The sequence below is a fragment of the Rhinatrema bivittatum genome, chromosome 6, assembly GCF_901001135.1.
Source record: "Rhinatrema bivittatum chromosome 6, aRhiBiv1.1, whole genome shotgun sequence".
Lineage (NCBI taxonomy): Eukaryota > Metazoa > Chordata > Amphibia > Gymnophiona > Rhinatrematidae > Rhinatrema > Rhinatrema bivittatum.
The window spans coordinates 252379416-252451504 of NC_042620.1; positions in this window are offsets into that span (position 1 = coordinate 252379416).

A 72089-nucleotide genomic window follows, 5' to 3' on the forward strand; every position below is an offset into this window, starting at 1 on the left:
AAATAAAGAAAGAAAGAAACCCATATTAAAAAACAACAGTGCTCCAGAAAGCAACATGTACAACACCAACTGTGCCCACTCTAAGGTCACAAAGAACCTAACCCAAACTACCCCACCCCCAACATGCAAAAAAACCCAACTACTCATCCAACCACACAAAAACAGCCCTGGCCGCTGACAGAAAAAGCTAGGTACAGAACCCCTGATATGGGAAGAACATTGGGATCCAGGGGCAGAACCCTGCAGCACCAACCCTAGACTCACCCATAAACAAATTGACCCAAAGTGGAGATGAGTCCCAGGACCCCACAAAAGCCCTTCCAAACCCATCCTCCACCCAACATTTTAAACAAAACAAACAACCACCTCCCGGATATACCCCAAGTACTAGAAGAGTAGCCACCTTCCAGCCACAGTTATGGGTTTGTATCAATAGAAGACACCGGTAGAGCATGCAAATCCAGAAATGCATTAAAAAAAAAAAAGCACATAAAGAGACAATATAGAAGGAGGAGATGACAGCAAAAGAGCACAGGATCTTTAATAGTAACCATCAAAAAGCAAAGTGCAGAATCCAATAGGAATTATTAAGAAAGGAATGGTTAACAAAATGGAAAATGTCATAATGCCTCTGTATCGCTCCATGGTGAGCCTGCACCTTGAATACTGTGTACAATTCTGGGCACCACATCTCAAAAAAGATATAGTTGCGATGGAGATGGTACAGAGAAGGGTGACCAAAATGGTAAAGGGGATGGAACAGCTCCCCCATGAGGAAAGGCTGAAGAGGTTAGGGCTGTTCAGCTTGGAGAAGAGATAGCTGAGGGGGGATATGATAGAGGTATTTAAGATCATGAGAGGTCTAGAACGAGTAGATATGAATCTGTTATTTACACTTTCGGATAATAGGACTATGGGGCACTCCATGAAGTTAGCAAGTAGCACATTTAAAACTAATCGGAGAAAATTCTTTTTCACTCAACGCACAATTAAGCTCTGGAATTTGTTGCCAGAGAATGTGGTTAGGCAGTTAGTGTAGCTGGGTTCAAAAATGTTTGGATAAGTTCTTGGAGGAGAAGTCCATTATCTGCTATTAATCAAGCTGACATAGGGAATGGCCTCTGCTATTACTGACATCAGCAGCATGGGATAGGCTGTTTTTGGGTACTTGCCAGGCTCTTATGGCCTGGATTGGCCACTGTTGGAAACAGGATGCTGGGCTTGATGGACTCTTGGTCTGACCCAGTATGGCATGTTCTTATGTTCTTAACAAAACAAATTAGAATATCTCATAAGCTGGAAGAACTATGGTCCAGAGAACTCCTGGGAGCCAGCAGCCAACATTCAGACCCCTCTACTGGTAAAGGAGTTACATTCTTGCTTAGAAGCCAAGATCCAGAGCCCTGAGGAAGGGGAGATACTGTTATGATTGCCAGCTTGCGTGGCATCTCTATGAGCTGGTACAGTTGCCCCCAACATCCGCAGAAGTTCATCACAGTTAGGTTGCTGCAGACTGTAAGGCCTCTGTCTTGTGGCACGGATACCACCATCCTCACCCCTTCTTCTGTTTTCCATAGGTGTGCATGCCAGTTCCCCAGCCTTAAAGGGCCCACAGCAGGAAAGGGTTGAGGTGCCCACTGATGATGATAGCAGCATCAGCCCTATAAAGGGCTCCTCTGACTCTCCCACCACCTCAGCAACAGGTCCTGCTATATCTGAAGTGCGAGTTGCCAACGTCCTTCGTTCCAGCCTTGCTCCTGTCTCTCCAGCCTGCCCAGTCTCATTGCATTGAGTTTCCCTGCCTGCCTGTTCTCCTGTATCTATCCTCCCTGTCATCTCCCCTTCTTCCTTCTGATTGACCACTGGTTCTGACCTTTTGCCTTGACTCTTCTGCTTGCCACCTGCCTCTGAACCCTTGCCTGCACTGGACCTTCATCTACGCCATTCCTCAAGAGACTATCGCCTATGTCCTGCTGACCCCCGGAACCCAAGGGCTCAACCTGTAGGGAAAGGGGCTGGTATGGGTGAAACCCTAGAGGCCTAGACTATTCTCTTGCTAGCCAGCCTCCGCCAGCTGTTGGTGAGGGTTTCTGGGGTTCACCCCTTAGGCTGTGCCAATCTCACCACAGTCACAAGTGTTCACAACACTTACACTTTGGCAGCTGGCTCTTGAGAATGTTTCTGTATAAATACAAATTTGTGCAGGAAACAAAATAGCTTTCAAGTGAAAGCTAGGAGCTATAGCTGGAAAGATGAAAAGATAGTTCAAGCAGTCCACAATGCCACCTGTTGGTCAGAGAAGCATTCGACACCATATCCATAAGTTGTAGTTGTTAGATGGAATTTTCTTTCAGGAACAAACATTGTTGTGATGACGTGAATCAGAATGAAGAAGGGTGATGCTTAGCCACATCTCGTGCAGGAAAAGTCTTTATCAGGGTGCAAGCACTTTTTTGTCACAGGACCCCTTTCAGTAGAAAAATTCTGCAAATGGGGGGGGGAGGGGGGGAGTGATCTCATCCCTTGCTAGATGGCTGAATAAGTTCAGAGCTCCCTCTCTCGTTGTTCTTCTTTAAATAGAATAATTGTGGAGTAAAGTAAAACCTCCAGCAACTTTGAACTACAATTGTGTTTAACAACACTTGGGCTATTGCTTCCCAGAAAAAATTGGTGGATTTGAAACAATTCTCATACAAAATGAGTGGTTTCCATTTTGAGACCTTGCGCAGTGTGGAAGAACCTGAAGCTGAAGTAGAGATGGCGGCTGGCGCACACATTGATGACAACCATGTTGTTGAGACTGAAGGGAGTGAACTTACCAAAGACGATTTCTGCACTTGGTTTAAAGAGATTCAATTGGACATTAAATCTATTAAAGAAGAGTTGTGGGAGGCGATTTCAGAGGTCTGTTCCGACCTCAGAAAAAGGGTGGAAGAGGTCACAGCCTCAATGGAAGACTAGGCAACCACTGTGACGCAGCTACAATCAGAATAGGGAATTGCAATTACTGTCCTAGGATAGTAACTAATTTAGGAAGTATTGGGTGTTAATGTATGTAATGTGTTTGGTGATTTGATTGTTTTTGATCTTGCTATTGTAAACAGACTTGATATGAATTTGAAAGTCGGTATATAAATCTGACTAAATAAATAAATAAACACACACTAAACAAGCAGACTTGGCCACTAAAGTGGAATGCTTGGGAAATAGGTTAAAATAATAGAACAAAAGAAATCAGTTAATAAGTTAATAATAATCAGTATAAGCCTAGCTGCCTCCAACAAAATTTATCCTCAGGAAAGAAGCTTTGCCCAGCCCAGTTACATAAGCTCATCGGGGCCCCTGGTTTCAGGGGTGGACATCGGCACAAGAGAGTTCTAGAAACGAGCCAAGTGAATGGAGTGCCAAGTAGTCTTTGTCTTCTGGGCCTGTTCTTGAAACCGCCGATCAATGCAGTAGCTGAAGTAATCGAAGCATCTAGAGATGTGGGGATATCACAGCCGGCCAGCTTATCTTTAATGTGGCTAGAGAGATGGTATTATATATGAAACAATATTAAAGCAATAGCACTGCTGTGCTTATGAAGTAAGGAGGCACTGTGGATTAATCTGGAAAAAGGGTTTGAAACATCTTTTTATATTAGTGTAATTATACAGACCTCTATCACTGAGAGAAGAAATGGATAGAGATTTAATGGAAGATATTAACAAAATTATTATGATAGGGGAGGTGCTATTGCTAGCAAGGGCAGCTGAAGGCAATCTGCTGCCTGAGGCGAGGGATGATATAGCGGCCCTCCCTGCCCCCTAAAGCGTAGTGCAGGTCAACTCACCAAGATGGCCCGAGGGGGGGTGGATGGGTTGGGAAGGTTCCTTTGGAGTCTGGCTCTTATGATGATTTGAAATGCTGAAGACGCGGGCAGGTAGAGGTCAGAGTTCCCAAAGGAATGGCAGATAAGAATGTCAGTAATAATATTTCTAGGAAGCTGGCAACCCTGCCACACTCCTGGGAGTCCTACTAACTGCTTCCCAACCTTCCCCAGCATTTGCACCCTGGGGATGTAGGAGATGAGCGAATGGTGTGGGCTGGTGCAAGGTTATTAAACGCTTGACAAACCTTACAGATTTTACATTTAAAAAGACATTAAAGGGGGTCACGTGATGCAATATAAGGGGAAGACGTGATTTCCCTTCGCAGAGCCAACCCTCTCTAATCCAGCCGCATCACAGCTCAAACTGCAGCAATTCTTCTTGGGAACCCTTAAGGAGACCTGTCTCGTGAAGCTACATCACAGGGTAAGCCCGATGACCTCCCGTTTAGCAAAAAAAGAGAAGGAGAAAGAACAGCTGCGAGCCCCGGAAGCAGCTCCCAGTATAGCTCCGGATCCTTCAGCACAACCGAGTACGGCTGCGATTGAGGAAATTAAGACGGCAATTTCCGAATTGCTGGGGCCTGAATTAAAGACAATATCGATGAAACCCGGTTCTTGGAGCACGAATAGCGTGTGTCCAATATACAAGATGGCTGTCAGGTCTCCCAGAATATCACGGCGATTAAAGCTACGCTCGAGAAACACACGGAGCGTTTAGAGGACCTCGAAAATCGTTCCAGGAGGTCTAACATCAGGTTCTTGGGACTCCTGGAGTCCTTGCTCGAACGAGATCTACCGTCCTTCTTAGAAAGCTGGCTGCAGCGGGAACTATTTCGCGTACACATGGCCCTCTACATATCGAACGAGCACATCGCCTGGGCCCAAAGCGTGACTCCGATCTCCAGCCTTGAGTTGTCATTGCGAACATTTTTAATTTTGCACACAAAAGCAAGATCCTGAGAGCTACGCGAGCAGGGGCAGCCCTGCAATATGAAAACCAGAAAACTTTAGTTTTTCAAGACTTTTCAGTGAATTTAGCAGCTAAACGGCACATCATGGCTCCGCTCTGCACAAAATTAATTGAATCAGGGTTTCGTGCCACTATGGTTTACCCTGCGCGGATCCGGGTTGCCACAAAGGATGGAATTCGTTGGTTTACAGAGGTGGAGGCAGTCCAGACCTTCATACGTACTTCAACCCCTCCTGCACCGTGAAATCTTCAGGTGGTGAGTGAAGAGCCCACCTAATGGAATCGGTGGGTAGGGACAGCGACCAAGGCCTGGTTTCATGCTGCTGCATTGGAGACCCAATCGCTTGATTCTACACTGTTCTTTTGTGTGTATCAATTGCGGACATTTTCACTCCTGGTAGCAAGGAGAGTCCGCCTGTAGAGGTCTCCTGTTAAAGCCCGAACCGAGGCGATGAACTCCCTGGAAGTCGGGCTGTCAAAAGCTCGGCCCTACTGTTGAGAAATGTTGTTCTATTACAGATAAATTCCTAACGTCTGACATTGTTAATGATGGCGTTTGCTACATCATTGTTCTTTTATTGAAAATTTCATGCTGTGGATGGGGCTGGAAGGGGGGAGAAGGGAGGGTGGGTGACTATATGTGTGGTGGTGACTCATGAGGTTGAATGAGAGTGAAAGAGAAAAGGGGGATAGAGTGGGATTCTGGATGGAAAGGGATGGGGGGAAGGGCGGGGGAGGGAGGGCTGTTGGGAGTTTCTCTCATGTTTTGGCTATATTCCATGCTAGGGATGTGCAGCCAAAAAGTTTTCGTTGCATTCGCGATTCGGATTCGTCGGGGCACAAATGCGTTACATTAGGCCGTATGGCACCCCGATGCGTTAATACGGCGAGTTAAATTCGTGTCCCAGCTAAAATTAAAATTAACTACAACCTCCTACCCTCCTGACCTCCCCAAGACTTACCAAAACTCCCTGGTGGTCCAGAAACCATCTCTGCATTCTCACACCCTCGTTTGCCGGTTTCATCATGGCGCCGATAGCCTGTGTCACAGGGACTACCGGTGTCATTGGTCAGCCCCTGTCACATGGTCACCGGCGCTATCTTGTGCTCCTACCATGTGACAGGGGCTGACCAATGGCACCGGTAGCCCCTGTGACATAGTACGGGCAAAGGCGATCGGCGCCATTTTGAGACGCAAAGGCGATCGGCGCCATTTTGAGTATTGGCATCGGACGGCCGGCGTGCAGGAGGTCGCTCCTGGACCCCCGCTGGACTTTTGGCAAGTCTTGTGGGGGTCAGGAGGCCCCCCCAAGCTGGGAAAAAGTCCCTGGGGGTCCAACGGGGGTCCCGGAGCGACCTCCTGCACGCCGGCCGTCCGAAGCCAGGACTCAAAATGCGCCGATAGCCTTTGCCCATACTATGTCACAGGGGCTACCGGTGCCATTGGTCAGCCCCTGTCACATGGTAGGAGCACAAGATGGCGCCGGTGACCATGTGACAGGGGCTAACCAATGGCACCGGTAGCCCCTGTGACACAGGCTATCGGCACCATGATGAAACCGGCAAACGAGGGTGTGAGAATGCAGAGATGGCTTCTGGACTCTCCGCTGGACCACCAGGGAGTTTTGGTAAGTCTTGGGGGGGGGGGGGGGTCAGGGGGGGGGGGGGGGTTTTTAAATTTTTATTTAGGTGGCCGAATAAAGGAAAATTAGTTTCTTACCTGATAATTTTCGTTCCTGTAGTACCAAGGATCAGTCCAGGACACCTGGGTTGTGACTCCGCACCAGTAGATGGAGACAGATTAAAACTTGTGGGCGGAGCCATATATAAGCCCCTGTGCCAGTCACAGCCCCTCAGTCATATGTAATGTCAAAGTAGAAAAATCCAAAAGCCAACATAGCTAACCATAGAAACTTACTAAGTAAAATAACTCCAACACCCCTACAGGAAAAACAGACTCTCCAACCGGGAGAGCGAACAAAAGAAGGGGTCAGCGTATTAAAAAAACAACAATGAGCGGACTCTCCATTACTATAGCGCCACACTGCGGGCGGGATCCTGGACTGATCCTTGGTACTACAGGAACGAAAATTATCAGGTAAGAAACTAATTTTCCTTTCCCTGTACGTACCAGGATCAGTCCAGGACACCTGGGATGTACCAGAGCTAAGTTATCGAGGGTGGGAAGCAGAGAGTCCCGCTCGGAGTACCCTCTCTCCAAATCCCCCAGCATCAGTAGCTTGAACATCCAATCGGTAATGTTTAATGAAGGTATGCAATGATTTCCAGGTAGCCGCCCTGCAAATCTCTTGAGGCGACACCTGAGAAGATTCCGCCCAGGACGCCGCATGAGATCTCGTCGAATGAGCTCGAAGACCCACTGGCGGTGTTTTACCGCGCAGAATGTACGCGGAACCAATGGCCTCCTTGAGCCAACGGGCGATCGTTGTGCGGGACGCCGCAGAACCTTTCTTCGGACCCGACGTCAACACAAACAGATGATCCGTTAAACGAAAAGAATTTGTGACCTCTAGATAGCGAAGAAGAGACCTCCGCACATCTAGTTTTCTCAAATCCCTCAACTTCGGGTCGGAAGAATCACCAACCGCGAAAGTGGGAAGTTCAATCGATTGATTCAAATGAAAAGCCGATACGACCTTAGGCAAGAAAGAGGGAACGGTCCGCAAGGAAACCCCTGAATCAGAAAAGCGCAAGAAGGGCTCTCTGCAGGATAGAGCTTGCAACTCAGAAACCCGGCGAGCCGAAGCAATGGCTACCAGGAATACAGTCTTTAACGTGAGATCTTTGATCGTAGAATGCTTCAGAGGCTCAAAAGGAGCTGAGCATAAGGACGAGAGCACCCAGTTGAGGTTCCAAGAAGGACAAGGGAGCCGCAAAGGAGGACGGAGGTGTTTCGCCCCCCGAAGGAAACGGGAGATATCCGGGTGGAGAGCCAGGGAGACTCCCCGAATCTTACCACGCAAACAACCAAGCGCCGCGACTTGGACCCGTAGGGAACTGCACGCTAAGCCTTTGGCCAGCCCAGCCTGGAGAAAAGCCAAAATATCGGGAATAGCAGCGGAAGTGGGATTAAGACCCCGCTTCACGCACCACTCCTCAAAGACTACCCAGACTCGAACATAAGCCAGAGACGTAGATTGTTTTCTGGATCTCAGCAACGTGGCAACTACCGCGTCCGAGTAACCTTTTTGCTTCAACCGATACCTCTCAAAAGCCATGCCGCGAGACAGAAGTGATCCGCATCCTCCAAACAGACGGGACCCTGACGAAGGAGCCCCGGAAACCCCTGTAGACGAAGGGGTGCCGCCACCGACAACTGGACCAGGTCCGCAAACCACGGACGGCGCGGCCACTCCGGCGCCACCATGATCACGTTGGACGGGTGCAATTCTATGCGCCGCAGTATCTTGCCGATCATGGGCCACGGTGGGAACACATACAGTAGCACCTCCGCCGGCCAGGGAAGTGCTAACGCGTCGACTGAAAAATCTCGGAGCCTTTGAGTTGTTCCACGTGGCCATGAGATCCATGTGGGGTGTTCCCCAAGGCCTGCAAATGAGAAGAAACGCTTCTTCCGCTAGCTCCCACTCTCCGGGATCCAGGTGGTGTCGGCTGAGGAAGTCCGCCTGGACATTGTCGGCTCCTGCTATGTGAGACGCAGCGAGATCGCTGAGATGCCGCTCTGCCCAGGCCATCAAGGAACATGCTTCCTCCGCTACTTGAGGACTTTTCGTCCCGCCCTGGCGATTGATGTAAGCCACGGTGGTAGCATTGTCCGACAATACTCGGATCGCCTTTCCTCGTACAAGGGGTAGAAATGGGTGGGCCCGCAACTGAATCGACGGAGCCCACCTTTAACGGCAGCGGGACCAAATGACGAGCGCGCGGAGGACGCGGGGGTTGAGGGAGGGGCGGGGCCCGGCGAGAGCCGACTACAACCCCCTCGCATGCTTTCCCTGTCCGTGCTGGGATCGCCTACCTTGGCGCCTCCGTGTCCGGCCAGGGAGGAGGGCCTCCGCCCAGCCCAGAGAGCGGGCCCTGACGTCAGTGCCGGCGACGGCAGCGCCGCCCGATGACGTGAAAGGCCCTTTAAAGGGGCCGAACACGCGGCAGGCAACCCCTTTTGCCTGCAGCAGCCCGAGAAGCAAGTCAGAGATTTCGCCTGGGAGGTGAATTTTGCCGCAGCGTTTCGAGCACAGGGAGGAGAGTCTTATCTTTCCAGCTCCCTGCCCGCGCACACGGGTCTTCACGCACAGGTTCGCAAAAAAAAAAAAAAAAAAACTATATCGAGCCGCTCCCCCTAGCTGGTGCGTTGCCGCGTTTGTTTGCCTCGGCGGGACTGGGGGGAGATTTCCGACCACCCGTCTTCAGTCGCGTCCGGTATTCCGCCTCCGTTGTCCGATTGCTGCTCGCCAAACAAAAAAAAAAAAAAAAAAGTTTCATATTATCCGCACCGCCTGTCTGTTTATTTGCCTCGGTCGGACCGTGGGAATTTTCGCTTGGCAAGGGGGGGCCTCGATGGCTGAGTGGGCTGAGGCGCTGATCTGCAGGTTTCTTCCCCCCCCCCCCGACGGCGCGGTCCGGATGGGAGGGCAGAGAGCCGTTTTGCGAGTCCTCTCGGTCACAGACACCCTGTAGTGCGGTAGTGGCCTGGTCGGTGGGGGTTTCGGCCTGCCGAGGGCCCAGGGGCCGAATTTGTGCAAGGGGTTAGCCTCTTCGTCTCCCCCCGGGGGGGGGGGGGGGGGAAGGCAGCGTGCCGAGGGGCCGGGGACGGATTCCCCCCCGGGCGATTTCTTAGGCGATTTACTGGTCGCGTGCGCTCTAGCGATATGCGGCGCTCACGTGACTCCCCCCCTGCAAAACACTTGCTCCCATGCTTGCGTGCATTCAAAAAAAAAAAAAAAAATTAATACGCTGGGAGCTCAAGCCGGTCCGCAGGCTTCGACCACCCCCCCCCCCCCCTACTGGCGGGGACCGGAGGGAGAGGTGGCTGGGTGCACAGGCAGGTAACCCGAATACGATGTAGAACTGCCAGGGGGGTGGGGGTTTGCCTACCACGCATACCCAGACGTGGTTATGACTCTTATATACATCTGCACGCGGCTGCTAATTGTGGGCCAGTTACATGCTGCATTTTCTGCGATTCCGTGCGAGCTGTGGGGGGGGGAGGGGGCAACACAAAAGGGGGCATGGGGTAGACCCTTACACGATGCAAAAAAATAAATAAATAAATATATATATATATATATATATATATATCAATAAATAAAATAAATAAATAAATAAATAATATTTGGATTTTCTACTGACATGCCAGCAGGGGACGCTGAGCCGCGACATCCGGGGACAACCCCATCCCTCCCCAGGCCTCGAGGAATGGACCTTCTCCGCATGCATTTCACCAACAAGCTATTTGCTAATGTACATCATTAGTTAATAAATATTTCATCTTTTCTTCATCAGGAGGAGCAATAGCATAGTGGTTGGTGCCATGGGCTACGAACCAGGAGACCAAGGTTTTAAGTCCTGCTGTCACTATCACCCCTTTTTCCTCCATTTTCCTTCAGGACATGCTACGCCCAGACAGCAATAATGTAATAAATAACACAAACCAAGTATTTCTTGCTAACCACCTTCTTTCCATATCCATAGCTAGCAGGTTACATTGCAAATTGCAACATGAAGACACGCACATCCGGCAAAAAGGAACTAGAAAAAGGAAGAAAAAACCCCAGGAAGAGCAACACTACCCCCACGAAGAAAACAGAGGCCTCAAAAACCAGAGGCAGAAGTCGGACGCTCAGGGGGAAGAATCGAAAGGCCGATACCGGCCGGGCAACACCCACCGCTCCAGCCCACGAAGAATTACCAGACGTGGCCGGTGGTGTCCCAGTGGAAGAATCAGTGGAGCTTACCCCAGCCCCTCCTCTTACTCCAGATGAAAGGACACCGTTACCAGTTAGCGGTCAAGGCGACAGTTTACAGCACCAGGAATACCACCCACTGCAAGGTTCACAGCCTGGATGCCCTCCCCAAAGAAGCCATCCCAGATGGGAAGTGCAGATTCCCGGCTACAGATCAACAGGATACCAGGGCGAAGAACACGGTCGGTATACAAGGCCTCCGTGGGAGGGTGACGCAAGGAGCAATCGAACATATTGGAATCTCGAAGAGGGACAGTATCGAGGATTGAACCAAAGATATTATGATCAGCTGCTGTGGTGGTATTGGCCACCACCTCCAAGCTCTGAATACGATCAAAGGAGAGTGCCGCTTCGACAGACGAGATCTGCGCATCAAGACAACCAACATACAGGCCCAGCCGATTCGGCAAGGGAGCAGCCTTCTATCAACACAGACATCTTGCCCGCGGCTGCGGAAGAAATATCAAGACATGACGAGACCACAGTCACTACAGGCGGTAGGGCTGCCGACGACATACCGTCCACCAGCTCACAGGTCGATAGAGGCCAAGGCAGCCGAGAACACGAGATCGGTGAGTCTGTAATTAACCTTAAACACGCAGAGGCAGTGACTGATTCGTCACGGAAAAGGTCAAAACACAGGCAGAAGCGCAGGCGTAGATCAACTTCTAGCTCCAGTAGCGATTCTTCTACCACGTCTTCTGATTCATCCACAGACAGCGACAGGCAGGTCACCCAGAACGTTAGGGAAAGGGAGTCCAGGGGTCCGCCAGCCCTCACCACTCTGTCTGAGCTATGGGAGGGAGTCCCCAAAAAATTAAGAAAGAAAATCAGAAAACGCAAGTATATAGATATCTTCTCAATCCTTCACGGTCGGCGACAGCCGGAAGAGCGGAAAAAACGCAGGGCTACGTCCATAACACTGAGCAAGGAAGCAAAGATACCAAAAACCATTGTCAACTGGGCCATGGCTTTCATGTATATGACAAGCGTTGTAGGCCACCACGACCCCACGCAATACGGTCCAATGTTAAGCTACGCGGTTACCATCCTGAAGGCATATCAGCAGCACGATAATTGGGCTTGGCTTAATTATGATGAACAATTCCGCGATAAGATGGAAGAGAACCGTTTCATGACCTGGGGTACACAAGATGTGAGCCTATGGATCAACCAGATGACGCGCAAACCCTCCGACCCATCAACCAGGCCACGGAGTACCAGGAGGACATCCCCCCCTCCCCGATTCATGGCAAAGCAACCACGGTCGCAGGACAGTACTTGTTGGAGGTTTAACAAGTCAGGCTGCTCCTTTCCCGACTGCAAATACAAGCATCTTTGCTCAGATTGCGCCCTACCTCACCCATTATCAAGATGTCCCAAAAAGCAGGCTGCGGGGAGTAAGCCAAAAGTCACCCCTAACGGCGCCATTTGAAAAAGCCATGTCCCCAGTAAATTTAGAAGCCATGCAACCATGGCTTAATAAGTACCCCAATCAGCAAAAAGCCCACAAATTGGCCATGGGTTTTCTTCAAGGTTTCCCTATACCATTCCAAGGAAACATAGCTGAGATCAACTCGAGCAATGCGAGATCGGCATCGCAGCACAAGGATATTGTCCAAGAAAAACTGAACGCCGAAATCAGACTGGGAAGAATTGCAGGCCCATTCCAAGACCCACCTTTTTCACACATGATCTGTTCACCGTTGGCGGTCATTCCAAAAAAAGAAAAAGGAAAGTATCGCTTAATTCAAAATCTCTCATACCCCCCAGGGCGATCGGTTAATGATCACATACCGCAAGAGGAGTGCACAGTACAATACGCTTCCTTCGATTCGGCGGTGGCATTGGTTCAAACTTGCGGCCGCGGAGCCATGATGGCAAAGGCAGACATCGAATCTGCATTTAGATTACTCCCGGTGCACCCCGAAAGCTTTCCCCTATTGGGCTTCAAATTCAATCACCAATATTTTTTCGATAAATGCATGCCCATGGGATGCTCCGTATCCTGTGCTTACTTCGAGCTATTTAGCTCGTTCCTACACTGGGTAACAGCACAGCGCACAGCTTCCCACAACATAATTCATTATCTCGATGATTTCCTCTTCGTTGGACCAAGAGAATCCAACTCCTGCTCCGAACACCTAACTGAATTTCAAAAAATCACCGCTGAATTCGGGATCCCATTAGCGCACAGTAAAACGGAAGGCCCGACAACCATTATTTCCTTCCTAGGGATTGAGATCGATTCCAATCGAATGATAGCCAAACTCCCGGACGAGAAAGTCAGCAACCTAAGATACATCATGCAGCAAGTGGCATCTTCAAAGAAAATTACGCTACGGGTGGCACAATCCATTTTGGGTTCCCTGAACTTTGCCTGTCGCATCATTCCCATGGGACGCGCATTCATGAGGCGACTGGCAGCCGCAACCGTGGGAATACAGCGACCCCACCACTTCCTGCGCCTATCCAAGCCCATTCGCGACGATTTTGCCATATGGAACTCATTCCTTACGAAGTATAATGGAAAATCGGTACTACAAGGATCACCACTGTCCAGCGTGGATCTAAATATTCACACCGACGCATCAGGAGCATGGGGTTTTGGCGCCATTTGCCAAAATTCCTGGTGCGCAGAGAAGTGGCCGGATGACTGGATAACTAGGGGTGTCACTAGGAACATCACATTCCTCGAAATATTTCCTATATGGGTAACGCTGGTACTTTGGCGCGAGAAGCTACAAAATAAGTACATAGTATTCCATTGCGATAACAAGGCAGTAGTGCAGGTACTGAACGCACAAACGGCTAAGTGTCCCATGGTGGTCACGTTACTTAGGGAAATCGTATTAGAAGCATTGCATAGTAACATCACGCTGCGCGCGAGACATGTCCCAGGAATATCCAACGGCGCAGCTGATTCCCTTTCCCGCGCTAAATGGGCTCTGTTTCGTAAGCAGGTACCGGCGGCAGAAGATCACGGAACGCAAATGCCTACACAGTTATGGAACATTGGTCGGCTAACGCACAAGAGCTAATACGCAGATCCCTGGCCCCTTCCACATGGAATTCCTATTGCCGAGGTTACAACTCCGTCACCAAATTCCTATTGAAGAACGGCTGGCGACCGGGCCCAATAAGTGACGACATGATGGTAAAATTCATTACGGCAGCGAAAGAAGACGGCATCACGCGGAACACAGTCATCAAACATATGGCTGGTTTCGCATTCTTTACCAAAGCTAGGGGATGGGGTGACCCCTCCAAGTCCTTCCTTATCAAGAAAGTAATGTCTGGGTGGGCAAGGCAAGCAGGTCATGCCAAAGATAGCAGACATCCCATCACGCACGAATTGCTCAGAGACCTATGGACACAATTATCCTCCATCTGCTCATCTCGTTTCGAATCACTACTCTTTCGCCTGGCCTTTTCCCTGGCATTCTTCGGTGCATTCCGCGTCAGCGAACTGGTGGCCGAGAACAGAGGGGATAAAGGACGGACTGGGCTGCTAGTGAAGAATGTGGTGTTGACACCAACGAAGATAACCATCACCATACACAAGTCAAAGACTGACCAAGAAGGAAGAGGTAACACGTTGTCACTCTCAAAAGTTCCTGCCTGCGATACATGCCCAGTCGAAAACATGCGGCAATACTTGGCTATACGTCCTAGGGGAGGAGACCACCTGTTGATTCACGCGGACACATCACCCCTTACCCGATTTCAATTCACTGCAATTTTAAAAACATCTATCACAAAAATGAAGTTGGACCCAAAAAAGTTCACATCCCATTCCTTCAGGATTGGTGCAGCCACAAGCGCAGCGCAAGCAGGTCTACAATTCGATGCTATCAAGCAAATAGGCCGTTGGAGATCCAGTGCTTGCAATTCTTACGTCCGGCTGGACAGGGTCTACTCGGCGAACAAACAATCATAGCCGCTTGAATAACAGCATTCTTAATTGTCATTCACAGATGGGAAGAAGCAACAGCACATTGCATGGATTATCGGGCATTCCTACGTCCGATGGGCAGCTAAGAGAGCTCGCGATCGGCCTTATGGACGTCACTTGGGTTTGGCGCAAAAAGGCTGGAGTATCGAGTGGATGGCTAAACCCGGCATGCACTGGGACCAGTTACTACCCATGATGCGGCAACTAAAGAATGCGAGGGCGCCACCCGATGTTGTGATAACGCATTTGGGGGGCAATGACTTGAGAGTTGTGACATGTAAGAGTCTGATTCGCATGGCAAAATGTGACATAGCCGAGATTTTGCAATTGTACCCGGGGACGGTCCTATGTTGGTCCGATATCATTCCCAGACCAAAATGGAGCGAGTCAAAATTGTGGGGTCGGGGGAGGAAGAAAGTGAACAGACAGATTGGGTCATGGGTAGAGAAAATCGGGGGTCACCAAATAAGGCACCAATGGGCGGACGAATTGTCCCCAGGGCTTTTCCGCCCGGATGGCATACATCTATCCGACATAGGGCACGACATCTTCAATATGACGCTACAAGACGTTATAGAGGCACAGCATAGCTAAAAGGGCCGCAGCTTTACTGAATGGGGGACACGGGGCAAGGGTTCCCCTACCCCGTGTTTTGGCCGGTACCCGGGCCGGTTGGGCATGATTACAAGCGGTGCTGGTGTCATCGCACAACAGTACAGTAGCCGTTGGCGCCAGGAGGCGTAAAAGGCGGCGGCCCCCTTGCTTGGAACATGGCGGGGGGCATACAGAGACGGGCTGCCTTGCTAGGAACAGGCGGCGGGCAGCGGAACATGAAAGCCCCCGGCTCGGGTAGCCAGAAGAGTTAACATGTTATGTTTGAAAATAAAGCTGCGGCCATTTTTACACCAGAAACAGTCTCAGCGTGATCTTTAGTTTAAGGTTTAAAGTACAGAAATATGATAGTATGGATAGGCGACTGAAAAAGTATGACGGGCGCAAGAACAGTGGCCTCTGCTAACGTTAATGGGTGGGCCCGCAACTGAATCGACGGAGCCCACCTTTAACGGCAGCGGGACCAAATGACGAGCGCGCGGAGGACGCGGGGGTTGAGGGAGGGGCGGGGCCCGGCGAGAGCCGACTACAACCCCCTCGCATGCTTTCCCTGTCCGTGCTGGGATCGCCTACCTTGGCGCCTCCGTGTCCGGCCAGGGAGGAGGGCCTCCGCCCAGCCCAGAGAGCGGGCCCTGACGTCAGTGCCGGCGACGGCAGCGCCGCCCGATGACGTGAAAGGCCCTTTAAAGGGGCCGAACACGCGGCAGGCAACCCCTTTTGCCTGCAGCAGCCCGAGAAGCAAGTCCCACCCACCCCCCCCCAAAAAATTTTGCAATTACCCTGCAGTAAGGTGACGATGTTAGTCAGTGGCAGAACGTGTATTTACTTGTTATGTTTTTGTCGCAGCTGCTGCTATGTGAGACGCAGCTGCTGCTATGTGAGACGCAGCGAGATCGCTGAGATGCTGCGCTGAGATGCCGCTCTGCCCAGGCCATCAAGGAACATGCTTCCTCCGCTACTTGAGGACTTTTCGTCCCGCCCTGGCGATTGATGTAAGCCACGGTGGTAGCGTTGTCCGACAATACTCGGATCGCCTTTCCTCGTACAAGGGGTAGAAAAGCTTGCAATGCCAGACGGACCGCCCTGAACTCTAGGTGGTTGATAGACCACCGGGTCTGATCTTCTGACCACAGACCCTGAACCGATTTCTCTTGGCAAACTGCACCCCAACCGGAAAGACTGGCATCCGTGGTCACCACTGTCCAGTTGGGAAGAAGAAGAGATACTCCACAGGAGAGATGTTTGGAATCCAGCCACCAGCCCAGGCTGGAGCGCACCTGATTCTCGAGAGGCAGTGGAAGATAATATTCCTCTGAAATCGGTTTCCAGCGGGACAACAATGAAGACTGCAGTGGCCGCAGGTGAGCGAACGCCCAAGGGACTAACGCCAGCGTTGAGGCCATAGATCCGAGAACTGTCAGGTAATCGCAGACTCGCGGACGGTGTTGAGACAAAAGACGTCGTACCTGAGACTGTAGTTTGCATATCCGATCCTGAGAGAGAATCACTCTGCCCCGTTTTGTGTCGAAAACGGCTCCAAGGTACTCCAAGGACTGAGTGGGTTCCAGATGACTCTTGTTGTAGTTGACCACCCAGCCGAGGGACTGCAAGAATTGTAGCACCCTGGATACCGCTTGCCGACACAGGCTCTCTGACTTCGCCCGAATCAGCCAGTCGTCGAGGTAAGGGTGAACCAGGAGGCCTTCCCGACGTAAGTGCGCCGCCACTACCACCATCACTTTCGTGAATGTCCGAGGCGCTGTCGCCAGGCCGAACGGAAGAGCCCGGAACTGGAAGTGTCTGCCCAGAATGCAAAACCGCAGGAACCGCTGGAAGGCTGGCTGGATGCCCACATGAAGGTATGCTTCTGTGAGATCTAGTGACACAAGGAATTCGCCTGGCCGCACTGACGCGATCACCGAACGAATGGTTTCCATCTTGAAGTGAGGGACCCGAAGACATCTGTTGACTCCTTTCAGATCCAGTATGGGTCGGAAAGTGCCGTCCTTCTTGGGAACTATGAAGTAAATGGAGTACCGGCCCTTGCCGTACTGATCGGCCGGAACTGGAGAGATGGCCCCCAAGCTTTCTAGTCTTCGGATGGTGTCTAGCACTGCCGCCTTCTTCTTGGGATCCTTGCAAGGCGAGACCAGGAACTTGTCCGCTGGGATGCGAGCAAAATCTAACTCGTAACCGTGTCTTATCACGTCGAGGACCCACTGATCCGACGTCATGCTGGCCCATACCTCGAGAAATAAGGATAGACGCGCCCCCACGTTTGGGACAGCGTGCTGAGGGTGCGACGAGAGATGGGCCGGCCGAACTTCATTGCGAAGGTTTGGAACCCGTACCCGACGGGGCTCCTCCTTGCCTGCCAAAGCGTTTGCCCCGAAAGGACTGCTGCCAGTGAGTGTTTCGAGAAGAGGCCGGCCTGTACGAAGGTCCGGTGGATCTTTGCGGCCTGGACTTCCGGGGACCCCGGAAACGGGCTCTGCCAGAAAACGAAGAGCGCGACCGGGTCCTATCCTCTGGCAGCCTAAACGCTCGGTTCTCACCCAGGGAAACCATCAAGTCATCTAATTCCTTACCAAACAGCAATTTCCCTTTGAAGGGCAATACCCCGAGGTGAGCCTTGGACAAACCATCCGCCGCCCAGTTGCGCAGCCAAAGGAGGCGGCGTGCCGACACCGCTGCCACCATGGATCTAGCTGAAGTGCGTAAAAGATCATGGAGCGCATCGGCCCCATATGCGATAGCTGCTTCCAACCTATCTGCTTGGGAAGCCTCCTCCGGAGAGAGACCTGCATTCGCCTGCAGTACCTGGGCCCAGCGCAGACTAGCTCGCATAGCGAAGTTCGTGCAAATGGCAGCTCGCACTCCCAAGGCGGAAACCTCAAAAATCTTTTTGAGCTGTACCTCCAACTTTCGGTCTTGAATATCCCGGAGGGCCGTCGCTCCCGTGACAGGGATGGTAGACCTCTTTGTGACAGCGGACACCGCCGAATCCACTTTTGGAAGTCGGAGGAGCTCCAGCGCCTCCTCCGGTAAAGGATAGAGTTTATCCATGGCCTTGCTGACTTTCAAACCTAACTCCGGAGTATCCCATTCCTTGAAAAGGATATCCGTGGACGAGAAATGAAAAGGGAAGGCGACCGCCGGTCCTGTGAGGCTGAGAAGAACAGGATCCATATTCGCCTCCTGTCGGACCACCACCAGAGGAGCTTCAATTCCCAATTCATGGAGAATGGCCGGGATGAGAGGTGCCAGTTCCTCTCTGCGGAATAGCCGCACCACCTTGGGGTCATCCCCTTCTGTAGCCTGTGCAGCTTTCTCTGCAATGGGCTGTGCAGTACCATCCACTGCTGCCTTCCCGGCCCACGTCAGGGGCTCCTCGGCGGACTCCGTATCATCCTCAGGGGAATCCTCGGGATCCGATTCCTGCGGCACCCCCCTGGGAGGCCGCTTCCCCCGGGACGCACCGTGGGCGATCTCCGCGCCCTTCCTGGTCTTCTTTTTCCGTGGAGGGGACCCGTGGTCGGCCGCACGCGAGCCATTCCCCCGGATGCGCTTGCTGCGCTTGTATTTGAGGACTTTGCGCAGCAACAGCGCAAAATCCTCAGAAAAATCACCAGAATCCGAAGAATCACTCTCGGAAGCCTCCCGGGACCGAAGCCCCTCCGAGGGAACCTCCCCCGCCGTGACACGCTGTGGGGAAAGCGCAGGAGGAAAGGAAGAGGCCCCCACCGTTTCCCGCGAAATTTCCCGGCCGGTGGCCAAGATGGCCGCCACTCCCGCACTAACCGGGAAAAGATCCTGAGGCCTGTCAGCGGAGCTAGCACCGCGCGACGGCGAACGCACGACCCGGGAACGAGCCCCCCGCGTCGCTACCGAGGGTCCCTCATCACCCGGGACGCAGGCTGAACAAAGGCTGTCCCTAGAGAGACGCGCGCGCCGAGCCGCAGGCCCTGCACTGTGCAGCACGCGGCATGCCGGCGAAAACGCGGGAGAAAAACAGGGCCGCGGCGAAAAAATTACCACAAAAATTAAAAAATTTAAAATAAACAAACAGCGCAATTCGGCGACCTCCCCCCTGCCAATGACGCCCCCCCACCGAGAAAAACGGAGCGGCGACGCCAGGTAACAGAGAGCCACAAAAACAAAAGTAAAAACCTTTTTTTTTTAAATTTTACAAACAAAAACGCTGTCCCTGGTTCTGAAAAGCCCTTATTCCTGCAGGGGTGAGTGAACCAGGCTCCCTGGTGTCACCCCTGACGCTGCCACTAGCTCAGCCGGGTCCTCAACCCTGGCAGCGGCCTCAACCGGGGGAGGGTAGTCCCCTCAGGACCTCTCAACTCCCCTGGGAGGCAGGGCACCTGAGACTAAGGGATTAAAAGAAAAAAACCCCAATTTGGTATATAAACAACTATGCCTAACAAAAAAGCCTAGCCCAAAAAATTCAAACCTGACTAACACCAACACCAGAATCAGGTCAGGCAGGGCTGTGACTGGACCTGCACCATCTACTGGAGACAGAGTAAGACTGAGGGGCTGTGACTGGCACAGGGGCTTATATATGGCTCCGCCCACAAGTTTTAATCTGTCTCCATCTACTGGTGCGGAGTCACAACCCAGGTGTCCTGGACTGATCCTGGTACGTACAGAGAAAACAGAAATCTGTTAAATTCGTGGGGAGTTGCGATGTGTTTCGCCTCCCCACGTATTTAACAGATAGGACAAAATAAGTTGCGGATTACAAATACGTGGAAAATGGATGCACACCCCTATTCCATGCTGTGTGGGAGGTTAATTTCGTGTAACAACATTTATGTTACACTTTACCATGGGAGCCTTTGCTGGGAGGGCCCCCATGTTATTGACATGAAATTATTGGACAAGACCTATTCTGACAAAATAGCTAACTACTAGTATTGGTAGTAGGGTCTTGTCCTGGAATGTTTGCGGAATAAATTCCCCCATTAAGAGATCCAAAATTGTCAGTCACCTAAAAAAGAAGCAAGTTGATATTGCTCTATTACAAGAGACTCATCTAACAGACACTGAACACCTGAAGCTCTGTAGGGGATGGGTGGGAGACGTATATTTTGCCTCAGGCTCATCTAAAACTGGAGTGGCGATATTATTTAACAAACAATTACATTTTCAGGTCCCAAAGGAGATCAAAGACCCCCAGGGGCACTTTCTCATTTTAGTCACTCAGATTACAGAATACCATTTTGCGATTAGTTATGTGTAAGGCCCTAATACCTGCAACCCCACTTTTTTTTCCGGGAGCTTCAGTGTCTGCTACTCCCATATCTGGACGACTTCCTCATTGTAGGGGGCAACTTCAATGCCATTATGGACCTAAACTTGGATAAATCTAAGGCCACAAATAGGAATACCGGGGCTAGCAGGGGCTTACAACAATTTGAGCGTGCCTTACATCTGGTAGACGCGTGGAGGATGCTTCACTCTACTGAGCGGGAATTCACACATCTATCCCGAGTGCACGACACGTGGTCGCGCATAGACTGTTTTCTAAGTACCCAGCAGTTTGCGCAGCTTGGGTATGCATGTATTGTTGAGATTACTTACCTGATAATCTCCTTTTCCTTAGTGTAGACAGATGGACTCAGAACAAGTGGGTATAGTGTGCTCGTGCTAGCAGTTGGAGACGGATCTGACGTCAGCACGGGTACATATACCCCCACAGGAAGTGAAGCAACTCAGTAATCTTCCTTGCAAAAAAGCTGTTATGGATATATGTGTACTGATGATCAATGAATTAGTGAAACAGGATTCCCCATACCTATTGATAGTAGCTGGAGACTGCCAGCGCTTCCAACCGGAAGGCATCGACACCTGGTAGAGTGGACACTCTTATGTAAGAAAATGACATGGCTTACCTGGAATTGGTGAAACCCATGTATACCGGCAGCCGGGCGGGATGCTGAGTCCATCTGTCTACACTAAGGAAAACGAGATTATTAGGTAAGTAATCTCAACATTTCCTGGCGTGTAGCCAGATGGACTCAGAACAAGTGGGATGTACAAAAGCTACTCCCGGACTGAGCGGGAGGCTGCCTGAGGACCGCGTAGGACCGCCCTCGCAAATGCTGTGTCCTCCTTGGCCTGGACATCCAGACGATAAAACCTGGAGAAGGTATGGAGGGAGGACCATGTCGCCGCTTTACATATTTCTGCGGGTGACAGCATCCTAGATTCTGCCCAAGATGCTGCTTGGGCTCTGGTAGAATGAGCCTTGACTTGTAGAGGTGGAGACTTCCCGGCCTCTACGTAAGACGCTCTGATAACTTCTTTAATCCAGCGGGCGATGGTGGGCCGAGAGGCCGCTTCTCCTTGTTTCTTCCCGCTGTGAAGGACGAACAAATGGTCCGTCTTTCGTACTGCTTCTGTCATTTCCAGATATCTGGGCAGCAATCTGCCGATGTCGAGATGGCGTAGCAAACGCCCTTCTTCTGATTTCTTCAAACCCGCTGTGGTTGGCAAGGATATGGTTTGGTTGAGGTGAAATTGTGAGACTACCTTAGGCAAGAAGGAGGGAACCGTGCGAAGATGGATAGCCTCTGGAGTGATTCTGAGAAAGGGATCATGGCAGGACAGCGCTTGTAGTTCCGAAATGTGGCGTGCTGAACACACTGCCAGCAGGAACACCATCTTCAAAGTGAGAGAACGGAGAGACAGGCCCCGAAGGGGTCTGAAGGTGGATCCCGCGAGGAAATCCAAAACTATGTTGAGGTTCCACAGGGGCACTGGCCACTTCAGTGGCGGACGAATGTGCTTGACTCCTTTCAGGAAGCAGGAAACATCTGGGTGCGTGGCAATAGTCTTGCCATCCCTCCGGGGACCGTAGCAAGACAGCGCAGCCACCTGGACCTTGATGGAGCTGAGGGAGAGACCCTTCTGAAGCCCATCCTGCAGGAAATCCAAAACAATAGGGATTGTGGTCGCATGTGGATTGGTGCCATGAGTGTCGCACCAGGCTTCAAATACTCTCCAGATCCTTACGTAGGTGAGGGATGTGGAAAACTTGCAAGCTCGGAGGAGTGTATATATCACCGGCTCCGAGTAACCTCTTTTCTTCAGCCTAGCTCTCTCAATGGCCAGACCGTAAGAGAGAATTGAGCCAGATCCTCGTGGAGGATGGGACCCTGACGTAGCAGGTCCCTGAGAGGAGGCAGGGGAAGGGGCTCCCCTGCCAGTAGTCTTCTCATGTCCGCGTACCAGGGTCTTCTTGGCCAGTCTGGTGCCACTAGAAGAACTAGGCCCTTGTGATTCTGAATCTTGTGTATAAGGGCGCCCAGCAGGGGCCACGGAGGAAAGGCGTATAGCAGAGTCCCTGGAGGCCATGGCTGAACCAGGGCATCGATCCCGTGAGAGAACAGATCCCGCTTGCGGCTGAAGTATCTGGGTACTTGAGTAGAATATAGAATGTAGAAAGTAGTATTGGAAAACACGCTCAGCGAGCGTGCAGGCTCTCCAAACTGCTTTGGAGACGGAAATTACTGAGTTGCTTCACTTCCTGTGGGGGTATATGTACCCGTGCTGATGTCAGATCCGTCTCCAACTGCTAGCACGAGCACACTATACCCACTTGTTCTGAGTCCATCTGGCTACATGCCAGGAAAAGGGGAGATACTTTTATTAGATCATGCTCCCATATGGTTGGATCTGCAGCTTTCCCCCAATCACGTTCCTAACCACATATGGAGATACCCTTACTATCTAGCGGACGACCCCCAGTTTCAGGCTTACTTGCATTCTAAATGGAAGGACTATGTCAGTTTGAATGGGGAGCATGAGACCAATCCAATCCTTTTTTGGTACACAGCGAAGGTGGTATTACGAGGTGATATCATTTCATATGTGGTGCATAGACACAAAACCCTAGATAAGCGGCTTCTGGCCTTAAGCAGCCAACTAAGGCCACAAGGGACTGCCTGACCCATACAAATCATCCCAAAGACAGGGAGAGTTACAGAACTTTACAAGGAGCTATTAACTCCCTGCTTCATCAGAGGGCTAAAAAGAGTCTTCTCTATTACCAGTTTCTCCTCTATCAGTTTGGTAATAAATCTGGAAAGCTCCTGAATAATTTACTTAAAACAGCATGCCGCTCCCGACATATTGCAGCTTTTCAATCTGCTGGAGGGCATATAACTACAGATACCAAAGAGATTCTTTCACAGTTTCGTAAATTCTTCTCCACACTCTACACATCTGAGGGGAGGGATCCCGAGGCATGTAACAGATTCTGTAATAAATTTACTTTGCCTAGTCTTACTGCAGCTCAGAAGGCCTGGCTTAATAGGCCCTTAGGAGTTGATGAGGTACAGTCAGCTATCCAGCATGAAAAACGATTTAAAGCTCCAGGCCCCAATGGATATACTGCAGAGTTTTATACATGCCTGCTTGAATTGGTAGGACAGGTACTAGCTCGGGTCTTTAGAGAGTTAATTGCCATATGAGAATATCCCGCGCCCGTCAACATGGTTCACGTCACCCTCATTGCCAAGCCTGGAAAGGATGCCCACTCTCTGGCCTCTTACAGGCCGATTTCTCTTCTCAACGCTGATCAGAAATTTATTGCAAAAATTCTGGTGGATTGCCTGGCGGAGGTGCTTCCCTCCTTGATTGGCCAGAATGATGTGGGTTTTGTCCGCTGGCGATACATGCTTACTAAAATTTGGAAACTTCTGGCCGCCATGGAAATGAGTCAACAAATGGATTGCCCGTATCTTTTGATCAGCTTTGACACAGAGAAAGCTTTTGACAGGGTCGAGTGGTATTATTTATTCCATACGTTGAGGGCGATGGGAATCAAGGGTATGTTCTATGATGCAATCCAACTATTGTATAGAAATCCTAATGCTATAGTTATAGCCAACAGATCACAGTCTGAGGTATTTTCAATTTCTCGAGGTACACAGCAGGGTTGTCCCCTTTCACCTCTATTGTTTCTTCTGCAATTAGCACCTCTTCTTTTATCCATTTTACATACCCCAGCAGTGAGAGGTATTAGATTACAATCGAAGGTGTTTAAATAAGCAGCTTTTGGTGACGATATTATGGTATTCTTGACAGAACCACACCGCTCGTTTCCACCTCTCATGCAGCTGCTTGCGGAGTTTGTCCAGTTCGCAGGACTTTGACTTAACTTAGCAAAATCAGAAGCCCTGGTCTTTCCAGACACTCTACGGGAATGTTGGCCTGAAACGTTCCCATTGCACTGGGTTGAAAGCTCCTTGCGATATCTAGGGGTTATTATATCCAACTCACCCAGTCAATTATATACCTTTAATGTTGCCCCTCTACTTAAGCGCTCTGTAGAGACACTTCGTACTTGGAAGGGATTTCCTCTTTCATTGGGAGGTAGGGTCAACTTGTTTAAGATGCTGTTACAGCCTAAATGGCTTTACTTAATACAAAATTTGCCGCATTCGCTCCGTCATACTGACCTGATAACATTGGATAGGGAACTGTGGTCTTTCCTTTGGAGAGGGGGTAAACCCAGAATTTCCCTGGTCGGGCTTCATGAGAGATGGAGGGAGGGTGGTTTAGGTGTCCCGGATTTAAGACTATACAATTTGGCAGGAAATCTTCAAATACTCAGAGATTGGATAGTGGTGTTGTCTCATCATGTTCATGTCATGGCTGAACAGGCCCTAGTAGCTCCTCTGGCTCTAATGTATCTTTATGCAGGCTCCATCTACTGCTCTCCCATAATTTTTAGTTCAATCTCCCTCAATACGTTCCTTGAGCTTCACTTGGTGGGCTGTGACCAAAATATTGCAGATACCTCGACTGTGTGCATACTTGTTCCCCATTCAGGGGAATGGAGATTTCAGTCCTGGATCCCAAACGGCAGGCTTTCTTCAGTGGAAGACCACAGGCATTATGAAGTTGGGCCACTTACTCAATGGCGAGGGGCAAATTTTGCCCTTGACAGAGTTGTGGATGCTGTACCAGCTGCGGCCTGGGCAGGTGTTTTGCTACATACAGATCTAGCACTATATTCAATCTCTGCCTGCGGAATCGCGATCTGCTGGGGTTTTTCTCTCCTTGGACAAGATATTTCAGTTTGATAAACCACAGTCTCCCACTTTGTCCCATTATTATAAAAAGCTTAAAGGTCTTACTAGGCAGGAGCCATATGCCGTTTTGGTTGATCGATGGAATGGAGATGGGGTGTTTGTAATTACAATACCTGTCCTTCGAGCACGCTTTAGGTGAGTGTCCCAACTCACCGTGAATATGTATTATCGCGAGATGCAATTTAAATTTTTAAGGCGGGCATACGTGTCTGCACAGATTGCATGCCGTTCCGGACTTTCTGCATCTGCTCTCTGTGGTAAATTTCACAGGGTCATAGGTATCTTGTCACATTCCTTTTGGGCGTGCCCCCCATACGAAGGTTTTGGGGTTGTATAGCCAATTATTTTATGGCACTCCTGGAGATTTCTCTCCCCATAACCCCCTTTTTTCCTCTTTGGCTCTTGTCCCTGTTTTCCGACGAAGAAGGGCCCTCGCCTCTTTATTTTGAAAGCATGCTTAGTTGGAAAGAAAGTGATTTTACTGCATTGGTGGTCCTCCGAAAGTCCTTCCTTTTGGACCTGGCGCAATCATCTTCACCATATGATGCACATGGATGTTCTGAGTTCCCGTACAATGCCTCAGCTGCGCAGGAAGTTTCTGAAGATTTGGTAAGGTAAGGCCTGCAGATCCATATCTGCAGGCCTTACCGCATCGTTCATGAAGCTTGATACTTAATGACTGAGTAATTACCTGTTGACTTATACTTGCCACCTTTACCGGGGAGGTACTAAGTTGGACTACACAGCATGGGCTTCGTTGTCATAGTTTGGAATGGGAGGGGGGTGGGGTAAAGGGGGGGTGAGTGGTTGGGAAGATTGTACAGTGGCTTCGCTAATATTTGTGGTCTTTGTCTGGTGAGGGTTAAGTACCCCAACTCTCCCAGACCATTATTATCGTTTGTATTATGCCTTAAAATTTAATAAAAATCATTTAACACTAAAAAGACATTAAAAATACAGTCTTCTGATGTAAAAGTATCACAACACCACGGATATTATATTTACATGAACTGCTGTGGTGACAACATGGAAGCAAAAAAAAAAAAAGACGACACTTGGAGACATATGGTATTAGGCCTAAGTGCATTGGGCTTCAGCTTACAATATAGTAAGCCTCATATCAAAACTGCACTAAAATGCTAGCACCCAAACAGTAAAAACCCTACCCATGAAAATGCAACACTGCATATATTACAACAGGTCCTAAAACCCCAATACAGCAGTGTGGCATATTCGGGCTCGTTACGGCCACAGTAACAGTTTCAGGAATACCATAAGACTTGACTAACTGGGTGCAATTATTTATTTACAGTGCATCAAAAGTGCATAAATCAAAATAATAGCTCACCTTGCATCAGGCACATATATTAGGTAGACATATAGAATACATATATCCTGTGAGGTCCTACCAGCTCCCCTGAGACCTTTCAAGCTCTCTAGGCCTGGGCTTTTATGACAGGGTGAAGGGAACCTCCCTTCAAGCAGAATCCCTTGCAGCCTTCTGCCTTAAGGAGGCTTGGGTTAAAAGCCTGAACCAGGATCCTTAAGGTAGAATGAGGGAGGTGTCAGTATAGTCTGTCACAACCGCCTATTAAAAAAACAGAACAAGATAGGCTGCTATGGATCTCTACAAGGAAACTACACAGTAACAGAATACCGCACATCTGTCACACTCTAGAACACAGTTGAACCCTCAACAAATACAGAACATAGTGACCATAAAGTATCATAAGAAATGTGTAGACAAAAATCGAACTGGAAACCATTCCTCATAAAACAATAAAATCATGAAATTTTATTTATTTAAAACTTTTTTATACAGACATTCATTTGCATATCACATCGGTTTACATATAACGGGGATTAATACAACAAATTGGAAAGTGAAAAATAAGTTACATTAAACAGGGAGGTGAAGAAACAAGATGGGAATGTAGTAGAAGAATAAAGGGTCCATCGGGCGAGTTGGATAGGTTAATAAAATGAAAGAAAAAAGTGTAAAATAAAATGAAATAAGAAAGGAGTAACTATTTACAAGATTCTGTGATGAGGCTCTAGTTCAGGGTGTAAACTAAAAGTAACAATAGATATAATATAAAATATTATAATAAAATACTAATAAAAATACATATTTCAAGACAGCTGACGAATAGACTAACATTACATAATTAAATACATATAAAACATTTTAAAAAGTTCCCCAAAACAATAAAATATTTCAAAACTGCAGAGACAAACATCTAATAATCATAAAAATAAATAAATAAATAAATAAAAATAAAAGAATTCCCCGCTTTCTGTACCAGGGAACTTTTGATTTATAAAATTATCCTGGATTAGCGAGGGAAGGGGAGCCACATACAAACTTTGTCCACTTTTTCATATACATACACTTTTTAACACATATGTTCATTCTCAAAGCACACACTCATACTCACACACATACTTAAATGGTCGCTCACAGTCTCACATGCACACACTGGCTCACAGACACACACGCTTATACTTTTTCACATGCTCCCACACATTTATAGTCACTTGCAGGCTCCATTTTGTCTCCTTCCACTCAACCCCTTCTCTTCCCTTCCTCCTCATTCATTTATCCCATTTTCTCTTTCATCCCCTCTCACTCAGGCCTCTTTGCTTCTTCCCTCCACTCTCACATGTTCACTTACCCCCTCCCTTCCATCCCGTGTCACTCACTAATCCCCCTCTTCTCCCATGCCATTCTCTCTCACTCAATATCCCCCCTTTCCCTTACCCCCACTCACCCAATTACCTATCTCTTCTTTCACACCTACCCCATAGAGACTTTTCTGACCGCAGGGCCTAAAATCTGCACTGGCTCAGGTTTTGTCTTCCTGTCTGTGTACCTGGAAACCCAAAGCACGTCATAATCCTGTGTTGCCAGGAAGGAAGGGGGAGGGTGATCTTCTATCATGTCACCGGCTCAGGATTTGGTCTTCCTAGCCTATGATCCTCAGGGTACATCAGAATCGCTTGCCGCACCATCGGTGGGGGTTTGCTCTTTCTGCCTACGGGCTGAGAATCCCTATGGGCACATCCTAATTTTGCACTGACAGCTTGGTCTGTCTTCCTGCCTGTGATCCCTTTGGGACGCCATTATTTGGGCAGCTGGTGACATTTTTCTGTGCAGATGTGGATACAGGGTGAGGTGGCTGCTGCAGAGGTATTTTGAGGGGCAATTTATGCTGCTCCAAAATTTTGCCGCCTAAGACTACTGCCTCACGCTGCCTCATGATAGAACAACCTCTGATTTCAATCTTCCAGATGTTGATTGGGACATCCTGGCTGCAGTATCTTCTAGAAGCAGGGAGAGCCTGGATTCTCTGCAAGGAGAACTTTTCTAACAACTGGTAATGGAACCTACATGGGAGGGGGTGATACTGGACCTGGTGCTTTCCAACAGGGATAGTATCTCTTATGTTGTAATGGATGAGCAATCGGGATCTTATGTTCTTATGATCACCAGTTAGTGTGGTTTGGTATAAGGGCATAACAGATGAAGGTTCATTCAAAGGCAAGAGTTGTAGAGTTCAAGAAAACTTTCTTAAAATGGGGGAGTACCTCAAGAATCATTAGCTGGAAAAAAAAATCTTGGGAAAGTAGAAGAGCAGTGGGCAAAACTAAAACGATATTATAAGGGCAATTAAACTTTTTGTTAGGAAATTAAATAAAGGAAAGAGGAAAAAGGCTGCTATTTTCTAAAGTAGTAGCTGAAAATGTTATGTTCATAAAATACAAGAAAATGTAGAACGAGGAAGACAGGCAACACTATCTGGAAAAGTAGAGAAGCTGGGAAACTAGTCGGGAAATCAAAAATTCGAATAAAGGAAAAAATACAGTAAAAAGGGGGACTTTTAGATCTAATCAGGATAGAAGGAAGTGCAAAAGTGGCATTGTGAGACTCAGAGGTGAAGGGAAGGATTATATAGAAGATGAGGGAAAAGCAAAATTGCTTAAAAAATATTTCTGTTCAGTGTTCACTGTGGAAGGACCTGGAGCAGGACCACAAAATTAACATAAATAAAATTGAAACTGATGTAAACCTAAATTAATTTTTATAACAGTGTATTCATGAGGCGCTAACTAAACTTAAAGTAGATAAGGTGATGTGGATGGATGGGACACATCCGAGGGTACTGAGAGGTGCTAGCAGTTCTACTGACTGACCTTTACAATGCTTTGAGTTGGAAGTGGTTCTGGAGGACTGCTGATGGATGAATGTAGTTTCTATTTACATAAGTGGAACTAAGGAGGAGGCTGGTAAGTACAGGCCGGTTAATTTGAACTCTGTGGTGGGCAAATTAATGGAATCATCGATAAAACAAGATAATGCAATTACTGGAATGCAATGGGTTGCAAGATCTAAGGCAGCATGGTTTTACAAAGGTAAATCTTGTCAGACATATCTGATCAATTTTTTTGATTGTGTGACCAGAGAGTTAGAGCAAGGGAGAGTGGCAGATGTAGTGTACTTGGATTTCAGTATGGCCATTGACATGGTTCCACATAGGAAACTTACAAATAAATTGAACATACTTGGTATGGGACCTAGAATGACTGACTCAGTTAAAAACTGGCTGAATGGGACATGACAAAGGGTAGTGGTAAATGGAGTTTTCTCTGAGGAGGGGGTAGCAGTGCGCCTCAGGGATCAGTCCTTGGACTGTTTTTTTTTTTTCAACATTTTCATGAGCAACATAGTAGAAGGATTATCAGAAAAAGTTTGTCCTTTTTTTCCCAATGATACCAAAATCTGCAATAGGGTGGACAGCAAGAAGGAAAACATGAGGAAGGATCTAGCGAAGCTTGAGGAATGATCTAGTGTCTGGCAGCTAAGATTTAATGCTAAAAAAATGCAGAGTAATGCATTTAAAATGCAAAAATCCAAGGGAGAGATATAATATTGGAGGTGAAATTCTTCTAAGTATGAAAGAAGAGCAAGATCTGGAAGTAACTGAATCTGATCTTAAATTGGCCAAACAGGTGGATAAAGTCAGAAAGATGCTTGGCTGCATAGGGAGAGGAATGCTCAGCAGAACAAGGAAGGTGATATTGCCCCTGTATAGGTCCCTGGTGAGCCCTCATTTGGAATACACCTTCAAAAGGATATAAACAGGAGGGAGTTGATCCAGAGGGTGACTACTAAAATGGTCTCCTTTCTAAAGCATATGGGGATAGACATAAATATCTAAATAGATTTAGAGGAAAAGTGAGAGATGAGAGAGATGATAGAGATATTTAAATATCTCAAAGTTTCCATGCACAGGAGATGAGCCTTTTTTAGTGGAAAGATGGCTCTAGAACAAGGAGTCATGGGATGAAGGTGAAAGGGGGTAGGACTCAGGAGTAATCTTAGGAAATATTTCTGTGCAGAGAGGCTAGTGGATGCATGGAATGGTCTCCTGGTGGGTGGTGAGACAAAAACAGTATCTGAATTCAAGAAAGCATGGGATAAATACAGAGGATCTTAAAGGGAATGATGGGAATTATATAGCTAAATTAATTGGATTGCTGGACAGACTACATGGAAAAAACAGTCTTTATTTGCCCTGATGTTTCTACGGATACTTTGACCGTATCTTGTTGAATAAGCTCAGCAAAGAGTCCAACATTTGCCATGTGGACCACTATCCACATCCAGAGAATATTGCAGGTCTCCTGGAGAGGTCCCAAGCCTGGGTTACACCTTACTTCCGGCAATAAAACTTGAGTGGCAGCAGAGAATACAAAGTGCTTCTTTCAGGTGTTGCTACTCCTGCCTCCCCCCACAGCCTACTATTTCTCGGCTGCAGGCCAGTAACCATTAGGTCATGGGAGAAAGTTGGAGCAGTAGCATTTGTGAGACTTGATTCCTGCTCTGTCCTGAAGTCACTTGCACCAGTCTGCCTCCCCGATACTGTGGTATTTTGACTGTTTGAAAAGGGGATAGAATGAAGACAAGATGGAGGAATTAGAAATTAAAGAGGGGAGATGGATAGCAAATGACAGAGAAAAGACAGCAAGAGAGGAGAAAAGAGGTGAGAGAAGAGAGCGAGTAAAGAGGACCAGGGAGAGGGACAGCAAAGGTCTGGAAGAGAGTGAGCAAAAGGAGGAAAAACGGACTGCGCTGAGGAGAAAAGCCGTGGTCCGATGCCAGTACCTACTGCAAGAAACAAGCTAGGGGTTAAAGGGGCACTTAGAGAAGATAAGGCCATCGCGGAAAGATTAAATGATTTCTTTGCTTCGGTGTTTACTGAAGAGGATGTTGGGGAGGTACCCGTAATGGAGAAGGTTTTCATGGGTAATGATTCAGATGGACTGAATCAAATCACGGTGAACCTAGAAGATGTGGTAGGCCTGATTGACAAACTGAAGAGTAGTAAATCACCTGGACCGGATGGTACACACCCCAGAGTTCTGAAGGAACTAAAAAATGAAATTTCAGACCTATTAGTAAAAATTTGTAACTTATCATTAAAATCATCCATTGTACCTGAAGACTGGAGGATAGCAAATGTAACCCCAATATTTAAAAAGGGCTCCAGGCGCGATCCGGGAAACTACAGACCGGTTAGCCTGACTTCAGTGCCAGGAAAAATAGTGGAAAGTGTTCTAAACATCAAAATCACAGAACATATAGAAAGACATGGTTTAATGGAACAAAGTCAGCATGGCTTTATCCAAGGCAAGTCTTGCCTCACAAATCTGCTTCACTTTTTTGAAGGAGTTAATAAACATGTGGATAAAGGTGAATATCCTGCCCCACTTAGACACTCCCTTGTTTGTTACCGACCCATGAATTGAAACCTCCTGTATGTATATGATGATGTGCAGATCCTCATCCCTATTCAAAAAACCCTGAAGGACACCCTGCAATTCTGGGAATCCTGCCTAGCCTCCATCAACGTCCTTTTAGCCAACCTCCAGCTCGCACTTAATGCAGCAAAAACAGAAATACTCCTCATATCCAACAATCCTGAACTCACTTCGCAGGTCGCATCCAACGTCCTCATCTCTACCCACCCCCTCTTGCCATCTGTAAGAGACTTAGGTGTTGTATTAGATCAACACCTTAACTTCAAACCCCAAATCAAATCACTACTAAAAGGGGGTTTCTATAAACTCCACATCCTCAAAAAATTGAAACCCCTCCTCCACGCCCAAGACTTCTGTCTAGTTTTGCAGTCTACCATTCTATCTAAATTGGATTACTGCAACTCCCTTCTTCTAGGCCTCCCTTACTCTACAATTAAACCATTACAAATCCTGCACAACTCCATGGCAAGAATCATCACAGACACCCGCAAAAGAGAACACATCTCCCCAGTCCTAAAAGATCTGCACTGGCTTCCCATCCCTTTCCATATAAAACACAAAACCCTTACCGTTCTTCATAATGTGCTATACAAAAACAACCCTGCATGGCTCAAGGAAATGCCGCACTTCCGTGCCTCCAATCATCCTTCCAGAGCCACTCTTGCTGGCACCCTCCACACTCCACCCCTCAAACTGCACATCTCTCCCTCACCAGAGAAAGAGCATTTACCATCGCTGACCCGCCCCTATGGAACTCACTCCCCATGTCTCTCCGCCTTGAACCCTCTTTACCCAACTTCAAAAAAGGTATCAAAACGTGGCTCTTCTTACAGGCCTACCCTGATGCCAATCAGACCTAAACCCCCTATTTGCTCCTTCCCAACCGCTTCCTGCTCTATTACCCACCAACAATGATGTATCTTAAGGAAATGTTGACTATGTAATTTTTGAAATGTTATGATTATGTTAATGCTATTATTATAGTTCCTTCTCTCACGCTCTACTACCTCTGTTCTTCATGCTACCTACGCGCTTGCTTTCACCCGGCCCCCCTCTCTCCTTTTCTATCTCTGCTCCCCCTCCCCCCACCCTATTATTTGTAATTTCTCTTTCCTTTCTACATGAGTTGATTGTAAACCGGTATGATGTGTCCTACTAATGTCGGTATATTAAAAGTTCACAAATAAATAAATAAATAAATAAATAATGGACTAGCCTGACTGGGTGAAGAGAAAATTTCTATTATCTAAGACGAACATGGTAGTGTTATTTCTCCTCCACTGGAGCCTGACCGACTTGATACTATTTTTATTTTATTTATTTATTTAAGGTTTTTATATACCGGCAATCATGAGCACATATCTTGCTGGTTTACATGAAACGGGAGTGCATTAAATACATCAACTAGAACTGTGGTGATCGAAGGAGCAGTTACAAATAACAAGGGTAGCAGAACTTGGATAAGAAGGAAGAGATAGGAAAGAATAAACGGTGGAGCCACAGCTTCTTTTCCCCTGGAGCCTGTCTCAGTGGACACTGCTGTGGAGCTGCCACTACTGCTGGTGGAGCCACCTGGGCAGCTACCACTTCCACCACAATTACTGCATCTCCAATGCTGGTAGGTAGTGAGGAATTGGAGCACTGGACCGTCATTTTTCCTTCTGAGGCCTAGGCCTTGTTTTGGTATTGGAGTCCAGACACTGCATTTTTCTTGGCTGGGATATTGTGAACTTTCTTCTCAATAAGGGGCTCTGGGTGCACCTTTAGGTAAGGGAGGGAACAGGATATGTGCAGCAGAAGTAAGAAGAGGTAGAACATCCACTTTGGGGACTTACAGAAGTGTTTCACAAGTTTTTTTGAGGGACTGGTTGGCGGATTTCCTAAACTGCTGTGGACTGCTGGTTGGTACAGTTGGGGAGACTCCTGAAGCGTGGGGAATATGAATTCTCTCATGTGGCTTAAAAGCACAGAGAACCGCCTTCATAGCTCAAGTGCAAAGGGGGGGGGGGGGAATGGGGGTACATTACAGTCCCCATCAGGAGTCTTTCCAAAGTCTCAACTCAGCCACCCCATTTTAATTATAAGAAAGGCATTTTTTTGCACCCAAAATGAGGAGGTGGGAGAATCACATCTCATTCCGGAGGACACTGTCACTAGGGGTAAAAATACTTACATTGGTGGCAGTGGAGTATACGCTGCCCCATCAAGGAGCCTGGTGCTTGCAGCAGCTTTTGTGGCTGTATAGCCAGCAACCCAGTAGGAGCTGTTTGGGGCTCCGCTGTGCCAGATGTTCACATTTAGTCTGCCAGCCCAATCAGCTGTTCAGTGCTGGCGGTAGTAAAGAGCTGAAAAGTGATAGCAGTCTGTCCCCATACCTAGAAGCAGTATACACAATTTAACACATCACTTACTCAATCAAACATCCAATTAAAGGAAACTAAATACTGAAAATATGATAATATAATCTCTAAGATTAGGAGAATGCATGCCTGAAGAAATAGGTCTTTAATAAGCGATTGAATGTTTTAGGTCAGCTTATGAGGTTGAGTTCCTGAGGCAATGAGTTCCAGAGTAATGGTATGGCAATAAATAACACATTCTCTGGTGTTTGCCAATCTAGCTTGACAAAGCAAGGGTACATCCAGCAGAAGTGTAAGGCTGTGGAGAATGGCCCACTTGTGGCTACAGGCAACCAGGTGACAGCTAGTACTCATACAGCTGCTAAGTGAGTCACCTCCCTCAGCAAAAATTCTGTCAGGGATCACAGCTGATTCATGAACCAGTGGTTAAGAAACATTGCCCTAGAGGACTAGAAAAGTGAAGGAAAGGGGGTGAGCAAGAGGACGGGGAAGGGATGAATAAGAAGAAAGGGAATAAGTGGAAGTAGAGAGGAGAAAGAAGGAGGAAGTATGAGAGAGAGTAGAGAGGTTAAGTGATGGAAAAAGAAGAAGGGATGAATAAGGGGTTAAAGAGAGGGGATGCACAATGCACATACCCTCAACCTCCCTCTTCCTCCCCTGAGGGGGGTGGGGTGGGGGTGAAGGGTAGATACCACAGAAAGGAAAAGCTAGAAAAATCTAGCATTATTACTGAGTCTGGTTTTCTGCCACACTCCTGATAACTTATTCAACATTGGCCTGAATAAGGGATAGTGCCTCAATCTTGGGAAGAGCATTCCACTTTTTGCATTTATTGCTAAAATGACTGCCAGTGTAAAACAAAATACTGCTGGTGTGGGAGACTTGGGTTTTATGGCCGGACTTTATTTATTGGACCAGTTGGGGGATATACTACAGAGACAAAGTTCAGAGTTCCTAGGAGAGGGTGGTGGATGCCTGGAATGCCCTTCCGGAGGAAGTGGTGAAGACCAGAACTGTGAAGGACTTCAAAGGGGCGTGGGATAAACACTGTGGATCCATAAAGTCAAGAGGCCGCCAATGAAGAGTGGGTGACTCGCCAGAATGATGGCTACTGCCTGGAGACAATACCCTTAGTCAATAAACATACACATGGTTACTGTGACTCCAACATCACTCTAAGATTCAACAGCATGAGGAAATGTGGAAAAAAGGATTTGCACTCACAATGACGGGAGTAGCTGGCTTGTTACGGCGGTTACTACCCCAAACCAAATATCCAGATTACTACCTCCACCTTCCTCTATTCCTGATGCCTTTCAACTAGCTTGATCACTCCATTCTTATACTTCACTTTCAATGCATATCCAGCATAGTTCTCTGCTTCAACAGCAGGGGAAAAGAAAAACTGTTACTTCACACATCCAGCAGAGCTCTCTGCTTAAACGGCAGGGGAGAAGAAAAAAGGGTTCGCACTCACAAAGCGGGGAGTAGCTGGCTTGTTACGGCGGTTACTACCCCAAACCAAATGTACCTGATACTTCACTCTCGACACATATCCAGCATGGCTCTCTACTTCAACGGCATCGGAGAAAGACTGATACATCACGAATTTCCAGCATAGCTCTCTGCTTCAACGGCAGGGGAAAAGAAAAACTGATACTTCACGCATATCCAGCATAACTTCAACGGCAGGGGAGAAGAAAAAAGGATTCACACTCACAAAGCGGGGAGTAGCTGGCTTGTCACGGCGGTTACTACCCCAAACCAAATGTGCCTGATACTTCACTTTCGATGCATATCCAGCATAGCTCTCTGCTTCAACAGCAGGGGAGAAGATAAACAACCAATAAGGGCTGTATAACATAATCTGGGTAAAAACAAATAAGCATGGGTGTAGCTTGCTTATTGCGGCGGTTACTACTCCTACTACCTCTAACTAATCAAGCTAGATATTTCACTTGGATGCAGCTCCTCCACCGCTCTCTACATTAATGGCGGGGGTGGAAGGGAATTAGAACCAAGAGCTAAGAGAAACAGATAAGTATGGGAGAAGAAATGAGGGAAGCTTGCTGGGCAGACTGGATGGGCCATTTGGTCTTCTTCTGCCGTCATTTCTATGTTTCTATGTTTCTATGAGGGAGTTCATCATCATACAACAGAACTTTGGTTGCATGAATGCTGGGATCTAGGAGGAGGCATGGTCCATGGTCAAGGTTTGATCCTGGGGAAGCTGGATGAGGGGACTGTGTAGACCCGTTCCTGTTGCCCATCTAACCTGGTCTTGCTTCAATTCCTTTCAGCTGCCTCACTCCTATGATGTAATCAGGTGTAAACTCTGCCTTTAGCCTCCCCCTTTTTCCAGCATTTCATATCACTGAAAGGGCCAGACAGGATCCCCCACTCTGCCCCTGCCTAGCCCCAGCAAATTGTGGATACCCACCCCCTCTTAGTGATTTGAAATGTACTACTTGGCCTTTTTTGAAAAGTTTGGGGCTCTCTGGCTCAAAGAACAGGACACAAATAGTAGGACTTAATGATCAAGTTTTTCAATGGAGAGAGTTGAATAGTATAGGGGATGTGTATTGGGTGGGGGCCAGGTATTTAACTTATTCATTAATGATCTGGAAAAGGGAGCAATTAGTGATGTAATCAAAAGTGCAGGTGACACAAAATTATTCAAAGTAGTTGAAATACCAGTAGACTTGAATAACTGAAGGAGAACCTTGTGAGATTACCAAATTAGGCATATAAATATAGATGATATTCAGTGAGCAATTTTAAAAACTATGTGCAAAAAACCCATAAAAGTGTCTTTGAAAATTGCATGCCATGCTGGGTCAGACCAAGGTCCACTGAGCCAAGCATTCTGTCTCTGACAGTGGCAAAATCAGGATCACAATCACCTGGCAGATCCTCAATAGTTGATCTATTTCTTCTATCTCACTTGCAGGGATAAGTCTACCAGATTAATAAATTTATGGACTTTTCCTTCGGGAACCTATGCAATCCTTTTTGAACCCATGTTAGTTGCCCTGACCACATCCTCTGAAAAGATTCCACCGCTTATAGTGCACAGAGTAAACAATTTGTTTTAAATCTGCTGGTTGTTAGTTTCATGGAATATCCCTTAGTCTTAGTATTGTTTGAAAGAGTAAATAAGCGTTCCCTATTTACTCCACTCATGATTTTATAAATCTCAGTCATATCCCTTCTTATTTGTCTCCTCTCCAAACAAAAGAGCTTTAACCTGTTTAGACTTTCTCCATAAAGGAGCTATCTCCTTTATCATTTTTGTCACCCTTCTCTGTACCTGTGTCTGCTTTTTATTAATGTATATATATATTTTTATTTGCACAGCTATTATTGTATGGTGCCTTTGAAAAGGGGCATTGAATAAATGAATGGAAAATATAAAGCTGTATAATTGTTGTATAGAGTCTATTCATATCTATATCCTGGGCTTAATTTGTGGGGAAATGGCCTGGAACACAGTTCCTGCACTTTTCACACGACAGAACAGCAGTGGTATTCTGCTCTAACCCCTCCAGGCAGCCTGCAGGGAAGAGAGTTTGAGCTGGAGAAGACAGGACAGTCACTCTGCTCCCTAACAGGCTGATACTGTAAAGTGTACTCAGCTGAGCGCACTGTTTAGCGTGTTTTGGACGCATGTCCACAACCCCCTTATACAATAAGGGGTTCAGTGTGTCCATAACGCGTTTCCAAACCCCCCCAAAACTAATAGCACTCATCACATGCAAATGCATGTTGATGAGGCTGTCATTCACCCCAGATAGAAAATGTTGCTTACCAGTAACAGGTGTTCTCACAGGACAGCAGGATGTTAGTCCTCACATATGGGTGACATCACGATGGAGCCCAATCACGGAACACTTTTGTCAAAGTTTCTAGAACTTTGACTGGCACCTACTGGGCATGCCCAGCATGGCACTAACCCTGCAACCAGCAGGGGTCCCCCCCCTTCAGTCTTGTTGAAAAGCTACAGGAAGTGTCAAAAAATAAAATAAACGTAACGAACCCAACACCGCGGGGTGGCGGGCGGGTTTCGTGAGGACTAACATCCTGCTGTCCTGTGAGAACACCTGTTACAGGTAAGCAACATTTGCTTTCTCACAGGACAAGCAGGATGGTAGTCCTCACATATGGGTGAGTACTGAGCTGAGGCTGTCCGAGTATGCGCCAAATGTACCCAGGTGTGCAAGACACAAGGCTGGGGTTGAATTTGGAGGAGGGCATCCTGAACCCTAACGGGCAGGCAGAAGGGTGTTGGTACGTCAAGTTGTAAATAGGTTGTGCAAGACAGACTGGCTGAAGATGGAATCTGGTCTTCTGGCTTTGTCCAAGCAATAATGGGCTGTTAAGGTATGAAGAGAATTCCAGGTTGCAGCCCTGCAAATGTCAGGAAGCGGCACCGAACGTAGGTGTGCTATTGAAGTCGCCATGGCCCTCACAGAGTGTGCTTTAACACGGTCTTGAAGCGGAATGTCTGCTTGCTGATAGCAAAAGGATATGCAGTCCGCTAACAAGGAGGAGAGTCTGCTTACCCCCAGGTTGCCCCAATTTGATGGAATGGAAAGAGACAAACAATGTTGAGATTACTTACCTGATAATCTCCTTTTCCTTAGTGTAGACAGATGGACTCAGAACGAATGGGTATAGTATGCTCGTGCTAGCAGTTGGAGACGGATCTGACGTCAGCACGGGTATATATACCCCCACAGGAAGCGTAGAAACTTAGTAATCTTCCTTGCAAAAGCTGTTATGGATGTGTGTACTGAAGCTCAGGGAAATAGTGGAAATAGGATTCCCCTGACCGATTGATAGGAGCTGGAGACCGCCAGCATTCACAACCGGAAGGCGTTGACACCTGGTAGAGTGTACGCTCTCATGGAAACAGATGCCATGGCTTACCCTGAATCGGTGAAACCCATGTACACAGGCAGCTGGGCGGGATGCTGAGTCCATCTGTCTACACTAAGGAAAAGGAGATTATCAGGTAAGTAATCTCAACATTTCCTGGCGTGTAGCTAGATGGACTCAGAACGAATGGGATGTACAAAAGCTTTACTCCCAGCCTGGGCGGGAGGCTGCCTGAGGATCATGTAGTACCGCCCTCGCAAATGCTGTATCCTCCCTGGCCTGGACATCCAGACGGTAGAACCTGGAGAAGGTATGGAGGGAGGACCACGTCGCCGCTTTACATATTTCTGCAGGTGACAGCATCCTGGATTCTGCCCAGGATGCCGCTTGTGCTCTGGTAGAATGAGCCTTGACCTGTAGAGGCGGAGATTTCCCAGCCTCTACGTAAGCTGCCCTGATAACTTCTTTAATCCAGCGGGAGATGGTGGGCAAAGAGGCCGCTTCCCCTTGTTTTTTCCCGCTGTGCAGGACGAACAGCTGGTCCGTCTTTCGTACTTTTGTGTCACTTCCAGATATCTGGGCAGCAATCTGCCAATGTCGAGATGGCGTAGTAAACGCCCTTCTTCAGATTTCTTCAAACCCGCCGTGGTAGGCAAGGATATGGTTTGGTTAAGATGAAACTGTGAAACCACTTTAGGTAGAAAGGAGGGAACCGTCCGAAGATGGATAGCCTCAGGAGTGATTCTGAGAAAGGGATCACGGCAGGACAGTGCTTGTAGCTCTGAGATGCGGCGTGCTAAACATACAGCCAGCAAGAACACCATCTTCAAAGTTAGAGAACGGAGAGACAGGCCCCGAAGGGGTCTGAAGGTGGATCCCGCGAGGAAATCCAAAACAAGGTTGAGGTTCCATAAGGGCACAGGCCACTTCAGTGGCGGACGAATATGCTTGACTCCTTTCAGGAAGCGAGAAACTTCTGGGTGCTTGGCAATGGTCTTGCCATCCCTCCTGGGACCGTAGCAAGACAGCGCAGCCACTTGAACCTTGATGGAGCTGAGGGAGAGACCCTTCTGAAGTCCATCTTGCAGGAAATCCAACACAATAGGGATTGTGGTCGCAAGTGGATTGGTGCCATGAGTGTCGCACCATGCTTCAAATACTCTCCAGGTCCTTACGTAGGTGAGGGATGTGGAAAACTTGCGAGCTCGGAGAAGTGTATCTATCACGGGCTCCGAGTAACCTCTTTTCTTCAGTCTAGCCCTATCAAGGGCCAGACCGTAAGAGAGAATTGAGCTGGATCCTCGTGGAGGATGGGACCTTGATGTAGAAGGTCCCGGAGAGGAGGCAGGGGAAGAGGCTCCCCTGCCAGTAGTCTTCTCATGTCCGCGTACCAGGGTCTTCTTGGCCAGTCTGGTGCTACTAGAAGAACTAGGCCCCGGTGTTTCTGAATCTTGTGGATGATGGCGCCCAGCAGAGGCCACGGAGGAAAGGCGTATAGCAGAGTCCCTGGAGGCCATGGCATCGATTCCGTGTGAGAACTGGTCGCGCTTGCGGCTGAAGTATCTGGGTACTTGAGCATTGGACTTGTCCGCCAGTAAATCCATGTCCGGAATCCCCCAATGATCCACAATCATCTGGAAGGCTGTGGGTGACAGCTGCCACTCTCCTGGATTTAGGCTTTCTCTGCTGAGGAAGTCTGCCGTGGTGTTGTCCCTCCCGGCAATGTGGACGGCGGAGATGTCCTGAAGATTCGCCTCTGCCCAAGCCATCAGTGGGGCGATGTCCAGAGATTCTTGTCGGCTTCTGGTTCCGCCCTGACGGTTGATGTATGCCACCGTGGTGGAGTTGTCGGACATCACTCTGACTGCTCTGTTCTTCAGTCTGTGAGCAAATCGAAGGCATGCCAATCGGACTGCCCGAGCCTCTAGACGGTTGATGTTCCACGCTGACTCTTCTCTGTTCCACCGCCCTTGTGCGGTAAGTCCTTCACAGTGTGCACCCCAGCCGCTCAGGCTGGCATCTGTGGTGAGCAGAGTCCACGTGGGGGAGGACATCTTCGACCCCCTGCTTGTGTGGTTAGACTGCAACCACCACCGTAACTGGGTCCGTACTCTGGCCAGCAGAGGTAGGTGCGTGGAATTGTTCCATAGACGGGGCTCCAGCGAGAGAGCAGGGAGTGTTGGAGAGGTCTCATATGGGCCCTCGCCCAAGGTACCACTTCCAGAGTGGATGCCATGAGACCGAGAACCTGCAGATAATCCCAAGCTATGGGCCGACTGGCTCCCATCAAGTACTGGATACGCGTCTGAAGTTTCAATCTTCTCTTGGCAGTGAGACTCACTGTGTCTGCCTGGGTGTCGAACTGTACTCCCAGGTATTCCAGTGACTGGGAAGGCTGTAGGCAACTCTTGCTGAGGTTGATTACCCAGCCCAAGCTTTCCAGAAGGGCGATCACTCTGTCGGTTGTCCGATGGCTCTCCTCTTGAGATTTCGCCCTGATCAGCCAGTCGTCTAGGTAGGGATGGACCAGAATTCCTTCCCGTCTGAGTGCCGCTGCCACCACTACGACCACCTTGGTGAAGGTCCGCGGTGACGTGGCCAACCCGAAGGGCAGAGCCCGAAATTGGAAGTGGCGTCCTAGAACCTTGAAGCGTAGGTAGCGCTGATGATCCGGATGGATCGGGATATGCAGGTAGGCTTCTGACAGGTCTAAGGCCGTGAGGAATTCTCCTAGCTGTACTGCGGTCTTGACGGAGCGCAGAGTTTCCATGCGAAACCTCGGGACCCTTAAGTATCGATTGACTGACTTGAGGTCCAGTACAGGCCGAAAGGTGCCCCCTTTCTTGGGTACCATGAAATAAATGGAATAGTGCCCAGAATTCACTTCCCAGGCAGGTACTGGGATGATGGCTTTCAAGGACAGGAGCCTCACCAGGGTAGCTTCCAATGCTGCCTTCTTGTGTGTGGGACAGGAAGATTCCACAAACTTGTCCGGAGGGAGGTGATGAAAGTCCAGATAATAGCCATCTCGGATGATGGCGAGGACCCACTGGTCCGACGTAATCTTGACCCATCTGGGGTAGAAGAGGGTTAACCTGCCCCCTATGGCTCCGTCCCCCAGATGGATCGGCGGATTCTCATTGTGAGGTGCGGCCAGGACCTGAGCCCGGGCCTGCTCCCCTCTTGCGCTGCTTGGTCCGAAAGGACTGATTCCGGGCCTGAGGACGAGGTGCCTGGTAGTGACTCCTGTAGGGAACGAAGCCCTGGGAGCTTCTACCCCTGGAGGGCCTTGGAAAGGCGCGCTGGTTCCTTCTGAACCGATCTTCCGGCAGTCGAGGTACTGGAGAGGCGCCCCAGGTGCTGGCCAGTTTATCAAGGTCGCTATCGAACAGGAAAGAGCCCTTAAAGGGCAATCTGGTGAGGCGTGTCTTTGAAGGCGCATCGGCGGACGATTTCCGGATCCAGAGCTGCCTCCTGGAGGCTACGGAGGATGAGATCCCCTTGGCTGTTGTCCGGATGAGGTCCGATGCAGCATCCGTGAGGAACGAGAGAGCTGACTCCATGTCTGCTGCTGGAGCGTTGTTCCTAACCTGTGACAAACAGGAACGCGTCACCACTGTGCAGCAGGTTGCAATCCGCAAAGATAGAGCTGCCACCTCAAAAGTCTGTTTCAGAATGGCGTCCAGTCGCCGGTCATGAGGCTCCTTGAGGGCCACACCCCCTTCAATTGGAATGGTAGTGCGCTTGACCACAGCGCTAATCAAGGCGTCCACCTGAGGGCACGCCAGCAGCTCCTGGATAGCCGGTGCCAGTGGGTACATGCCCATCAGGGCCCGACCCCCTTTGAATGCGGCCGCTGGTGCAGCCCATTCTAAATCTATCAGTTGTTGTGCTGCTTGCAAGAATGGAAAATGGCGGGCTGTAGGACGAAGACCTTCCAGCAGGGGGTTCTGCGCAGAGGGTACCGTAGCGCTGGGACCTGTAATATCCAACTCCGCCAGGCACTGAGACACCAGGTCCGAGAGATCCTCCTTAGGGAAGAACCGCCTCATGGTTCTATATGGCTCAATCCCTGAGGGAAGTTCCCCTTTGTCCGGGAGTTCGGACTCATCCGGTGAAACCTCCTGGTCCGACTGATCCGGACTGTCTAGCGGCGGGAGGTCCCGCTCACGATAAGGGCGTGAGGGTCCAGGAACAGGATCCGCTGGAGCCGCAACCGGAGCAGCAGCCGCAGCAGCCGCCGCAGTCGCAGCCATAGCAGGAACGGCAGGAACCACGGGGCCTGGACGGGAAGCCGTTTGCATCTGTACAAAGGCATGAATCCCCTTAAAGAGATCCACCCAGGAAATTGAAGCAGCCTCTAATCGCCGGGGTACAAGATCCCCCGGGATTCCAGATTGGTCGAGACTGCCCGCTAAATCCTGGGTAGCCCCTGAGGAACTGTCAGCAAATCGTGGTTGAGACTGGTCCTGGCCCGAGGGTGCCACGGCCTCCTCACATTGGGCACATAGAGAGTCTGGCTCTTCACTGTGGGTGGCTCGAAGCTGGCATGCAGAGCAGAAGCCGAGGGCTTTAATGCCGGAGGCAGGCGGCGCCCCCGCTGAAGACGCAGAGGCGTTCTGTTCCATTGAAAAGGATGCGCTGAATGAAAAACAGCAACAATATACGCTTAAGAGAACAGGCGCACAATAATAATATGCGGCAGCAAAATGCGCTTAATACAACAGGCGCACAATAATAGTATGCGGCAGCAATATGCGCTTAATACACCAGGCGCACAATAATAACATGCGTCAGCAATATGCGCTTAATACAACAGGCGCACAATAATAATATGCGGCAGCAATATGCGCTTAATACAACAGGCGCACAATAATAATATGCGGCAGCAATATGCACTTAATATAATAGGCGCACAATAATAATATGCGGCAGCAATATGCGCTTAATACAACAGGCGCACAATAATAATATGCGGCAGCAATATGCGCTTAATAGAACAGGCGCTCAATAATAAGAAGCGGCAGCTATATACGCTTAATACAACAGGCGCTTAATAATAATAATATGCGGCAGCTATATACGCTTAATACAACAGGCGCTTAATAATAATATGCGGCAGCAATATAGACAACAAGCGCTCAGCCATATGCGGCTAACAATATACGCTCAATGATATGCAATATGCTCTCAGCAATATGCGGTCATGAATACACGCTCAATTGTATGCAATATGCTCTTAGCAATATGCGGTTAGCAATACACGCTCAAATGTATTCAATATGCTCTCAGCAAGAAGTGGTTAGCAATACACGCTCAATTGTATGCAATATGCTCTCAGCAATAATCGGTTAGCAATACACGCTCAATGTCATTCAATATGCTCTCAGCAATAAGCGGTTAGCAATACACGCTCAATGTAATTCAATGCAATATGCTCTCAGCAATAAGGCAATATACGCACAAGGAGGAATAGAATATGCGCTTAGTCATAGACCTGCGCCTATTATGGGCGCTCAATACCTGAACAAGGCCACAAAATGGCGCCCTCCACGGCGTGCCACGCCGCGATCCTCGGTTCCTCAGAGACCAAAAGTAAAAGACGTACGCCTTACCTGATCCTCGGCGCTTCCCGGCTGGAACCCAGGCGGTCTCCGGCTGCGGGGGGAGAGGGCAAGTACCTTCACCGCCGCGTTTGAGGATATGCACCCGCTGCCTCGTCCACGTCGGGACCGAGGTGCCTCGTATGCCTCACCCGAACCTCGCCCGGGGGCTACGTCCCTGCCGCGATTCGGCCACCGGACCGAGGACTTAAACCTCCGGGGGATCACGGAAATCACCCCGGGAAACCCAACTGGGGGAGGGACCTTAGGGTATCACCGCAGGAGTGCGGGGCTCGATGCTGTAGAAGTTTTAGTGAAAAGAAAGTAGAAAATAGAAAAATAGAAAGTAGATTTGGAAAACACGCTCAGCGAGCGTGCAGGCTCTCCAAACTGCTTTGGAGACGGAAATTACTAAGTTGCTACGCTTCCTGTGGGGGTATATATACCCGTGCTGACGTCAGATCCGTCTCCAACTGTTAGCACGAGCATACTATACCCATTCGTTCTGAGTCCATCTGGCTACACGCCAGGAAATTGAGTGCTTTTTCTGTGGGCAGCTGTACGGTCTAGATAGAAAGCTAGAGCCCGTTTACAGTCAAGGGTATGCAAAGCCTGTTCTCCTGGATTGGCATGAGGCCTGGGAAAAAAGGTAGGTCGTATAATGGATTGATTGAGATGAAACTCCGATACTACCTTAGGTAAGAACTTAGGGTGCGTGCGGAGTACTGCCCGGTCCTGCAGAAGTTTAGTGTAAGGCGGATAGGTAACTAGAGCCTGTAACTCACTAACTCTGCGAGCAGAAGTGATTGCCAAAAAGAAAATCACTTTCCATGTGAGATAGCGAAGATCACAGGAATGGAGAGGCTCGAATGGTGGTTTAATGAGCTGACCCAAAACCAGGTTGAGGTTTCAAGAAGGGGCCAGGGGACGCAGTGTAGGCTTCAGGTGGAGCAAGCCCTTCAGAAAACATGTTACGAGAAATGTCCCCGATACCTTTATGGAAGGCGGCTACCGCATTAACATGCATTCTGATGGAGGAAGTTTTTAGACCTGATTCTGACAAGTGCCAGAGATAGTCTAGAAACTTCATGGTGGGGCAGGTAAAGGGGTCAAAGGATTCAGAAGAGCACCATGACTTAAACCTGTTCCATTAGTAAAGGTAGGATTTTCTCGTGGAAGGCTTCCGCGAAGCAATCAGGACACAGGAAACTGGTTCCGAAAGGTTAAGAGGCTGAAGAATTAACCTTTCAACATCCAGGCCGTCAGGGACAAGGCATGAAGATTGGGGTGGCGTAGGCACCCGTCGTTTTGAGTGATCAGAAGCGGGTCCTTTCCCAAGGAAATGTGCCCGCGAATGGAGAGATCCTGAAGTATTGGAAACCACATTTGGCGTGGCCAGTGAGGTGCTATCAGAATCATGGTTCCCTTGTCCTGACGTAACTTCACGAGAGTCTTTGAGAGAAGTGGAAGTGGAGGGAATGCATATAGGAGACCGGTCGCCCATGAGAGGGAGCACGTATCTCTTGGCTGAGAGTGTTGGCTGCGAGTGAGAGCAAAAGTTCTCTACTTTGCGGTTTTGAAATGACACAAAGATCTATATGAGGGTAACCCCATTGTTGGAAGATCGAGTCCACCACTGTGGGGTTGAGAGACCACTCGTGCGGCTGAAAGGTGTGGCTCAGCTTGTCTAACACATTGTCCACTCCCGGCAAGTAGATGGCCCCGAGGTACATCGAGTAGGAGAGGGCCTCCGCCCATATCCGTGCAGCTTCCTGACACAGAAGGTAGGAGCCCGTCCTTCCCTGTTTGTTGATGTACCATATGGCCACCTGGTTGTCCATCTGAATCAGGATGACTTGATTGGACAGGCGATCCTGTAATACCCCGAGAGCATATCTGATTGCTTGCAGCTCCAGGAAATTAATTTGGTGTTTGGGTTCCTCTGGAGTCCAAGATCCTTGTGTCTGCAGTTCGGCCACATGGGCTCCCCCAGCCGAGGTTGTAAGCATCAGTGGTGAGAATTATTTGAGGGTCTGGAGACTGGAAGGGCAAGCCTTGGCGGAGATTGATCTGATTTTTCCACCAAGCTAGAGACTGATGTAGTGAGTCGGTGATGTGGACAATGGTCGACAGGGGCTGAACGGATTGAGTCCATTGTGACCTTAGAGTCCACTGCATGACTCATGGCCAGACGGGCCATTGGGGTAACCTGATCTGAGGACGCCATGTGTCCCAGCAGGATGAGGAAGTGGCGTGCAGTCGTGCGGTGTTACGACTTTAGCTAGTGTGCGAGAGAGACGAGAGTGAGAGCTCGCTATCGAAGCAGAAAAGCTTTTGCTTGCAAGGTGTCCAAGTCTGCCCCTATGAATGATAAAGTTTGAGATGGGACTAAGTAGGATTTGTCGTAGTTGATGAGAAATCCTAGCAAAATCAGTGTGAAAGGTAAGATGTAGGGACAACAGAGCAGTTTGCTGAGTGGGAGCCCTGATCAACCAATTGTCTAGATACGGGTAGACATGAACACCTTGAGTCCTGAGGAAGGCTGCAACTACTACGAGGCATTTTGTGAAGACTCGTGGTGCAGACGCGAGGCCGAATGGAAGCACTCGGTACTGATAATGCTTGGGGCCTACCAGAAATCTCAGGTATCTGCGATGAGATGGAGTTATTGCAATATGTGTGTATGCATCCTGGAGGTCTAGAGAGCAGAGCCAGTCTCCTCTTTGCAGAAGAGAAAGAAGAGAACCCAAGGTTACCATTTTGAACTTTTCTCGATGGAGGTACTTGAGGGCACGCAGGTCCAGAATTGGACAAACGCCTCCCGATTTTTTGGGGATTAGAAAGTACCGGGAATAGAATCCTAGGCCGTGCTGAGAGTAGGGTACTGGTTCTATTGCTTTGGCCCGGAGGAGGAGAGAGACCTCCTGTTCCAGGAGGATGGAGTGGTCGGATGTTCTCCATGTCGGTAGAGGTAGAGGTGCCTGGTGGAATGGAGAGAAAGTTCAGATGATAACCTTGAGCGATTATCGCCAGGACCCACTGGTCAGATTGAGTGCCATCTGTTGTTGAAATGGCACAGTCGACCGCCCACTGGTATCTGTGGCAGTGGAAGCTGGCTGCTGCTCCCTATGCAGGAGTCAAAAACCAGAAGCAGGGCCCGGCTGAGGAGGTGCTTGAGGCTTTTGTTTTTTGTAGTTGACGAGACTGAAGGGGGACTCCTGCTGGCTGCAGGGCTAGTGCCATGCTGGACATGCCCAGTAGGTACCAAAGTTCTAGAAACTTTGACAGAAGTGTTCTGTGATTGGGCTCCATCCTGTGATGTCACCCATATGAGAGGACTACCATCCTGCTTGTCCTGTGAGAAACTGTATAAAAGAATGTACAGAAAAGAGAGAAAATATTGCAAGAGTAAGGAAATGGCGAGCGGGGATTGGTGGAGTTGTGGGTTGTGTGAGAGAGTGAGGGGAACAAAGTTATGGGGTGTGATGGAATCAAGGGAATATGAGTTATGAGTGGGGGGATGAGAGAGTGAATGAGGGGAAGGAAAGGATAAGAGGATGTGTGATGGGGAAAGGGAGGAAACAGAGCGAGCGAGGACAGAACATGGTGCTGCTCCCTTCTCCCCAGAGACGGCAAAGAGCAGGATGCACTTTTGAATTCCAAATCCTCCTCCATACTGTTTGAGGAGAGTGGATGGTGCATGCCAGTCTACTCCCACCCACAATGCAGAGGGGGATAGCCATCTGAGTCCAGTTCAAAGAGGAGGCTTATAACTTGCTGCCCAAGAAGGGAGAGGGGCAGAGTTGCTGGAAAGAATAATTTTCTGGAAAGGGGGAATTAGTTACACTATAGGGTAGAGGTCTCAAGAACCACTAGGGATTGGGGGTAAGACCTGGTAGCTCTAGGACCATGAGGCAGAGATGAGGACTACTGGAGAATCATGGGGAGTGGAAGTGAGGGTTTGGGATGGAGAGCCAGAATCACCAGGGTAAAGAAGAGGAAGAGAAGAGAAGAGGGAGGGGAGCGAAAGGGAAGGGCCCTAATTCCAGGAGTAGAAGTGGGCTGAAGGTGCAACTTATATGCATACTTGTTGATTTAAAAAAGTATGCATCTAAAATACCTCATACAGGTTATGTCCTACTTGGAATGGATATAACTATGTGAGGTAATGTGTGCATGAACCCCGCCAATTATCCAAAGATTTTCAAAACAAATGTGTGTGCATTTACTTTGAAAATACTAAAAAATGCCTGCATGTACTATGTATTTGTACAAGTAGACGTTACCTGATGTAAAATTACTAGAGATGTGCATTTGTAATGAATGCCAAAAATGGAACAAACGAGGCCATTTTTGGTTTGTTCCAAATTTAACAAACTGAAAGTAGCCTTCTACAAAAATACCCCAAAATTTTCTGATATTTTCATATTTGTGATATTAACAAAACAAAACCATGGGCCTGTGGTAACACTGGCTGGGCCCTCCTGACCAAAACACTATCCAGATCTAGCACCAGATCCTGGCACCAAGGCCTAGGCCCTATGTAAAGGTGTAAACCTTGGTTGGGAGCTAGGCCCAGAGCTGAAGCCTAGGTGTTGGCTCTGAGCCAGGGCCTAGGCCCATGTCTGAGGCCTGGCCATTGGCTTGGCGCAAAGACCTAGGCTTGGCACAGAGACCTAGGCCCAGGCCAGGGCCTTGAGCCTAAGCCCTGGCTGGGTCTGGCACCTACTAAATCTTCATGTAAAGATAACTGTGACCAATACAGGGCTGCTGTCTATCATTTTTGTCTCTTATATAATGATTAATAGGAAAGGGAAATGCTTAAAAGTTTGTGTTCCTTAAAATATTATACTGTCTGGCCTTAGATATGAGATTAGATTAGGGACTGAATACAACTAGTCTTTCAAATGTTTGATACTGCTTGGGTTTTATAGCCTAGTGCCAAGTACCTTGAGCCACCCTTTGCTATAGCCCAACTCTCAGCAGCTCATTTAGCTAGGGTCTCACTCTGCAAAATAAAGTTGCCTACTTGTAATGGGGGTTTCTTTGAAGACCACAGTATAAATCAGCCATAACCAGTGGGTGAGATCATCTGATGATGCTGACATGGACCCAGCTCTCAAAAGTGTTTGAGCATGCCTGAGAATTCTCATGTGCAATCACAGCCTTGTAAGGCCCCTTGGTCTCTTCTAGAGCTTAAGTTTAGTAGTTGATTCTCCAGGGAGGCAGGTGTGAATACATATATAGTGTTACAGTTCCCGGCTCATGGGCCACCCCATGAGCTGGTTCACTCACCACAAACGATGGTCCCAACAAGATGTGGCAGAATGCTGCCGCTGCTACTTTCTCTGAGGCACCTCTAGGCACGTGCCAAACCTGGAGACATTTAAAGGGCCGGCGGCAGGAAAGGACACGAGGCGCCTCCAGATGACCTCATAGGCTTGGCTCTATAAAGGGCTTCCCCTGCCTCTGCTTCAGAAACCAGTCAACTGCCATTCTGGTAGTGTGTGTTGTTACAGCCTTGTCTTCAGTCTCAGCCAAGCCGTAGCCTTGTCTTGAGCCAGACTACTGAGCTGCCTTGACCTTCACCAGAAACACTCTCCTAAGACTGCTTGCCCTCGGAACCCAAGTGCTCATCCAGTGAGGAAAGCGGTTGATAAAGGTGAAGCTCCAGTTAATCTCTGCATCGTCCTCTGCCAGTTGGCAGTGAGGACCTACAGGACCCCTCCCAGCAGATGGCATCAACCTCACTCCAACACAAGGGTCCACAACTGTAACAGTTTGCTGAAGCCATGGATCCAGTGGCCCAGCAAACCTTGGCTTGGCACAGCATCTGCAGGAACAACAGGTGCTTAATGAGGTTACCTTGGCCCTGGAGAAACTAGCTGTCACCATGAACACCTTAAAGTAGGAGCCTCTATCTAGATCCTTAACTCTGCCCTCTCCACTTGCACTTATCAAACCTCTACCTCAGCTTTCACCACCCCCACATTGTATGGGGGGGGGGGGGGGGTCCCAAACAGTGCCGGGGCTTCATCAATGAGTGCTGGATGCACTTCCAGCTCCAGGTGGGAATGTTCCTGAATGATCAGACAAAAGTCACTTACATCCTCTCTCTCTCCTGGGAGGGACCGCATTAGCTTGGGCTTCCTCACTTGGGGAGCGTGAGAACCCCATGCTGCAAAACCTGACCATCTTCCTCTGGGAGTTTTGTCTTGTCTTCGACAAGCCAGGAAGGGAGATGCCCAAGCCTCCAACATGCTACAGATTCACTGGATCCTCTCAGAGAATGCCACTGAATTCAAGACACTTGCTTCCAGGTTGAACTGGGGTAAGGATAGCCTAACTGCCATCTTTCTAGCCAGCCGTATTAAGGATGAGCTTGCTGTGCGGGAACTCTCTACTTCATTGGAGAACCTCATTGCCCTGGCTGGTCATATAGACCAGAGATTCCAAGAAAAGATACGAGAGTACAAGACTTAACCCAATGTCTAGTTGGTGCCCAGTTTTCAGTGACTTCTCTCACCATCAGCAACCCAGACTCCTGACTCAGGAAGAACTCATGCAGTTGGGCCACAGCCGGCTGATGGCTCAAGAGAAAACTCACCATAGACTAGGGTTTGTGTCTGTACTGTGCGAGCTTTGGACACTGGTGGCTCATTGCCCAGAGAGGCTGGGAAACTCCCACACTTAGTGTTAACTGGGGAGATAACCCTAGGTTAGACTTCCTCCACTCTCCAACTCTTAGTTCCAGTGGCAATCACCCAAGATGAGACTCATTTTTCCTCCCAAGCCTTCCTGCATTTGGGGCTTGGAGGAAACTTTATAGATCAAGCCTTGGTGAAAGTCCACCAGATACTACACTTCCTCCAGGGCAACAGCTCATTGTTTTCTCGGTTTACGGTGAGCCCCTTCCAGGCAGGATCATGCACTACACGGTTCCACTCATCTTCCGCAACAGAGTACTCCATTCTGAGTTGATTATGCTCTACATCCTACCCCAAATAGTTAACTCCATCGACCTGGGTCTTCCTTGGCTGCAAAAGCATCAACCCACACTTGAACTGTCTTCGCTGGGGACTGGCCTGGTTTTCCTCTTGAAACACCTCCCTCACTCCTCTGGCCCCTATCACTATAGCCAGTGCTCAGACTGGCTTACCATCCCAATACCTGGCATACCTAGACTTGTTCTCCAAACAACGGGCAGAGACCTTGCATCCGCATCACTTCTATGATTGTGGGATCATGTTCCTCCCAGACAAGGATCCTCCGCAAGGCAGGGTGTATCCACTCTTGGGACCAGAGACCAAGGCTATGAGTGACTGTATCCAAGAGAACCTTTCCTTAGGCTTTATTTGGCCATCTTCCTCACCAGCAGGCACAGGGTTCTTCTTTGTAGTGAAAAAGGAAGAAATGCTGCAATCTTGTATCAACTACAGAGGCTTGAACATGATCACCAAGAAGGATTGCTATTCTTTGTCACTGATCTCTGAGCTGTTCGATTAACTAGAGGGTGCTTAAGTTTTCACCAAGTTGAATCTCCGAGGTGCGTACAACCGTATCCGAATCAAGGAAGAGGACAAGTGAAAGACCGCCATTAATACAAGAGATGGTCACTATGAATACTTAGTCATGCCTTTTGGCTTGTACAATGCCCCAGCCATCTTTAAAAAATAGTGAATGAGGGAGGCGTGGCCTGACATCGATGTGAGCTGACTTGAGGTAGCTCGGCTCCTCTCCCCACGGACGATATAACCCCTAATTTTATCTCTTTTACCTTCAATTTCGAACGCAAACTGCTGCCACAATCTCGGCGCTTACGGTGGAGGCTTCTGTAATGACTACTAAACGCAAAACAACAGACCCACGGCAGTTTTCCTACGGGAAGGCCACCCCGGAGGGGGAGCAAGATGGCGCCGTTAGCAGGGGACCAGAGCAAGCTGATTTGCCTGACCCGGGCAATTCTCTCTCTGCGCCTGAGACGCCGGAGATACCGAACGCAGCCCTCCTTCTCACAAGAGAAGAGGCTCGATGCTGGTTCATTGAGCTTCGCAGTGACTTAAAACAATATAAAGCCAACATTAAGGCATCAGTGGCTGACTTAAGAGAGGACATGGCTGCCTTGGGTAATCGTGTCGATGACGCTGAGAACAGAATTGATGGCCACGGAGATACAATTAATACACTGACAATTCGTCAAGAGGCAGTGAACACAGACATCAAAGCTCTGCAGGACAAAATTGAGGACATGGAAAACAGGAGCAGAAGGAATAACCTCAGAATCAGAGGGATTCCTGAATCACCGGACTTTGCTGATGCCAAACAGATAGCTACCCAGGTTTGCAATTTTATTCTACAAAATGGCGGCGACGCCCTTACTGACGGAGCGGACACCCACCCTGTAGTGAGCCTGGAGCGCGCCCATCGGGCCCTGGGGCCCCGCAGGGATCAGCTGCCCAGGGACATAGTGCTGTGCCTCACTAGTTTCCCCGTGAAGGAACGTATATATGCCTTGTCCCGCCAGATGAAGACCATAACCTGGCAGAATCTTCAGATCCTTATTTTTCAGGATTTGGCACCCTCCACGCTGAAAAAAAGATATGAGCTAAGGGAGGTCACAGCCGCTCTGAGGGAAAAAGACATCCGGTATCGGTGGACATATCCCTTTGGTCTCTTATTTCAACATCAGGGGATCTCCCATAGGATTACAACAGTAGTGGAGGCAGCAGAGACATTCACCAAAGCCCAAATTCCGGTCTCTTTTTCTGGCGCCAAGACTCCTGCAGCTGCGACCCTTCGAGATCAGGCTCCACGATGGCACCGAGCCGGCAAAGGAGGCAAACGGCTCAGGCGACAGCAAGAAGACAGCAGGCCACAAGCACAGGATCAGGGCTGAAAGCTGGATACTTGTCAGAATAACTTTTGTTCTTTGGGGAGCAGTCAGTCCACTCCGAGATTGCAAGGGTGCTCTGCTTGAATTTTAGGTCAGATACCTAGAGCACCAGGCCTGAACATGTTCGTGGCTGGTTACAGTTCTTATGTTTATTTTGTTCTAATGGTTATCACGTAACTATACTACTATATTGCGTACTGCATAAGGGGTTATGCTTCATGTTACATATCTTTGCTTAGTTTGTGGGGTCCGTGGGGAGGGGAGTCGAACTCGGATGTATCTGTCTCTGGTTGGGCAGCCACACGCTCCTAGGCGAATGTTGTCCCGCAGCGAGCCTGGGGACATTGTAGGACTACAGGGGATTGGGACCGACCAATGGGGTTACTATAGGGCAGGGGTCATATGGCCGAGTCATAGCGCTTTCTCTCATGGGGGATATGGCCAGCTGCGGTTTCAGTGTTTCAGGTTTCCCCATATGCGGGGCAGGGGGTGGATGCAGGGCTCTCACTGCTAATTGAACATGGCGACTAAATTATTGTCCCTAAATGTTAAGGGACTCAACACCCCCCGAAAGCGTCTTATGTTCAAGAGGGAGCTCCAGCGGCAAAACACAGGGATAGTTTTTGTGCAAGAAACACATGTTCGCAGGCACCACGAGCGCCTTTTATTATTCTCACAATATCCCACCACCCATTGGGCAGCCAGCACACAAGCCAATAAATATGCCGGAGTTGGTATATTGCTCTCCTCCTCTTGCCTTCATGAGCCGTTCTCTGTAGTGTGTGACCCTAATGGTAGATATATACTGCTTAAAATCAAACAAGACAAGCATATATGCACTTTACTTAATGTTTATTTTCCTAATACAAACCAAGTGCAGTTCATAAACCACTTGCATACTTTATTGCAGCAGCACGGGGAGGGAGAATTGATCGTGGGCGGCGATTTCAATTTTGTTATGGATCCTGTTAAGGACTCCAGCTCGGGCAAGTTGACCCATTCAGCTACCCGGCAAGCTTGGCGGCGAATCATGGACACTTGGTGCTTAGTTGATATCTGGAGAGAGAGACATATACACTCTAGATCTTATACATTCTATTCCTGCCCACATTCTACATATACACGCATTGATTATGTGTTTACCTCAACTACTATGCAGACTAGGGTCCAGACGACTGACATAGACCCTATCACCTGGTCAGACCATGCCCCAGTGTGGATGATATGTAGTCTGGGTACCGTGGGAACGGGATATCGCACGTGGCGGCTCAATGATAGCCTTCTCACAGACCCCTCTTTTGTTACGACTGTGGATCAGCATCTGAGGGATTTTTTTAAGGACAACCAGGTGGAGGGTATGTCACCATTGATGGTCTGGGAATGCTCTAAAGCAGTAATCAGGGGCGTTTGTATTTCCAGGGCTGCCTACTGCAATAAAGAGCGGGAGGCCCGTAGAACCCAATTAATCTTAGATCTTACTAATTTCACACTGCGCCACAGTAGTTCTCAATCGGGGAAGTTATATCAGAAGATTCTAGCTGTCCGTGGCCAACTACGGGCTCTAGAGGATGCTGCCATAAGTCACCAACTTACCATTCTGAAACAGAAATACTTTGAGGGTGGAAATAAGGCGGGCAAATACTTAGCTCGCCAATTACGGGCTGCCCAAGCACGAACTGTAGTCGCTAAGATTAGTGATGCCACTGACCAGATAGTTACCTCTCCAGCAGAGATTCGCCAAGCGTTCACCGATTTTTATTCGCATTTATATGCCCAAGGTAACGCCATTCCCACTGAAAGCATACAAGATTACCTGGAGAACATTGACTTACCTCACCTAACCCCATCACAGCAACAGTTTTTAGATAAGCCCATTACTCAGCCAGAAGTTTTGGCGGCGATTAAGAAAATGAAACCCGGAAAGGCTCCAGGGATGGATGGTTATACGGGGCTCTATTACCGGAAATTTGCTCACACGCTAGCCGAACCACTTACTCATGCTTTTAATTCTCTCCTGGAGGGCTCCAAATTCACTCCTGATGCTAATACAGCGGGGATCACAGTGTTGGCTAAGCCAGGTCGGGACCCCACCAAATGTAGTTCTTATAGGCCAATATCTCTGATTAATTTAGATTTGAAGATCTTGGCCCGGGTTTTAGCTGCCCGCCTGAATGGGGTGCTCCCAGAGTTAGTCCACAATGACCAGGTGGGCTTCATACCCGGGCGTCTAGCTGCGGATAATGTCCGCCGCATAGTGGATATTATTGATTTAGTGCACCATGAAGGCCTACCGGCGATACTCTTAGCCTTGGATGCCGAGAAGGCGTTTGACCTGGTGCGATGGGAGTTCCTCTTTCAGGTGCTCCATAAAATAGGATTTTGGAGATTCCTTTCTCGTATGGGTTCGTAAAATGTATGATCGCCCGTTCGCCAGGGTTAAGGTCAATGGTAGCTATGGCCCTTCGTTCGCGATACAGAGGGGAACCAGGCAGGGGTGCCCACTGTCCCCACTTCTGTTCGCCTTATTTTTGGAACCGCTTGCACATAGCATTCGGCGATCTGACGTTATTCGAGGGGTGACCAAGGGCCGCGATCAGTATAAAATATCCCTCTTCGCGGATGATATCCTGCTTACTCTCACTGATCCTGGCCGATCCCTCCCAGGAATTATGGCTGAGTTGGGACGTTTCACGGCTCTCTCTGGTATGAAAATAAATTTTGATAAATCAGAAATACTTAATCTTACCCTGCCCATATCTGCAGCCTCTGCTTTGCAGGTCGATTATCCATTCAAGTGGGCCACGTCGTCAATTAAATACTTGGGGATTAGGTTGGGATCCCACACTGACTCCTTGTATGACAAACTATAAACCTCTCGCTGACGCTATACAGGCAGACTTGAATAAATGGTCCGACCTTTCCCACTCTTGGTTAGGTAGGCTAGCAATCGTCAAAATGAATGTCCTCCCACGGTTCCTGTATTTCTTCACTACTATTCCTCTTTTCCTACCCTCTAAGCTGCTTAAGAATTGGCAGCAGATGTTGGGACATTTTATTTGGCGACGCCGTCCCCCTAGGGTTGCCAGGGCTCTGTTATTTCAGCCCAAAATACGGGGTGGTGTACAAATACCGAATCTGGTGTGGTATTACGGGGCTGCTCAGTTGAGGGCTCTGGTGGCGCTTCATGGTACCAGTGATATTCCACAGTGGGTTCATCTAGAACAAGCCTATTTAGGGCCATTCCCTATTACTGCTCTCCCCTGGCAGCCCAAATCCTTGTGTGGAGGGATTGTTTACGAAACCTTTGCTTTGTGGACCACTATGAGAATCTGGAGAACTTGGCAACCCTTGTTGGTGGGTGGGGAGCACTTTTCTATGATGACTCATATCTTTGCTAACCTCATATTACCTGTTGGGGATTGCTCCAAGGTCCATCAGCACTGGCTTAAGGCTGGGATCCGCACGCTGGGGCACGTCTATAAACAGGATGCTGTAGTAACTAAAGATTATCTTCGGCAAACTTACGATCTGGATACCATTGACTTTCTTCTGTATGCCAAAGTGTACCACTTCCTACATAAGGGACTAAGGGACGGCTCCATTAGGACTAAAGGTACCCTTTTTGAAACGTTGTGCAAAAATGCCTCCTCTATCAGGGGAATGATTTCCAAAATTTACACCCTCATCAATGGCAGAAAACTGGATCGCGCGAGACACCGGCCTTTATGGGAATTGGATTTAATAAGGTTCTGGACGATAAAGACTGGGAACAGATCTACACGGCGGCCCACAAATGTTCACTCTCTACAGGACTCCCAGGAAAACTGCTATAAAATGATTTATCGGTGGCATTACACGCCAGTTGCCCTTCACAAATTTGCTCCTGACATACCTGATACTTGTTGGAGAGGCTGTGCGGCTAAAGGCACTTATTTTCATATATGGTGGACATGCCCCAAGATTAGTCAGTGCTGGCGGGAGGTCTTCGACTGGGTGGCCCAGCTAATTTCTGTGACCCATCCAATTGAACCCTGGCAAGCTCTACTGGGTGCTCCAATAACGGATGGCAGTCAGTCGAACCAGCGGCTGGCCTTACAAGTTTTCATCGCCACTAGAACAGAAATTGCGCTTCATTGGAAGAGGGAGCACGCACCATCGTTGGCTGCAATCCAGCATCGCTTGCACTCTTACTTCCAACTGTATCGACTCACGGCATTGCATCAAGATCGTATTCCTCTCTTCCAGAAAATATGGGACCCTTATAGCCGCTGGCTAGCGACTCAGGATGCCTCAGAGACATAATTAGGGAGTGCTGAACTTCACAGAGGACTTCTTCTCTACCATATTTCCCATGTTGCCTGTCAACTCTTAACCGGGCATAGTGACTCTTACACACCCTGTAATACTTGTCTTACCTATTGGTTGGTTGGGAGGAGGGTTTTGGGAGGGAGGGGTAATGTACTGTTGGTGGAAAATATGGATCCAGTTGATGTTTTCTTTGACCTGATGTTAGTAGAGGATTGTTTCCTGCCATTATGTTATTCATTTTGTCTAACATGTCAAATGCTTTAAATTTGGTACTGATTTTTTTTGTTTGCTGGTTCCTAATAACAACCCGTGTTAAATATAAAAAAAAAAAAAAATAGTGAATGAGATCTTCAGAGACCTCTTATACTCTTCCATGGTGGTGTATCTCTGACATCCTTATCTTCTCTTGCTCTCTCTCCACTCACAGAACTCAAGTGAAACTGATACTCCAGCACTTAAGCGAAAACCACTTGTATAACAAGTTGGAAAAATGTCTCTTTGAACAAGAGCCTACCCTTCTAGGGATATATCATCTCCCATACCAGCATCAGCATGGATCCTGAAAAACAGAAGGCTATCTTAGAATGGCCCCAGCTGGTGGAATTGCGAGCACTTCACAGATTTCTCAGATTTGCCAATTACTACCAGCAATTTATTCACTCTGGTCGTCCCACTCACGGCCCTGATCTGAAAGGGGGCGAATACCAGAAACTGACTGCCGGAAATGGTCAAAGCCTTCACGCAAGAAACCTGTCTACAGTATACAGACTCTTCTCATTCCTTCATGCTTGAGGTAGTTGCTTCATTCGTTGGGGTTGGGACTGTCCTCATTCAACATAGCACAGAAGTAAAACTTCTAGCCTGTTCACTCTTCTCTCGGAAATTCTTTCCAGCTGAAAGAAACTATACAATTGGAGACAAAGAACTCCTAGCAGTCAAACTCACCCTGGAAGAATGGCGGCACCTCCTGGAGGGCTTTAAAAACAAAATCACCATCTACACCAATCACAAAAACCTAGAATACCTTCCACAGGCCTCGCATCTCAATCCTCTGTAAGCATGCTGGGCTGTCTTTTTCTCTCGTTTTGACTTCGAGCTCCTTTTCCGCCCTGCCAAGGACAACCTTGGAGCAGATGCCTCATCTTGCTCCTTCCTAACTGAAGCAATGCGACATATCATTGACCTGGCAAAGATTCTTCTTCTTCTGGCCTTCACCACCACCATCCTGGCATGCAAGACCATTGTTCCCAAGAAACTCCAGTAAAAGATGTGGAAATGGATGCACAACTTCCATGAGGCAGGATATCTCGGAGTATCAAGAATCCTCAAACTCCTCCGGTACCACCACAAGCGACCATGCCTCAAGCAGGATGCCAAGGACTATGTAAGATCCTAGACAACCTGTGTATGGAACAAGACTGATCGTGCTCGAGCCTGGGGGCTTTTATAGCCAATGCCTGCCCCCAGGGAACCCTGGACTCATATCACCAACTTTGTGGTGGATCTTCCAATCTCACACGGCTCCATGGTGATTTGGGTCATCGTGGCCAGGTTCTCCAAGATGGCCCAATTCATACCACTCGCAGGGCTTTAGTCAGTTCTTGAGCTTGCCCACCTCTTTGTACAGCATGTTTTTTAATTACATGGATTTATCATCTCACATCCTCTCAATTTATAGCCTGATATTGGAAAGCCCGCTGCTGTAAGTTTGGTATTATTTTGGATTTCACTACGGTCTACCATCCCCAGGGCAATGGGCAGACCGAAAGAACCTAAGTCTCAAAACTTTTCTCTGATCCTATGTCAATAGAAGACAAAATGATTGGGCCTCTTTATTACCTGTGGAGGAATTCTCCCATATCAATCATGTAAATGGTACCACCGGCTCGACACCCTTCCAGATCGTGTATGGGAATCACCCATGGGTGCCATTCCCACCACCTCTCGCTGTCAGTTGCCCTGCAGCTCACCTCACTGCTCAGGAGCTCCATACACTCTGGACTCAAGACCACTCGACTGAAATCCCAGGTGGCTGCACAAGCTAAAAAATACACTGATATTAAACACCGACCTGCACCCCAACTCAAAGCGGGTGACCTAGTGTGGTTAAACACTCAACACCTATGGTTCACAGTTCCTTCCCTTCACCTGGCACCTCGCTTCATTGGACCATATCCCATTTGATTATCACCTTTCAACTGACATTTCCCAAAACACTCAGAATCTTTGACATCTTCCATGTGTCCTTGTTATAACCATTAATTCTCTCTTGGCCTTCCAGAAAACCTCCTAGGGCCACGGATGTAACTGTGGAAGAAACAATTCAAGGTCGAAGAAACTCCCGTAGGCAGTGAGGCAAACTTGAATACCTCATTGCCTGGATGCGTGGGAATCTACCACCAATCTTCAGGCACTGTGGCTGGTAAGGGACTTCATAGACAGTTCCCCTTAAAACCAAAACCTTGGAACCTGAGGATGGGGCTTAAGAGAGGGGATACTGCTATGGTTCCCGGGTCACAGGCCACCCTGCAAGCCCATTTCATTCACCTCAAACACTGGCTCCAACAAGACGCAGCAGCACACCATCGCTATTTTCTCTGAGGCGCCTCTAAGCATGCGTGTCAAACTCGGGCACATTTAAATGGCCTGTGTTGGGAAAGGAACCGAGGTGCCTCTGGATGACATCATAGGCTTGTCCCTATAAAGGGCTTCCCCTGCCATTGCCTCACCGCCTCAGCAACGGGTCGACTACCATTTCAGTAGTGTGCGTTACTAGTCTTGTCTTTAGCCTTAGCCAAGTTGCAGCCCTGTATTCAGCCTCAGTTGCAGCCTTGCCTTCAGCTTTAGTCCCAGCCATGTCTTCAGCCTCAGCCAAGCCGCAGCCTTGTCTTAGCAAAAGCCTGAACCTTGTCTTCAGCCTGACTACCGAACTGCCTTGCCCTTCACCAGAGATACTCTCCTAAAACCTGCTGGCCACCTGAAACCAAGGGCTCAGCCACAGGGAAAGGGGCTGGTAAAGGTGAAGCTCTTATCTTCCTTCACTAGTTGGCAGTGAGGACCTACTGGACCCCCCCAGTAGGAGGCATCAATATCACTCCAACACAAGGACCAACAACCCTAACATATGGCTAAATTATCCTGCCATCTAAAAACTCCATAACAGGTAAGCAAATTTCCCTGTATGTACCAGGATCATTCCAGACTGCTGGGTTGTGTCTCCCTTTGTTAGTGTATGAGGTTGTTGTGGGTGGATCCTTGGGCCGGTGGCAGATGACCACACCCCTGGGGGAAGATCCCGAGAGGGACCACCGGTCAGGCTCAGAGTATGGAGACAGACACACACTAGTTCTTTTATTAGACGGTATATGGAACCACCATAGGTGGTAGTAATGGGCTGGAACGCCCGGCTGGGCTGTAGTCCCTCAGATACTGGAACAGAGATCCTGGATAACCGAGCTTTAGAGAAACTGAATATAGTGAGTATGCAGGGTATTCAGAGATCAGGAGCAGGTCCTTGATGGTAACACTCACACAATAGTCTCTTAGAAGCAGTCCAGGAGTTGGAAAGGATTAGGCCCTCGAGGAGCGAGTACCTGGTTCCAGGGAACGCTCTGAGAGAGAGATGGTAACTCACTGGTGTAGTAGGCAGCGATGACTTCCAGGCAGAAGTAGTATTCAGTAGCAAGTCAGAGTACGCGGGTCCTCGAGGAGCGAGTACCGGTTCCAGACTGTGATCTGAAAAGCAAAGAGAAAGCGAGGCCCCCGAGGAGCGAGTACCCCTGGTAAGTCCGAAGAGGCAGAGTAGCAAGGAAACCCTTTGCTAACTCGATTAGTTAGTGATAGAGACCTTAAATATCCGGTGGAGATGATGTCACCTCAGGGGGACGCCCCTGAGGTTCGTGCCACTGCTGGTACTTGAGTTGGGGCCGCGCGGCACCCTTAGGCTGCTGGGAAACATGGCGGAGTGCGGCGTTTAGCCGGTCCGGGGATGTCAGAGGAGAACGGCACGATGACGCCACGGCAGCCAAACTTCCAACAGGCAAAGAGGGAGTCGCCAAGAGGTAAGGTGGGCATAGTGGAGACGTTGGGCAGCGACGGTCACAACACCCTTCCAGCAGATGGAGTCAGAGAAAAAAAGCTGAAGGCACCCTCAACCCAGTGTGCCACCTGCTGTCCCCCAGTATTTCTCTGACTCCAGCAGATGCAGGAAGACATAACCTGTGGTCCTGTTCTTTTCCAAATTTTGGGATTAATTTCTATTGGAAAGAGGTTCTTTTTATTCTGGTTTGCCTTTGACTAGATCAGCTTTTGAGAATTAGTTAAAAAAAAATTAATTAACTAACTAATAAAAGCATTAAGACAGTGCAGATCTTTCTCCCCTCTTGTAACAGGCAGGGCTGGGCTTAGTGCCCTCCAGCCATGGTACCTGGAGGACCTTACTAATACCCGGGTAAAGGGGGGGATTTACTGGTGGGCCGGTCCCTCCTCCCTACGATTCCAGAGAAGTCACATTCCTCTGAAGGGAGCTCTATAACCTGAGGCTGTTCAGGGAGGCGCATTCCCCTGCTCGTTTAATCGGCTCCGTTGTAACAAAAAAAAAAAAGCCTGTCTTCAGTTTGCTTGATTGCTCGGCTGTTTCGTGCAGGCCATGCCGAGAGGATTGAATTGCACTGCCTGTGGAGAGCTGGTAACACGGCTCTCCAGAGAAGGTCTCTGTCACCGCTGCCTCCCCGGGGGAGAAGGACCTTCACAATTGCCCGTTTCAGGCAAAAGAATGTCTTTACCGCGTTCACGAGGCACTGATAGAAGGCAGACAGGTCCTCCTCAGAGACCTGCCCCGTCCCCGATAAGCGTGGGAATGACAGCCATTTTAGGTGCTCCAGGCTCCGATTTCACGCTGGACTCTGGGGAGGGGATCTTCCACTCCCCCTGTCTCCTCCTGATTTAAGCCCTGTAAGGCCTTTGGATGCAGATTTTGCAGATCCTCCTAGTCCCTCTCCCCCTGCCATGCCTCCAGCCAGAGTTTTAAAGAGGCAGCATCCTTTTTCCTCCCAGTTTGTTTTGCTGCTGCATAAAGCCTATATGGAAGCAGAGGCAGATTTGCAGCCATTTCCTCCTGCTAAGGTCCCTAGACCTCTGGACGGACAGGTTCCTACAGCTCCTATACCTCCGCCGGCCCCGGTCCCAGTAGTACCAGCAGCGGTTCCCCTAATTCCCGTGCTTCTAGACCCTGTCATGGCAGACGCGGGCGATATTGATGACGAGCCAGTTGAAGGGGATGACCCTCTGGTGCTCCGATTATTTTGCAGGGAGGAGCTGAATCCTCTAATTCCTCATGTTCTGCAGGAGCTTGATATTCAGGCTTCGGAGCTGGTGGCAGAACCTTCCTCGGGGGACCCTGTTCTGTCAGGTTTGAGGGACCCCCCCTATAACCTTCCCTTTTCACCCGAAGCTCCTGCAATTTCTGACTCGGGAATGAGAAGCACCAGAGGCTAGCCTGAAAGTTTGTAGAGCCATGGAAAAACTTTATCCGCTTCCGGTAGAGTGCTTAGATTTGCTTAAGGTTCCTAAAGTGGATGTGGCCGTCACGGCGATTGCTAAGTGCACGACCATCCCCATGCAAGGAGGAGCAGCTCTCAAGGACCTCCAGGATGGGAAACTGGGTCATTTAGAGGGCGTTTTCGGGGCCAACGTCGTTTTCAGACGGGTAGGGGTCCGTCCTTTACTCCGAGGCAGGCTCCCAGCAGGCTCCCACGTGGTCCCAGGCCTGGGCACATTCCTTTCGCGGCAGACGAGCTCCACGTGAGGGAAACTCCCGAGGTTTCGCTACAAACAAGGCTGCCCAATGAAGGTGCGCCGGCCCATTCCTCCGTTCCAGAGATCGGCGGACGTCTCTCTCTGTTTCGCGAGGAATGGGTCAAGATCTCGTCGGACCAGTGGGTTCTAAACATCATAGAAGGCGGTTACACTTTGGATTTTGCCCGTCCACTACGAGATCTGTTCTTGGTGTCTCCTTGCGGATCCCAGATAAAGCAGCAGCGGGTACTCCAGACCTTGGCTCGCTTGAAGGATCTGGGAGCGATTGTTCCTGTCCCGCTGAGTGAGCGTTGAACCGGACGATATTCCATTTACTTCGTGGTACCCAAGAAGGAGGGCTCCTTCCGTCCAATATTGGTTATAAAAAAGGTCAACAGAGCACTTCGGGTTCCTCGTTTTCGCATGGAGACGTTGAGATCAGTCATTGCGGTCGTCCACAAAGGTGAATGTTTGGCTTCTTTGGATCTGACGGAAGCTTACCTACACATCGGAATCCAAGAGACTCATCAGAGGTTTCTGCGGTTTATGATATTGGGCGAGCATTACCAGTTTCGGGCCCTCCCGTTCGGGTTAGCGATGGCTCCTCGTGTTTTTACCAAGATAATGGTGGTAGTGGCAGCAGCCCTCTGGCAGGAGGGAATATTGGTTCACCCATATTTGGACTGGCTCATTCGGGCAAAGTCAGAGGATCTTTGCAAGGCGGCATTTCAAACGGTCTTGCATTGTCTTCATTCTCTCGGATGGGTAGTCAATGTCGCAAAGAGCCAATTGGTGCCTTCCTGGGACTTACAATTCCTAGGAGTTCATTTCAACACCTCAGTGGGCAAGGTTTTTCTCCCGCAGGACAGAATGCTCAAGCTGATGTCTCAGGTGCGCCGCCTTTTGGTTGTCCCTTTGCCCACGGTGTGGGACTATTTACAAGTTCTCGGATCTATGGCATCTACTCTGGAGGTAGTTCCCTGGGCGTTTGCTCATATGAGGGCATTGCTTTCCCGATGGGACCCCAAGTCAGAGGAGTTTCATTTACCTTTGCCCCTCCTGGAGCCCGCCAGTAGCAGTCTCTCATGGTGGTTGGTTCCCGATCACCTCCTGAAGGGGATGGACCTAGAGAATCCCCAGTGGATGATTACATAGAAACATAGAAATGACGGCAGAAGACGACCAATTGGCCTATCCAGTCTGCCCAGCAAGCCTCACACTTCTTTTTTTCTCATACTTATCCGTTTCTCTTGGCTCCTAGTAACCTTTGGTTCTATTTCCCTTTCACCCCCACCATTAATGCAGAGAGCAGTGATGGAGCTGCATCCAAGTGAAATATCAAGCTTGATTAGTTAGGGGTAGTAACCGCCGCAATAAGCAAGCTACACACATACATGTTTATTTACCCAGACTATGTTATTCAGCCCTTATTGGTTGTTTTTCTTCTCCCCTGCCGTTGTAGCAGAGAGCTACAGCCTGTCCGGTTGGGGAGCGGTCTGTCAGTCGCGGTCGGCTCAGGGGAAATGGACGCTTCAGCAATCCAAATGGTCCATCAATCACTTGGAGACTAGAGCAGTTTGCCTCGCTTTACATACCTTTCTCCCGCTTGTTCGGCATCGTTCGGTGAGAGTTCTCTCAGACAATACGACGATGGTGGCGTACATCAGCAGACAAGGAGGAACAAAGTCGTCCAGTTGCCGCAGAGGTGGACAGGTTGATGGCCTGGGCGGAATGCCATCTGGTTCGGGTGCAGGCAGATTTTCTCAGTCGCCAGCAACTAGACCCCGGAGAGTGGGAGCTGTCCGAGGCGGCGATGCGGCTCCTAATTCGTCGGTAGGGAGTACCCCAACTAGATCTGATGGCTACTCATCTGAATGTGAAGGCGACTCGTTTCTTCAGCCGCAGGAGGAAACACGGGGCAGAAGGAGTGGATGCCTTGGTCCTTCCGTGGCCCTGCGACATACTGCTCTACTTGTTTCCTCCCTGGCCACTGGTGGGAAAGGTCTTGAGAAGAATATAGTCCCACCGGGGTCCAGTGATTCTCGTGGCTCCCGAGTGGCTACGGAGATTGTGGTTCGCAGACCTGATCAACTTAGCGGTCGATGGCAACTTGCAGCTCGGTCACCTTCTGAATCTAAGGCAGGGTCCAGTATTTTTCGATCAGGCTGCTCGCTTTTGTCTAGCGGCTTGGCTTATGAGAGGCGGTAGCTGAGAAAGAAAGGATATCCGGATGTGGTTATCTCGACTCTATTGCGTGCCTGGAAAACATCTACCTCTCTTACTTATGTTTGAGTGTGGAAGGTTTTTGATTCCTGGTGCAGCGGGTTGAACGTGTCCCCGCACCGGGCCACTTTGGTACACATTCTAGCATTCTTGCAGGACGGATTGAAAAAGGGCCTGGCATACAGCTCGCTTCATGTTCAGGTAGCGGCGTTGAGCTGTTTGCGGGGTAAGATAGATGGTACGTCTCTTGCAGACCATCCTGATGTGGCTCGTTTTTTGAAAGGAGCCAAACATTTACATCCGCCAGTGCGGGCCATTTGTCCATCGTGGAGTTTAAATTTAGTTCTCCGTGGACTCTGCGGCCCTCCTTTTGAACCACTCAGGCGTGCAACTTTGAAGGATTTAACGCTCAAAGCAGTGTTCCTCGTGGCGATCTGCTCAGCTAGGCGTATATCGGAAATTCAAGTATTGTTCTGCAGAGAGCCGTTCTTGCAGACCTCAGATTCTGGAATTTCGCTGAGAACGGTACCTTCCTTTCTACCTAAGGTGGTCTCGGCTTTTCATGTGAACCAATCAGTGGAGTTGCCTGCTTTTCCGGATTTGGATCAGATTTCTCCTCAAGTGCAGGAATTGAGGAAACTGGATGTCTGACGGGTGCTTCTACAATATTTGGAGGTGACTAATACTTCCAAGACTACCATCGCCCGATGGTTAAAGGACACCATTGCTTCGGCATACATATGTCACGGGCGTCCGGTGCCAGATGGTCTTAAGGCTCATTCCATCAGATCGCAGGCGGCTTCTTGGGCAGAGAGTCAGCGTGTGTCGCCTCAAGAGATTTGCAGAGCAGCCACTTGGAAATCCTTGCACACGTTTGTTAAACATTACCATTTGGATGTCCGGGCTCCAGATGTTGATTCCTTTGGCAGTAGTGTGCTTCGAGCGGGACTCTCCAGGTCCCACCCCATTTAGGGCAGCTTGTGTACATCCCAGCAGTCTGGACTGATCCTGATATGTACAGAGAAAGGAAAATTGTTCTTACCTGCTAATTTTCATTTCTGTAGTACTAAGGATCAGTCCAGACGCCCGCCCAGGGGTATAGTGTTCCGGAGAGTCATAAGAACATGCCATACTGGGTCAGACCAAGGGTCCATCAAGCCCAGCATCCTGTTTCCAACAGTGGCCAATCCAGGCCATAAGAACCTGGCAAGTGCCCAAAAACTACTTGGCACCTTGCCCATGTTCTTATGGGCCAGGTTTCTTATGGGCACTTACTTGTTTCTATTTCCTCTTTGCAGTTTTTCTCAGAGAGTTTGAGGAACGAAGACTTTGGATGCGGGTTTCTATCCGTGATCTTCTTTATGTATATAGTTTCGGCACAGTTTTTGGTGTCAGTTGCACCTATCTTGATCTAGTCATTGGTTATTCATTGTACCTCTTTCTGCTTTGATATTGATTATACTGAGGACAGCAGGTGGCACACTGGATTCTCAGAGGGTGCCTTCAGCTTTTATCTCTGACCTATCTGCTGGAAGGGAGAGACAACCCAGCAGTCTGGACTGATCCTTGGTACTACAGGAACGAAAATTAGCAGGTAAGAACCCAATTTTCCTTTGCTTCTCTGTTGACAAGTAGGATTAAATCAGCCGTAACCAGTGGGGTTACACCTTGCAGACACCTGACAGACAACCCAGACCCCACCTAGTGGACTAAAGAGGTTGCTCAGTGAGGACAAGGAAATAAGCAGAAAAACAAATCAACTATTCGCTTCCTGTCTTTACTGAGCAGGATGTTGGGACATATCTATGTTGAAAACAGTCTTTGAAGATGAGGATTCTGAACAACTTACATTTTCTGTGATAAGAGGATGTAATAGATTAAAATTGACAAACTAAAGAGTACATAATCACCATGACTGGATTGTATTCATCCCAGAGAACTGAAAGAACGCAAACATAAAATTGCAAACCTGTTACTGGTGATCTGTAACTTATCATTTAGAACAGTCACAATACCTGAAATGTGGCCAATGTAATGCTGATTTTTTAAAAAGGGCCCTAGGGGTGATCTGGGAAGCTATTGACTGGTGAGCCTGATGCTGGGCAAAATAGTAGAAACTTAAAAATAAAATGACTGAACATATAGACAGACATGGTTTAATGGGGAAGAGTCAACATGGATTTAGTAAAGAGAAGTCTTGCTTCTATTGGATTACTTTTTTTTAAGAATGTAAACATGTAAAGGAAGGTGAGCCAGTTGATATAGTGTATTTTGATTTTCAGAAGCTATTTGGCAAAGCCCCCCCCCCCCCAATAAAGGACTCCTCAGGAAATTCAAAAGTCATGGGATAGGAATAAGTGTCCTATTGTGGACTGATAAGTTAAAACAGAAAACAGAGGGCAGGACTTGATGGTTAATCTCCAAATAGAGAAAGGTCATAACTAGAGTACCACAGAGATCAGAACTGGAACTTATGTTTAACATTTATAAATGATCCAGAAAAGGGAAAAAAAGTGAGGGGATCAAATTTTAGGCTGGATGGAGGTTGGCCGCTCATGTAGCAGCTGCTACTACACTTAACAGAAGGCTTGGGGGTGGCCTGCACAGAGCTGCAGTTCCTACTACCCCTAATAGAAGGTTTAGGGATGACTGCATGGAACAGCAGTTGCTACTATCCTAACAAAAATACCCCCCCTCAAGATTAATTAATAAAAATTGCTCAGCAGACTGGATGGACCATTTGGATTTTTATCTGCCATCATTCACTACTATATTATAGTCAAAGTTGTTAAAACAGCAGCATATTGTGAGAAACTGCAGAAAGCCTGAGACTAGGAGCCTGAGCATCTGAAATTTAATGTGGAAAAGTAGAAAATGATGTACAAAGGGAAAAAATAATCCCAACTGCAAGTACACAAAATGCTGGGTTCCATTTTGGGAGTCACCATCCAGGAAAAAGATTTTGGAAACCTTGTAGACAATACATTGAAATTCTCAGCTCAGTATGCTGTGGTGGTCAAGAAAGCAATCAATGTTAGGAATAATCTGAAAAAGAATGGAGAATAAAACAGAAAATATCACATTGCTTCTGTATTGAGCCATGGTGACCACACTGTGAGCCATTTGGTCATCCCCATTTCAAAAGAGACAGTGGAATTAGAAAAGGGGCAGAGGGTGACAAAAATAAAGGGAATGCAATGCTCCCCTATGATGAGAGGCTACACAGGTTAGGGCTCTTCACCTGGGAAAAGATGGCTGGGAGGGGTCATGATAGTTTCTAAAATCATAAGTGTGCTGGCATGGGTTAAGGATGGTTATTTACCTTTTCAACTAATACTAAAACAAGGAGATACTCCCTGTTTTAGTACTTAAATCTGAAAAAGTACTTTTTGACTTAGCGCAAAAATCAAGCTGTGGAACTTGTTGCCAGAGAATGTGGTTAAGATGACTAGCGTAGCAGGGTTTAAAAGAGGTTTGAACAACTTCCTGGTGGAAAAGTCCATAAAACATTCTGGTAGAATAGAGAAAGCTATTGCTATCCCTGGGTATGAGTAACAAGAAATTGATCTACTTTGGTAACTGCTGGGTACTTGGGAGCTGGATTGGCCATCAGAGACAGTGGTGATGTCACAGAGAAAGTCTTAGAACTCTACCTCTATCTGCTAGAAGGAGGAAATAATCCACTTGGCTGGACTGGGTTTAGCAGGACCTTGGTGTGACCCAGCATGGTATTTATGTTCTTATGTCTACTGGATCAACAAGCTGCGCACAATTGTTTGTTCAAAGGTATTGTCTCTCTGGGACATACTGTCCAGACAGTAATGGGACCTAAAGGTGTGAACTGATGACCAAATAGCAGCTTTACAGATATCATCAATAGAAATGACCCTCAAATAAGCCACTTTAGTTACCTAATGAGCCTTGACAGAGTCTGAAGCTGTGATCCAGTTAGATCACAGCAATATGTTATACAATCCGTTGCCCTTCCCAATTTGCTGGCATCAAAAGTCATGAACAGCTAGGAAACTTGGCAGTGAGAGTGAATCCTCTAAGAAATATGCTCTTACAATCCAAGAAGTGAAGAGCATATTCTTCTTTGTGTGCATGTGGTTTTGGAAGAGCATAAGCAGCATGATTGTCTGACTGATGTGGAAGGCAGACACCACTTTCGGAAACTTAGGATGAGTGCGGAGAACAACTCTTGTTGTGAAAAGCTGAAGGCATGGTGAATAAGAGACAAGGGCAGGTACTTTGTTCACTCTATGTGCTGAAGTGATGGCCACGAGATACAACACCTTCCAGGTGAGAAACGTCAGGTCCACTGACTCGAGAGTTTTGAAGGGAGGTCTCGAGTTGAGATAAACATTAAGGTCCCATGTTACCAGTGGTTTGTCATCTGCAGAATTGGTATGCCACAGTCCCTTCATGAACTTTTATAATAAAGGGTGGAGAGAAATAGGTGGTTCATCCACCTGCTTTTGATATGCCACAATGGCACTGAGATGTACTTTGACAGAAGTGCTGAGGCTTGATGAATACAGAAGAGGTATTAGAGAAGGTCTCTTGGACCACAAATGAAAGGGAGCAGAAGACTGGACTCTTACCACGTGAAGAACCTCTTCCATTTGAAAGTTTAAGAATTCCTGATGGAAGTTTTCCTAGTTGAGATCAGAATGACCTCTGCATCCCCTGGTTAAGAAGCAAGGAGGATACTACTGTATCAACAATCATGAAATGACGACTAAGGATGGAAGAGTCAGATGGTAAAGATTTCCATTCCCCTGGGTAATGAGTCTGTCATTCCTTCTATCATAGGCTGAACTGAGACTGAGGAGGTAGGGCTACCAAGCCAGGGATGTGAGTATAATCTTTGCCCTGTCCTGAAGAATCCTCTGGATAGCTCTGGTAATGAGCTGAATTAGAGGGTATGCATAGAGCAGACCAATGTGCCAGTCTAGCGTAAAAGAATTGGAGCTGACCTGTAGCTGCTTGGTCTCAATAGAGAGGCAGGTTTTCCATGACCTTCTGATCTAGAGACCACTCGTGCAGCTGAAGGACTCTGCTGAGTCAGTGTGCAGTGTATTCTGAACACCTTAGAATTATGTCGCCAGCAGTTAAGGTTAGTATGACAGGCCTATGACCAGATTCTAGGGCCTCTTTGAAGAGGGTTATGAGTCTGTGCATCCTTGTTTATATATAAAACATGGTCATCCATTTCTTTGGATCAAGATTTTTGTCTGAGAGCAGATGGGAGAAAATATACCAGATGTCTTGCAGCTTCAGAAGGTTGATCCATAGTCTTTTCACTTCAGACCACACTCCCTGGGATCCACAAAGTGCCACTATGCGTCTTCCAACCTCTGGTGGAACATCAAGTAGACGGCACCACTTGATGGTGGAAGTCTTTGAGCAAGTGACGTGAATAGCTGATGAAATAGTGGTTGGAATAATTGGTCCCACTGAAGTCCACAGATGCAAATACAAGCTATTTATTTATTTATTTATTTAACATTTTTATATACTGAAATTCATGTAGCAAAAGTTACATATCAATTCGGTTTACATTATAACATTAAACAGGCAAGACAGAATGCAATTACATCGAACAGGTGGATAAACTTGGATCAAGTAACTGGGGGGATTAAAGAACAAAAGATACAATAAATAATGAAGTACTAGAAAGGACCTGGCTAAATATACAGGAGACACGGTACAAGGTGCACATATTTGGAAAGATT